At 42.5% G+C, this 71931-nt stretch overlaps 3 protein-coding genes and 2 pseudogenes across 5 annotated transcripts; 1 reads left to right on the plus strand and 4 right to left on the minus strand.

Moving 5' to 3' along the window:
• The first annotated feature begins 9782 nt into the window (after positions 1 to 9782).
• On the plus strand, positions 9783 to 37132 carry dnajc17 (DnaJ (Hsp40) homolog, subfamily C, member 17). 2 transcript variants are annotated; one of them, XM_028395063.1, is made up of 12 exons: positions 9862 to 9985; positions 10366 to 10462; positions 16206 to 16275; positions 17607 to 17665; positions 17959 to 18046; positions 18284 to 18360; positions 18908 to 19025; positions 19732 to 19781; positions 21471 to 21548; positions 23240 to 23320; positions 23897 to 24016; positions 36905 to 37132. In XM_028395063.1, the coding sequence occupies exons 1-12, from the start codon at positions 9945 to 9947 to the stop codon at positions 37028 to 37030; spliced, it is 1005 nt and encodes a 334-aa protein (XP_028250864.1). In that variant the 5' UTR covers positions 9862 to 9944; the 3' UTR covers positions 37031 to 37132. The 2 variants fall into 2 exon arrangements, with proteins under 2 accessions (XP_028250865.1, XP_028250864.1); XM_028395064.1 differs by lacking the exon at positions 10366 to 10462 and having other exon boundaries at positions 9783 to 9985.
• On the minus strand, positions 27540 to 31604 carry LOC114427192 (cdc42 effector protein 3). 2 transcript variants are annotated; one of them, XM_028395066.1, is made up of 4 exons: positions 31348 to 31604; positions 31110 to 31235; positions 30855 to 31008; positions 27540 to 29501 (listed from the first exon to the last, which is right to left on the minus strand). In XM_028395066.1, the coding sequence occupies exon 4, from the start codon at positions 29469 to 29471 to the stop codon at positions 28857 to 28859; it is 615 nt and encodes a 204-aa protein (XP_028250867.1). In that variant the 5' UTR covers positions 29472 to 29501; positions 30855 to 31008; positions 31110 to 31235; positions 31348 to 31604; the 3' UTR covers positions 27540 to 28856. The 2 variants fall into 2 exon arrangements, with proteins under 2 accessions (XP_028250867.1, XP_028250866.1); XM_028395065.1 differs by lacking the exon at positions 31348 to 31604 and having other exon boundaries at positions 31110 to 31277.
• Positions 37133 to 44510: 7378 nt separating the features above from the next.
• On the minus strand, positions 44511 to 46445 carry gchfr (GTP cyclohydrolase I feedback regulator). Its single transcript, XM_028395067.1, is given in 5 exon segments — positions 44511 to 44999; positions 45002 to 45046; positions 45049 to 45083; positions 45623 to 45717; positions 46280 to 46445. Coding segments are annotated over 5 exon segments (255 nt in total). The 5' UTR covers positions 46316 to 46445; the 3' UTR covers positions 44511 to 44955.
• Positions 46446 to 64084: 17639 nt separating this feature from the next.
• LOC114427871 (cytochrome P450 1B1 pseudogene) lies at positions 64085 to 66442 on the minus strand (annotated as a pseudogene).
• A 1001-nt stretch (positions 66443 to 67443) lies between these two features.
• Positions 67444 to 70225, minus strand: LOC114427843 (cytochrome P450 1B1 pseudogene; annotated as a pseudogene).
• Between the last annotated feature and the right edge of the window lie 1706 nt (positions 70226 to 71931).

Genomic DNA, 71931 nt, shown 5'->3' on the forward strand with positions numbered 1-71931 from the left:
CTGTGTGCTCTCCTGTAGTCCACAACCATCTCCTTTGTCTTCTCCACATTCAGGGAGAGGTTGTGGTCTCTGCACCACTCGGCCAGAAGGTGCACCTCATTCCTGTAGTATGTTTCATCTCCACCGGAGATGAGACCCACCACAGTTGTGTCGTCCGCAAACTTCACAAAGATGTTGGAGTTGTGTGTTGGCGTGCAGTCATGGGTCAGCAGAGTGAAGAGGAGGGGGCTCAGCACACATCCTTGGGGAGCCCCGGTGTTCATTATGATGGTGCTGGATGTGTTTCTGCCGACCCGCACAGTCTGAGGTCTCCCGGTGAGGAAGTCCAGCAGCCAGTTGCACAGCAAGGAGTTCAGCCCCAGCTGGTCCAGTTTGTTGATGAGCTGCTGTGGGATGATGGTGTTGAATGCTGAGCTGAAGTCTATGAACAGCATTCGAACGTATGAGTCTTTATTTTCCAGGTGGGTGAGAGCTGTGTGGAGTGCTGTGGAAACAGCATCACTGGTTGACCGGTTGGGCCGATATGCAAACTGGAATGGGTCCAGGGAGGGAGGGAGGGCCGTCTTGATGTGTTTCATGACTAACCGTTCAAAGCACTTCATGATGATGGGTGTGAGTGCTACTGGACGGTAGTCATTGAAGCAGGCGGGGGTGGACTTCTTCGGCACAGGGATGATTGTGGTGGCTTTGAAGCAGGTGGGGACAACAGCCTGGCTCAGTGAGATGTTGAAGATGTCTGTAAACACCTCAGCGAGCTCCTCAGCACAGTCTCTGAGCACACGGCCAGGTATGTTGTCAGGACCAGGAGCTTTGCATGCGTTGATCTGGCTGAGAGATGTCTTCACGCTGGCTTATATGGGTTAAACAAAGGAATGCATATCACACCGACACAGACAAATGCACATCTGGAAATACAAAACATGAAAACTTTCTTTCATTTCTAAAAAAAACATTTCATAATAATGTATTCAAATTAAAGTGATTTAATTCTAAAAAAAAAATTCTTCAGCTGAACTATTTTACTGATTTTAAACAAGTGTCACCCTAGTTGAGACACTATACCAGGAACTAAGTCCACAGAGGGAAAAATATAGATAAAAAAAAACCCAAAACACACACACAAAACAAATCTAATGGTAAGGTGTAGCTTCAATGTCGGCCATCATTGCCACTTGCTCCTGTCTAAATCGGGTCAACACACCCACAAGTGTGTTAGTCAAGTCTGGGCCTTGAAGTAGCTCTTTATTCAGAGAAGTTCCTTGAAAACTAGCAGAACAGTCAAACACTACACGCAGCTTTTTCTTCTGTGGATGGTACACTCCATGATGTGGAATGTACCACACCTTTCCATCCTGTCGACTGAGCTGTGATTCGGGCACCTTGACTGCATAACCCTTTTTTAGCATGTTATTAATGCATTCTGTATACTCTCTGTGGAATTCAGAATTTCTGCTCAGCCTTTTCTTCAGAGTGAGTGCACGCTGGACTGCTGCATCATGATTGTTTGGCATCCTGAGTTCAGTCCTTTTTGCTGGAAGCTTAATATAATAATGACCATCCTTAAAGCTCACAGATTTAGACACAGAATTTATAAACCTCTGGTCTTCCACAGACATTTCCATCTCCTCTTTAAAGTGATGTTCAGGAAAGTCAACCACATATTGCTGCTCAAGCAATTTTTCCACAGCACACACTGAGATGCGATTTACAGAGGCAAGGTGCCGCTCACCCTCCTTCTGTACTTTGGACTCAGTGGGTGAAAGGAGGATGTTAAGCAAAGCAGTGCTTAGTGTGTCCACACAAGAAATGTACCTTAGTTCTAATAGCTTGATAGGCAAACCATCAAGCATCCAGACCAACTCCTCACACCCTTGGTGGGGACCGTCAGTAGCTCCTTCAGCAGAGTGCTGCATCAAGTTCAAGAAGAAACGCGACAGAAGGCCCCTAGTCCCAACATATAACATCAGTGTGTCATTGGACTGCTGCTACGCCGGTAGGGCCACCTACATCCTCAGAACAACATTTGAATCTTGTACATCTACACAAGTTCATCTTCATGTTTGTACATTATAACAATTATGAACCAAAACTTGAAATACACTTTCTCTCGGTGCAATACTGCCCTCATCCATAGAGAATTGGAGTTTTTTTAGTATTCATGATACTTTAACACTAGTGTATGTTTATATATATATATTTTAATGGTGCTTTTAATATAGTCTTTATCTCACATTACTTTCTATCATATCTCTTATATGATTTTTACTCTGTTAGTTCATTTGTACTGTCTTGTCCTGTAATGTTTGCTGCTGTAACAACTAAGGCATCCCGGAGAGAAAATAAATAAATAAACAAATACATAAATAAATCTGTCAGCAGGAGCATCCTGAGAAGAATTAGTTTTTTCTTTATTCCTAATTATATCTAATTATTCCAAATAAGAATATTTTGAATTCTGCTCACTGTGTCAGGGCATGTTCTTGGCACTGCACCAGTGTGATCCTGGAACCTGCAGGAATGGTTCCAAATACAGATTATATGGGTTAAACAAAGGAATGCATATCACACCGACACAGACAAATGCACATCTGGAAATACAAAACATGAAAACTTTCTTTCATTTCTAAAAAAAATTTCATAATAATGTATTCAAATTAAAGTGATTTAATTCTAAAAAAAAATTATTCAGCTGAACTATTTTACTGATTTTAAACAAGTGTCACCCTAGTTGAGACACTATACCAGGAACTAAGTCCACAGAGGGAAAAATATAGATAAAAAAAAATCCCCAAACACACACATAAAACAAATCTAATGGTAAGGTGTAGCTTCAGTGTCGGCCATCATTGCCACTTGCTCCTGTCTAAATTGGGTCAACACACCCACAAGTTTGTTAGTAAAGTCTGGGCCTTGAAGTAGCTCTTTATTCAGAGAAGTTCCTTGAAAACTAGCAGAACAGTCAAACACTACACGCAGCTTTTTCTTCTGTGGATGGTACACTCCATGATGTGGAATGTACCACACACCTTTCCATCCTGTCGACTGAGCTGTGATTCGGGCACCTTGACTGCATAACCCTTTTTTAGCATGTTATTAATGCATTCTGTATACTCTCTGTGGAATTCAGAATTTCTGCTCAGCCTTTTCTTCAGAGTGAGTGCACGCTGGACTGCTGCATCATGATTGTTTGGCATCCTGAGTTCAGTCCTTTTTGCTGGAAGCTTAATATAATAATGACCATCCTTAAAGCTCACAGATTTAGACACAGAATTTATAAACCTCTGGTCTTCCACAGACATTTCCATCTCCTCTTTAAAGTGATGTTCAGGAAAGTCAACCACATATTGCTGCTCAAGCAATTTTTCCACAGCACACACTGAGATGCGATTTACAGAGGCAAGGTGCCGCTCACCCTCCTTCTGTACTTTGGACTCAGTGGGTGAAAGGAGGATGTTAAGCAAAGCAGTGCTTAGTGTGTCCACACAAGAAATGTACCTTAGTTCTAATAGCTTGATAGGCAAACCATCAAGCATCCAGACCAACTCCTCACACCCTTGGTGGGGACCGTCAGTAGCTCCTTCAGCAGAGTGCTGCATCAAGTTCAAGAAGAAACGCTACAGAAGGCCCCTAGTCCCAACATATAACATCAGTGTGTCATTGGACTGCTGCTACGCCGGTAGGGCCACCTACATCCTCAGAACAACATTTGAATCTTGTACATCTACACAAGTTCATCTTCATGTTTGTACATTATAACAATTATGAACCAAAACTTGAAATACACTTTCTCTCAGTGCAATACTGCCCTCATCCATAGAGAATTGGAGTTTTTTAGTATTCATGATACTTTAACACTAGTGTATGTTTATATATATATATATATTAATGGTGCTTTTAATATAGTCTTTATCTCACATTACTTTCTATCATATCTCTTATATGATTTTTACTCTGTTAGTTCATTTGTACTGTCTTGTCCTGTAATGTTTGCTGCTGTAACAACTAAGGCATCCTGGAGAGAAAATAAATAAATAAACAAATACATAAATAAATCTGTCAGCAGGAGCATCCTGAGAAGAATTAGTTTTTTCTTTATTCCTAATTATTTCTAATTATTCCAAATAAGAATTTTTTTTTTTAAAGGAATTCTGCTCACTGTGTCAGGGCATGTTCTTGGCACTGCACCAGTGTGATCCTGGAACCTGCAGGAAGGGTTCCAAATACAGATTATATCAAAGTCAAAGTCAAAGTCAGCTTTATTGTCAAGTCTGTTATATGTGCTGGACATACAGAGAATCGAAACTGCGTTACTCTTCACTCCGCAACATATAACATGTAACTAAAAACTAAAGATAAATATAAAGTGTAAAAAAATGTACCTACAATGAGGCACACACAAAATACAAGGCACATTATGAAGGCACAATGCAGTAAGAGTGCAAAAGATATATAGTGCAAGACAGTGCAGTTGGCATAATATAAACAGGAATGGTTTAACTTATAACAGCTTATTGAGACCGGTATGAGAGTGCAAAAGATGTAATGGTGCAAGACAGTGCAGTTGGCATAATGTAAACAGTCCAGGAATAGTTTAAGTGATAGCAGCTTATATGAGACTGGTATGACATGACTAAGGTGCAAGAGAATGCACAGGGTAAAGTGGCTGGTGCACAGAGTTCCTTTGGTAAAGTGGCTGGTACAAAGAGTTCCTATCTTGGGTGGTGGGGTGGTGGTAGGGGTGTTGGGATGGTGGTAGGGGTAGGGGGTGGGGGGTGGTGTCAGGGAAGGGGGAGAAAGTGGGGCACAGCAGGGAGAGAGTTCAGCTTCCTGCCAGCCTGGTGGATGAAGCTGTCCCTCAGTCTGCTGGTCCTGGCCCGGAGGCTGCGCAGTCTCTTTCCTGATGGCAGCAGACTAAAGAAGCAGTGTGAAGGGTGGGTGGGGTCTCCTGTGATGCGGAGGGCCTTTCGGGTGAGACGGCTGTCGTAGAGGTCTTGGAGGGAGGGGAGAGGGACGCCGGTGATCCTCTCAGCTGCTCTCACTATGCGATGAAGTGTCTTCCTGCAGGTGGCGGTGCAGGCTCTGTACCACACAGTGATGCAGCTGGACAGGATGCTCTCAACAGCCCCTCTGTAGAAGGTGCACAGGATGGAGGGAGGGGCTCTGGCTCTTTTGAGCTTGCGGAGGAAGTAGAAGCGCTGCTGTGCCTTCTTGGTCAGTGATGCAGTGTTGTTAGTCCAGGAGAGGTCCTCAGTGATGTGCACACCCAGGAACTTGGTGCTGCTCACCTGCTCCACAGCAGCACCGTCGATGGTCAGAGGGGTGTGCTGACTGTGTGCTCTCCTGTAGTCCACAACCATCTCCTTTGTCTTCTCCACATTCAAGGAGAGGTTGTGGTCTCTGCACCACTCGGCCAGAAGGTGCACCTCATTCCTGTAGTATGTTTCATCTCCACCGGAGATGAGACCCACCACAGTTGTGTCGTCCGCAAACTTCACAAAGATGTTGGAGTTGTGTGTTGGCGTGCAGTCATGGGTCAGCAGAGTGAAGAGGAGGGGGCTCAGCACACATCCTTGGGGAGCCCCGGTGTTCATTATGATGGTGCTGGATGTGTTTCTGCCGACCCGCACTGTCTGAGGTCTCCTGGTGAGGAAGTCCAGCAGCCAGTTGCACAGCAAGGGGTTCAGCCCCAGCTGGTCCAGTTTGTTGAGGAGCTGCTGTGGGATGATGGTGTTGAATGCTGAGTTGAAGTCTATGAACAGCATTCGAACGTATGAGTCTTTATTTTCCAGGTGGGTGAGAGCTGTGTGGAGTGCTGTGGAAACAGCATCACTGGTTGACCGGTTGGGCCGATATGCAAACTGGAATGGGTCCAGGGAGGGAGGGAGGGCCGTCTTGATGTGTTTTATGACTAACCGTTCAAAGCACTTCATGATGATGGGTGTGAGTGCTACTGGACGGTAGTCATTGAAGCAGGCGGGGGTGGACTTCTTCGGCACAGGGATGATTGTGGTGGCTTTGAAGCAGGTGGGGACAACAGCCTGGCTCAGTGAGATGTTGAAGATGTCTGTAAACACCTCAGCGAGCTCCTCAGCACAGTCTCTGAGCACACTGCCAGGTATGTTGTCAGGACCAGGAGCTTTGCGTGCGTTGATCTGGCTGAGAGATGTCTTCACGCTGGCTTATATGGGTTAAAGAAAGGAATGCATATCACACCGACACAGACAAATGCACATCTGGAAATACAAAACATGAAAACTTTCTTTCATTTCCAAAAAAAACATTTCATAATAATGTATTCAAATTAAAGTAATTTAATTCTAAAAAAAAATCTTCAGCTGAACTATTTTACTGATTTTAAACAAGTGTCGCCCTAGTTGAGACACTATACCAGGAACTAAGTCCACAGAGGGAAAAATATAGATTAAAAAAAACCCAAAACACACACACAAAACAAATCTAATGGTAAGGTGTAGCTTCAATGTCGGCCATCATTGCCACTTGCTCCTGTCAAAATCTGGTCAACACACCCACAAGTGTGTTAGTCAAGTCTGGGCCTTGAAGTAGCTCTTTATTCAGAGAAGTTCCTTGAAAACTAGCAGAACAGTCAAACACTACACGCAGCTTTTTCTTCTGTGGATGGTACACTCCATGATGTGGAATGTACCACACACCTTTCCATCCTGTCGACTGAGCTGTGATTCGGGCACCTTGACTGCATAACCCTTTTTTAGCATGTTATTAATGCATTCTGTATACTCTCTGTGGAATTCAGAATTTCTGCTCAGCCTTTTCTTCAGAATGAGTGCACGCTGGACTGCTGCATCACGATTGTTTGGCATCCTGAGTTCAGTCCTTTTTGCTGGAAGCTTAATATAATAATGACCATCCTTAAAGCTCACAGATTTAGACACAGAATTTATAAACCTCTGGTCTTCCACAGACATTTCCATCTCCTCTTTAAAGTGATGTTCAGGAAAGTCAACCACATATTGCTGCTCAAGCAATTTTTCCACAGCACACACTGAGATGCGATTTACAGAGGCAAGGTGCCGCTCACCCTCCTTCTGTACTTTGGACTCAGTGGGTGAAAGGAGGATGTTAAGCAAAGCAGTGCTTAGTGTGTCCACACAAGAAATGTACCTTAGTTCTAATAGCTTGATAGGCAAACCATCAAGCATCCAGACCAACTCCTCACACCCTTGGTGGGGACCGTCAGTAGCTCCTTCAGCAGAGTGCTGCATCAAGTTCAAGAAGAAATGCTACAGAAGGCCCCTAGTCCCAACATATAACATCAGTGTGTCATTGGACTGCTGCTACGCCGGTAGGGCCACCTACATCCTCAGAACAACATTTGAATCTTGTACATCTACACAAGTTCATCTTCATGTTTGTACATTATAACAATTATGAACCAAAAACTTGAAATACACTTTCTCTCGGTGCAATACTGCCCTCATCCATAGAGAATTGGAGTTTTTTAGTATTCATGATACTTTAACACTAGTGTATGTTTATATATATATTTTAATGGTGCTTTTAATATAGTCTTTATCTCACATTACTTTCTATCATATCTCTTATATGATTTTTACTCTGTTAGTTCATTTGTACTGTCTTGTCCTGTAATGTTTGCTGCTGTATCAACTAAGGCATCCTGGAGAGAAAATAAATAAATAAACAAATACATAAATAAATCTGTCAGCAGGAGCGTCCTGAGAAGAATGAGTTTTTTCTTTATTCCTAATTATATCTAATTATTCCAAATAAGAATATTTTTTTAAAGGAATTCTGCTCACTGTGTCAGGGCATGTTCTTGGCACTGCACCAGTGTGATCCTGGAACCTGCAGGAATGGTTCCAAATACAGATTATATGGGTTAAACAAAGGAATGCATATCACACCGACACAGACAAATGCACATCTGGAAATACAAAACATGAAAACTTTCTTTCATTTCTAAAAAAAACATTTCATAATAATGTATTCAAATTAAAGTGATTTAATTCTAAAAAAAAATCTTCAGCTGAACTATTTTACTGATTTTAAACAAGTGTCACCCTAGTTGAGACACTATACCAGGAACTAAGTCCACAGAGGGAAAAATATAGATAAAAAAAATCCCCAAACACACACATAAAACAAATCTAATGGTAAGGTGTAGCTTCAATGTCGGCCATCATTGCCACTTGCTCCTGTCTAAATCGGGTCAACACACCCACAAGTGTGTTAGTCAAGTCTGGACCTTGAAGTAGCTCTTTATTCAGAGAAGTTCCTTGTTTTTACAGCATACGGGCTGTTGTTTTTGTTGTGTATCACCTCCCATGGTTCAAAGGCTTCAGTCACATCATTACCAACGAGCAATCCCACATCTGCATTTATGAAGGGCAGTTTCACTTGCTCAAGGTAAAGACCATCTTTTAGACCATCATGTTGGGGCAGGTACGCTAACCGCTGATGTTAAGCAATCATTTCTGGGATTTCAGTCTGTTGCCTGAGGATGGTTTCAGTCAGGAGTCCACAAAAATCCAAATTGCCTGACGATCAATCTCAGCGGCGATGCGCATTTATGGCCGCGCGCTCACCTGGCTCACGTCCAACAATCCCTCAAACAGCCACCGCTCAAAGTTTTTGACTTAGAATGTAGCGGCGATGTTCTAAAAAGAAATAAAAAAGCCACCTAGGCTGTGTGTGACAGGCTTTGTCTGACGCGTGTCCACAGTTGTTGCTGTTTGAAAGAATCCAACAGGCGGCTCGGCCTCATTCATCTGTTTAATTCAATCTATGTTCACTTTCATACAAGTCCATTTCTTAAGTCTTTATAACGAAAAATATGCGGTTGAAACACACGGTCAAAAATACACGGTTACAAAACACGGTCAAAAACCTTTTGGCGTGACGACCACACAGCCTTCCAAAACCATCTAATCAAAGTGCACCTGTGTGCTTTACCTAAATAAATTCGGCTCCACCCAAGGACAGACGGGGAGCCGCCCACTGGTATTTTAAGATAATGCCAATTTGCATCTAACTTAGGAAATATACTTATTCAAATTTATAAACCAAATTAAGGAGAAATGCACAAAATAAATTATTCCCATTATGGTATCTACAGCAAGGGGTTAACATGTTTCAACAGTAGCACCTGGTTTTTCAGCTTTCTGTTTATACAATTAAAATTGGCACAAGGTGTCTGCCAGACAATTAAGAAAAGCTAAATACTTAATAAACAAAGACGGAGCCTAGTTGCCCAGATATTAAACACACGATGTGTTCGTGCCTGTAAAAGCTGACTGTGTGTTCAGGAGGCTCAGATGACACACACACACACACACACACACACACACACACACACACACACACACACGAATAAAAACAGAAACATGTAGGTAAAGACTGTAAAGACAGATTGTTGTCACATCAATTACCCACCAGATGGCGCTCCTGTCTCACTACAATCAGCCATGATGAACTGCTTTTTTATTTAGATTTTATGGAACCTTAGGAAAATAGTTTGCTGTTAACGTGCATCGATTAGGGTAAAACTGATGTCAACGTAGGCTATCATATGAACTTGTCCATATCCTTTCTAAGTATTCGAAATTATTGTTATTTGTCTCAAACGCACCTACCAGAAATCACTTGTAAACAGTAACAGTAGTCCTGTTGGCACAAATATTTTAGGCGATCAAGACTTGTTGTTACATGCTATGGTAATGAGCTCTTCGGAGAATTCGTGCAACAAAAACTACATTTCCCATGTTGCATTGCACATCCTGGTTGAAAGGTCAATAACGTCATATTCATGCTGCTGAAACCTGGAGCAACAACAAACTCGTTTTAAACGCGTTAACAGCGGTAGTTCATCGTTTCTTCTCTGTTGACTGTAGCTTATATCTGGTTAAAAATGTCCGGAAAGGCCAAAGACATCCTACAAATGGACCTGTATGGGTTACTCGATATTGAAATCAATGCTACAACGAAAGAGGTGTGTAAATTCGCCAACTTTAGTAAATAGTTGTTTGCTGCTTTTGTCAGTTGTACTACACAGACTGAAGAATACTGCTTATGTTGACAAGTTATTTTTTAACAGTAGCAGTAGTCCTGTTGGCACAAATATTTTAGGCGATCAAGACTTGTTGTTAAATGCTATGGTATGTTATTTTGCTATGGTATGCTATGGTTTTTATATAAAAATGAGCTATTCGGAGAATTCGTGCAACAAAGTACATTTCCCATGTTGCGTTGCACATCCTGGTTGAAAGGTCAATAACGTCATATTCATGCTGCTGAAACCTGGAGCAACAACAAACTCGTTTTAAACGCGTTAACAGCGGTAGTTCATCGTTTCTTCTCTGTTGACTGTAGCTCATCTCTGGTAAAAATGTCCGGAAAGGCCAAAGACATCCTACAAATGGACCTGTATGGGTTACTCGATATTGAAAGCAATGCTACAACGAAAGAGGTGTGTAAATTCGCCAACTTTAGTAAACAGTTGTTTGCTGCTTTTGTCAGTTGTACTACACAGACTGAAGAATACTGCTTATGTTGACAAGTTATTTTTTTTAAATATGAAATCTCCTACAGTGAAGACATCTTAGCTAGCAACGAGGCTATATTGGCTAGCAACGAGGCTATATCAGCTTCTACAGTAGGGTTAGTGCTAACGTGTGTACGGGCAAAATAACACACCACATCTCTCTTTTAGGAAAACATAAATAAAATCAAGTGAGGGATTTTTGCTGCCAGAAAAGACCTCAGATAAATACAAGTCCAACAACAGGCAAACCGGCTTTAGCTAAGTTACACAGGTGTGATGCACCGAAAAGACCACTGAGTGGGGACGTTGCATCAGGCAGCTTTTTAGTGTTACTGCAGAATGACATTAAATGCATTTAATACGAGGCTGTGAATATATAATAAGTGCTGGATGTGGAATTTCTTTTTAGATTTAAGTCTGCCTAGCCATCAGCTCTGATAACATATTGGCTGGGAGTAAACTGCTGTAATGTTGATAGATTTTGTAGGAACCCACAATCAGAACTGTTCATCACTGGTGTTTAAGCCTGTAGAGACGTTCTTGCAACTCTAAGTAGCGTTTCTGCATCTATATCATTTCCCATCCCAGAGTGGTTCACCAGGATTTCCTGAATCCTGCCTTTTCCCTACAACCACCTCTCATGGTTTCCACCATTCAGAATCCACAGGCCTGAAGGGACATTAAAATCACTGCCAAAATGAGGGAACAAGTTAATTTCTTAATTGAATTTCAAAGTTCCCAGAGGAAGTTAGCGGTTGTGGCTTGGGCAGAATTAAGGCTCTGAAACAGAAAAAGGCTGGTTCTGTGAGGTCTGTTGATGGTCGAGAGAGATAGCGGGTTAGTGTGTATCTCAAAAATCAATCAACTGTGTTAAGACAGATGTCATCAGATAGGCTACTTATCCTAGTTGTTTGGCCCACTGTTCCATCACTACCATTAGGCATGTTGTTTATCACAGAGAATGGGGAAGAAGCCCATCCCAGAGCCTGTTTATGTGGGCTTAGCCGCAGCTTGTAAAACATTGCCTCGACGTAGGAGATTTGCGTTCTGCATATCCTCCTGGTTCTATTTAGCATCTCTTTCTATTATCACTGCTGTTGACCTTCCTCTGTGCTTGGGTGGCTGATGAATGCTGTTGAAACTGGCATGCCAGAGCTCATGATTTAATGACTTTGGGGTTTTCTCAATGCTTGTAGTGCTAAGTGAGGCTTCTGCTAAAGGCTAGCCACTATTTAAAAAGTTGTACCTACCACAGACTGCTTGGTGAAACTATGTCAGCAGCCAAGACCACACAAAGTTTCTTGTGGTTTATTCAGCTACTAAAATTTGAATGCACCAATTACCTAATGTGTTGCAGTGTATGGAGTAACTACATGCCTGAATGATTTACTTCCAGACAAAGCTTCCAAGGACAGGTGATTGTATTGCCTTGTAAGGTCTAGGTCTGAGCTAGGACAGAACAGGTAGATTAAGATTGGTATTGCTATTTGCAAAGATTCTACATAAGAAGTGATGCAAAATTTAGTTTCAGCCTTGTAAGTTGGACACTTGCTAAAATGCATGCTGAAATGGAATGGTGTTTCATAAATACTCAGAATGACCGAAGGTCTGGTTAGTCAATCACAGCTTCTCACGGTTTCTCTTTACTACTGCTTATGTTTGTCTGTATCCTCTTTGTAACTGTGTTTTCCTTCACTCCTTCCTTTTTTTCTATTTTCCTCCAGCTGATGTTTTCTTGTAAATAGCGCAGCATTGTAATTAAGGAGGATGGGCCCATGGCAGATCAAGCAGCTAATCAGCCACACAGGCTAGGGGCCTTACCAGGTCTGTGCTGCGGCTACACCAGGGCCAGTTTGTCAACTGTAATTGCCACCAAAGAATAGTGTAATGAGGACAAGATGTGGGCATGCAGTTAAAACTGTGGCAAGAGGGGCTAGGGGCAACACAGAGAGTCTGTTTGAAAAAAAAATTGTTTTTTAAGCCAGGCCCTAACCATGAGGCTACTGTTGGCCTGCTGCTTTAAGATCATAGTCCTTCCTTGATTTTGTGGTTTTTTCCCCATAAAAACAGTGTTTATTCATAAGGTTTAATGAATGATAAAATAAAAATTGGCATGTGACAATGAAATCATGGGAGTAGAGAATTTAATTCCTAAAATTTTTGCCATCTCTAAGCACGAGACAAAGAATGGTTTTAGCCCAGGAGTTCCTGATTTTTCCTTTCTTCTCTTCACCTAATTGATTCAAGAGCCAGTCCTATAAGGTCATGATGAACTGCACACGCCCCTTTCTCTCTGAGCTTTCCCCGAAGCCACGCCTCCCAACCAGTCTGTGACTTCGGCCATCATGCACGTACCTCTCTGGTGCGCGCAGAGCAGGAAGAGAGTGACAACCAGCCAACTATACGTGCAGGGGCACCTTGCAGGATTGGCTGATTTAGCATTTTATAGCTTCCACAGATGATTAATAATCTTCGTTTTAAAGCGAAACTGCCGAACTAATCGGTTGTTATCAGATTGTAAAGAGAAGTTACGCTAATTTAACAAAGTTGTGCATCAGAATGAAATCTTCTACCCTACCTTTAAGATTTGCATGTTATGGCACTGAAGGTAGTAATCATGCATTATTTTACAAAAGATTAAGAAGAGACAAGATAGTGTAAATGGTGCTGGAGGGCCTGAAAAAGAGAGATGCATTATAGTTAACTTGTAGAGTTTTCTTGAAGACGTTTCACTGCTCATCCAAGCAGCTTCATCAGTTCTAACTGTTTGGTGGGGAAACATGGTTTATATGCGGTTATAGACCTCAGTGGGTGGGTCTGGGTAAAACTTAAATAAACAATAGCACTAAATGTTTCCATACTTACCTGTGATGTTCTGGCTGACTGGGCCAGGTGTGTCTAACATCTCCATTCCATATGTATCAGGAGTATCAGAGAAACTCTGCAGGATCTTCAACAACCATGACATCCCGGTCCATTTCAAACCTATGACAACACTGAGACAGAGACTGGTTCACCCGAAGGACAAGATTCCCAGGGAGAAACACAGCAATGTGATATATGCAGTCCAGTGCAGTGAGGAATGCTCTGATCTGTACATTGGAGAAACTAAACAACCACTCCACAGAAGAATGGCTCAGCACAGGAGAGCCACCTCCTCAGGACAAGACTCAGCTGTGCACCTCCACCTCAAAGACAAAGGACACTCCTTTGAGGACAACAATGTTCACATTTTAGACACGGAGGAAAGGTGGTATGAAAGAGGAGTCAAGGAAGCCATCTATGTTAAGCTGGAAAAACCTTCCCTTAACAGAGGTGGTGGCCTCAGACATCATCTTTCTACCACATACAATGCAGTGATTCCATCCATTCCCAGGAAGTTTGCACATACTCACAGTAAGAACAAAGGGCTGTCAACCAGTCCCCCTCCGGCAGTTTCATAGTCGTTAGCCAGTTGTTAGACACACCTGGCCCAGTCATCACAGGTAAGTATGGAAACATTTAGTGCTATTGTTTATTTAAGTTTTACCCAGACCCACCCACTGAGGTCTGTAACCACATATAAACCATGTTTCCCCACCAAACAGTTAGAACTGATGAAGCTGCTTGGATGAGCAGCGAAACGTCTTCAAGAAAACTCTACAAGTCCAGACGCCTTGCTTCAATCTTCTCTACGTATGATGACCTGGATGACTGAGAATCTTCATCAACATTATAATTAACTGAAATTCAAAGTGTCTGTTGATTGGATCTTAAACTTAACCCAGTGAGGCAGTCATGATGAAGTCACATCTTCACAGTGAAACTGTTTTTAAAATCTAAATATATTGTTCTACCCTTTTAGGCATTGATTTCTGTATAAGATAAAATCAAACCACAGCCATTTGTACTATAGTGAGCATCAAGACGCAATCCATGTGTACTCTCCACTTGAATTGTGTTCAGATTAGTAGATTATATAACACATTAAAAACATGCTCCTCAAGAACAGCCTTTTGAAGTTTTCACTTCCTTGTACCTTACTAAAAGAGAGCTTTAGAGAGATCTAAACAAAGTTGTGATGAGGAACACATATAGGAAAGGGGAGGCTAACAAGGGGAAGTAGGCTTAGGCCAACAGTAAGCATATATGTTTGGCTTCAGTCCATAGCCCTGCGTGTCAGGCTCAATCTCTAGGAAGGCTCTGTGTGCCAAGCAGCAAGACTAAATATCCCTTAATGATGTCTAGTCTCTTGAAGCCCTTTCAGTGAACCAAGTACTCATTTACAATTGGAACTCTTAAGGAGAAAATCCAGTTGTGATAAAAGAAAGCACTTGTGACATTTAAGAGCTGTCTAAACCACAGTAATCTCCAGAGGCTACACTGGAGGCTTCTTGGATTGATATAATTGTGTCTAAGCTTAGCTCTCATACCTTGGACAGCCGGCATCCATCCTAACGTGTCTAGACTGTCACAGAAACTCTGTGGAATTACTGTTAAAAAGGCTGGACACTGATGGATTACACCATTCTGTTGCCCCCCCCCCCCCCCCCAATGAAGTCTGGACTGTATGCTTTGGCATACATCCTTGAGATAAAATTGTCCAAAACAACTTACAAGGAAACCCTGTATATGCCAAAGGACAAAGCCTTTCCCAGACATGGAGAAGGCAGCTCCCAGCTTTTGTGGCCCGTAGCATACTGGCAGGAGATTGATTTACTCTAAAAGGAGGTTACGTGAAAACACGCAGAACATTGGCATGGCTGATTAAGGCTGGTGAGAATCTGTATGTCAGTGTGTGTGTTTTGTCTGAGCCTGGATATATGGAGGATGCATGTGCCAAATCCTTAGCATGCGATGCATATATGAGCATGTGTTTTTGAGGTTGTGTGCAGAGTGCTTCAGCGCTGCACTCTACAGCCCCCTCTGGTCTCCATGGAAAGTTTTCCTGCTTCCCTTCTTTTACCAAAAAAGCAGACATCTAATGAAAACCACCTTGTCATTAACTGGTCCCTAGAAGGGATGGTTAACATTCCAAGCAGTGACCCTGAGTTTAAAAAAAAAAAAAAATCAACTATAACTAAAACTTCATATGACATTTCAATACTCTAAAGTATTGTTTCGTTTTTTTCGTTATAGTTCTTTAAACTCCCCAAAAGTCTTGACAACCAGGCTAATATATTAATGGTGGCTGTGATTGTGCATGTTATTGTAACAATTTGGTACATTTGTATTCACTATTGTTTGACTAAAGTTTGTATTAAAGCAACGTTGCAACTCAGGCCACATTTTGTCTTTCAAATTGGCAAGGAGCCTGAGAATAGTTTGGAGTTCAGTGTGCAGTATGTGCCACAGTGGTTAGAAGCCATTAACAACCTGTCAAGTGGACATAAAGCAGGACATCGGCTCAGGTGTTGATATGATCTAAACTGTACAATCCCAGAATTTTATTGAAACGCACACCCAGCTTCTCTACAAATGTTTTCATGTCTGACTGTTACTGTCTTTGCCATTTTTTTAAATGGGATCATCATCTTTAATTTTAACTTTTCTGGGCCAAAGACGACAGGATGAAAATCATTTATAGTACAAATCTTTTACATTCTGGCTAAAACCTGTGCCCAGACAATTCCTTCTCGTTTTGTCTCAATCAACATTTTCCACTGCTCATAATATTTGTCTGTTCCAGATTAAGAAAGCGTATCGACAGACAGCTTTAAAGTGCCATCCAGACAAGAACCCAGACGATCCTAAGGCAGGTGTGTATTTAATCCCATTTGTTTTATTTTTTTTGTTTGTTTTTGTTCCATTCCATTCTGAACCACAGACCAAGTTAGCTTTAATTCTTAATCCCCAGAAGCATAGAAGATGAATACAGGTCCAGACAGCCCAGCCACAGGACTCTGTCCTAAGGCTAATTAGTGTTTTTTTCCCCCTGAGGCTTTCTAGCTGGATGAGAGGAGCCAGCCATCACCATTCTTACCATTAGCCCCAGTGTTTCCACACTCCATCCTTTTTAGACTCATGAGTCCTTCCGCAGCTTATTGCCAACTAGCATGTCAACAATTAGACCAGGAATTCTCAATGTAGCTTTTTGTCAATAAGGAGAAAAAGCACCTTGGACAAAAGGCTGGTCATGAGGTATGTTTTCAAGTGAGGTTTATGTGGTTGCTGGATGGTTCAGACAATTCCTGATTATGTTAGGAAAAAACTGGGAAATTGGTAGGGTTGAGAGGGATAATACAAAAGCAGGGGGTCGGTTTCCCAGAAATGGAAAAGAAGTGGTTTGGAGGGCCTCAACACTTGAACCCGCACATGGACAGAATTGGTCTCTATCGCACGAGAGCGGAGAAAGTCTTGGGACATGCTGCCCCTCAGGGGATGTTAGTATGCATGTAAGAGGTGACTTGGGGGTCATGATGCTTCATTCACTGAAGACACCCCCCTATACTTCCCTCATTTTCCTCCACCTCCCACGTTGTCACACTCTGAGCTGCCTAGTGGGCATGGTGGGTCTCCCCGTTGTATGGATTCCATTCAAGCCCATTATATGCGTGTAGGTAACCTGACCGCCTCTGCTGGCAGCATGATCTCCAGAGCCTTCTGTTAGTGTGCACTGCCAGTCCCCACAGGGAGTAACAGTATCGGTCTGTTAGGCCTCCCATAAGTGAATGATTAAGCCTGGCTAGTATAGTGCAGTAGTGTGCCATTTGTAGTATGAGCTGGGGGGATTGTGGTCTCCCAGTGTACATTTGTCTGTGTGTGTGTTAGATGACAACTGAAGTAGTGGTGTTTGTGGCATTGGCCCTTAATGAAAGATAGATGGAGAGAGGCCAAGGGAATGCACGACAGTGTCATTGGAGGAAATGGGTTTCGTGAGACCGACGGCAAACTTTAAAGCATGAAATGTCTCATTTTGTCTGAACCCCACATCCTCACATCAGCCTCAGGAGTTCATGCACGTAATGACTTTTATGGACCAAGTGTCCTGTAGATGGCATCTTCTCTTCACTCTCTACATTTCTACATCATCTTCTCCACTGTCGTTTTAATGTCATATTGATTATTTCCAACATTTTGTTTTTTCTAGTGGAGCTCTTTCATCAGTTGTCTCAAGCTCTAGAGGTGCTAACCGATGCTACTGCCAGGGTAAGACACCAGTCACTCTTCTCAACATGTAAAAAAAAAAAAAAAAAACATGCCAAATCCAGTGTTGCATATTCTTTAGAAATTTAAGTTTATTGATCTTTAAAAGGCTGTACTTCCTTTTGTATGCCATTATCATTATATTATTCAAAAATGTTGACAATATTCGACAATAATAATATGTCGACAATATTATCGTTTATCACACTCACTCACTTAATTTCTGGGACAATGGATCGTCCAGCAAAATGTGTTATCTTGACAGGCCTAATCCTGCTGTCTAACACTGTTTTCAGGCTGCGTATGACAAGATCTGTGCTGCCAAGAAACAAGCAGAGGAAAGAAACAAGAAACTCGATGATAAGAGAAAGAAAATTAAGCTTGGTGAGTCATTTTCCAAATCATACAGCATCAGGGATCTTTTTTTTCTAACTGATTTTGTATTTTTTGTACCGGTTTTTAATTTTTATATAAAATTAGGTTTCATGAAATAATTAAATGAAGGCAGTTTGAAGCAGATATGTTTATTTTACACAGGTTTGTCTGTCTTCCTTGTAAAAAATAGATTTAGTGTGAACATAAGAAAAAGGTACAGGCTCCTTGTGTGTTTTGTTATGACAGACTTGGAGGCCAGAGAGCGACAAGCAGAAGCTCAGCGCCAGGAGGAAGTGCAAATCACTAGAACATTTGAAGAAGAGGTAAGAGAAACAATATGAGAGACGATACAGCCCCACAAATTGCCTGAAGAGGATGCAAAACATTACAAATACAAATTTTAAAAGGTATTCCAGTGCATCCAGGAAAGTCTGAAGCACGCCCAGGTGCTTCTATTCTGTTTATTGTCAAATACGCCCTACTGATTGAGTTGAAATATTCCAAAGACTTGGGTCAGGAACAAAGGATCTATCTGAAAGAGGCTTTTTTCCATCACCACGTCATAATTATCAGAAAGCACATTATGTGATTTTGCATGACTTGATGCACTTTGTTCACAATGCAAATGATAAATAAAAATAATGTGCATGCTTCCAAGGTGAGTCATGGCATGTGCTCAATGTTCTTAATCAATGCAAATACGAGGCGATGTGCTGTGGGTGGAAGAGATGACCAACAGGTGGCACTGTTCCATTTTCTGCTTCCTCTGCTGAAAACACAGAATACACCTTAGAATGGGAGAGCAATATTGCTGATATGTTGTAGGTATGAGTTTTTATATTAAAATATTGTCTGCGCCCTTGCCTCAAGATTGCCCGTTTAAGAGAGGAGGGATCCAGACTGCTGGAAGAGGAGCAGAGACTCATCAGAGAGAAGATCCAGAGAGAAAAAGAAGCTCAGCATCGAACAGGAGTGAACAGTCAGGGAGGTATGTCAGTTCCCGAGATTTAACCTAGACCAATCTATACATGTCTGGGTCAGCCCAAACAATTAAGTGTTACACTGTTCTGTCATGATAAATCCAGTTTGATCCACTGAGGTCTTTTTTTTTACTATCCTGAAACCTCAGTTTGGTGAACCCCCATGTTTCACAGACATTATGCTGCCAGTCCCACCACAGCAGCCACTGGGCACCCTGTGGCTCACCAAATATTATTCACATAATAGACTATAACAATAACTGAGCTCATATTTAAAGAGGTCTATTTTTGTTTCTTGGCATTACGAAGACTTGGCAGTAGTAACATTGGAATGCCAGGCACTACAATGACACACACGCACACACAGACACACACAGTAGCTGTCTGTCAAACTTTTAACCTCTGGATAGCATTTTTTTTTAAGTTATGGATGTACCGTCCTGGCCCTAAACTAGACTCATTTTTGTGGCTGAGAATTACTCATGCAAAGTCAGCAAATCTTCTGAGTCTCCTCCATTTGCACGCACTCAGCCCTCCCCTGGATCCGCGTGCTGTCTGCAGGACCCATACATTTTACATGTGACAGCCATTTTAAAATTGCTGTCTATCTGCATGAGTCCACTGACTGCTGTTTTGAATACCGTATTTCAGCCAAAAGAATAGTCTCTTTGTCTTTTCACTCACGTCTTATCTTTCCCCAATGCTTCTCCTCAGACTCGGGAGTGCAGAGATGTTCCCAGAACAACGTAACTCCCAAACTGAAGGTAAGGCTTTCAGCCACAGGGTCAGAACTGTAAGTAAAGATCATAGTAAGGGTTACAGTTGTTGGAGAATAAAGCAGAAACATAAAAAGCAGGCCAAGTAAATGATAATCCAGCCTCATTCAGTGGAAAGTTTGATAAGCCATTTTGGAGACAACATATGCAATCCCACCACTATGCATTGCACACTGTTGTTCTAACACCCATTCTTCCAGAGTAGGCACAGCATCGTCAAGAGACCAGTATCTATGCCAAGAGAAAGCTTATTATATTTTCTCCAGGAAACGACCAGGTCTGTGTACATTATCAGACACTGTGGTTGTTGGCTAACTCATTTAGACATTAAATCTAGTTTTAAAATTTGATAGCCTTCTACTGTAGCAGCGTGTTCCCTTATGACTGTGTGTTCAGTTGCAAAAACAAGGGGCAGCCAGACCCACAGAATCACAAGTTATGTTCATGGACATGGGAAGGTTCGTGCATAGATAAACTCACATGCCATCCAGTTCTGTCAATCAAAACATCCGTTTTTCAAACATTTATTTTTTTATACCAGTTTTAAGCAGTTTACATTAAACTAGGTTAAATTTTAAACTGCATTCATGATTAACCAGGCCTTAAAACTGAAACTAATTTCAGTCACTTTTATCTTAACAGCTCTTTAATACAAATTAGATATGTAGACATTAAATTAAATTCAGAAACAGCCATTTGGTTTGTGTCCACACAGCACGCACAGCAGTGGGTCAGTGTTTTGAAACCATAGAGATCATGCAAATACTTCAGCATGTTATTCAGAGATTAATGGGTAAGGAGGTTATCAGTGGGTAAAGGAGACTGTTCTTGGAAGGAGAATGCATGCTTTTGACCACTAAAACACACGAAATTCACAGAAATGTTGTTTCTCTGACAGTGAGCAGAAAGCTGGAGCTGAATCAACGCTTACAGCTTGCCATTTATAATACTCCTTCAAGCATTTGCTTTGATATTGGCTTGATTCTGCTAACTGTAACCCCCTTTGTACATAGATATGAGAAGTTACACAAGATCTCTTTTGGGTACGGGAACTTGCATCAGTATTTATTGATTTAGTGACAGGACTCCAAGCAAGTAAAAAAAAAAAGTTATAAATGATGTTGTTGCCTTTTGTGGAGGCTGTTCGCATGCAGAAGGTAGTTATGCAGGAATGTCTTTTTAAGTAAAGACATACAAAAACACTGTTACACAAGCAAAGTTAACCACTATTCAGAAACAGAGACAACGCATAACAGAGGAGGACTTCCTCTCATTTCGTCCACAACAGAGCACTGTGAGCATGAACCTGCCTTGTATTAGTTTGTGATTACATTGTCTTGTGTTCTTTATCCTGAGGAGTCACCGTGTATTCTGTGGTCCATGTGTTAAGTTTCACCTATTCGTCCAGCACCCTCAGTATGAAGGGAAATTGACTGCAGGTCCTGCAGGTGCCCTGGTCCCGTTCCAAGAGCTTAACAATGTCTTTCTCCTGTAGCTCCGTTCTGTCCTGATTGAAATCTGTGTCTCATCAGAACCAAGCCTGCCTGGCATGCTTTGCCTCCTTGTCAGCTGACTTTAATCAATTGTGCTCTAATGATTAGGCATTATCATGCACTTCTTTAGTTCCTGAACGTCCTCATGACTAATATTGGCTTCATTTCTCTTTCTTTCTTCCAGCTGAAGTGGAAGTGTAAAAAAGATGACGAGAAGAATGGTGGCTACTCTCAAGATGTTCTCTTCAATCTTCTTTACAAGGTGCACTTTCTGAAAATTAAAAGTAGCAGTGCCATAGTGCTTCAAGACTAGTCATGCATACAGCAAAACATTTATTTTTCCATTAGGACTCCTGTTGTATTAGCAATATAATGATGGATCTAGTTATATTAGCAATGGCTAGGATAGGTTTATGGGCATTTTCAGTGTAATGAAGTATATTTAATATGTGAGGTATTTCACTGGCTGGTTTAGCCAAAAGCACACATTCCCTTCTTTGAAGTGTTTTTTGAATAAATTGCACCATAAAAGTATCTATTTTATGTTATGATAGAATCTCTGCATTTGTTGTCCATTGGCATAGCTCGCCTGCATGCAGAGTCCAGCCATATTTGAGGTCTACATGACATCACTGCTGTAGATTGTTTTAATCTTCCCCTTAAACAAGGCTCGTTAAGTTTTGTTGCAGTGAAAGTGCTGAGGGCAATGTTGTAGTGCCCTTTTAAAGCCATGCACGCCATTGTTTGTGCCCGTCTTACCAGGTGATTAAGCAGTGCCAGGGGAGGCATTAGGAAATGTGCTCTTCTCATGCAACCCACTACCACCTTCTGCTAGGATCTGTCACAAGGGCTTTTGGTGGGGCATAGGTTGGCCTGAAACAAGCATAGGGCAAGTGTTGATGACGTCAAGTCGGATGGAAAAAAAACATTTGAATTTCTCTTCTGCACGCATGCAATCAATACGGTTCCCAGGCAAGAGGGAGTAAAAACTGTGGAAAAAAGTGCTATTCTTTTTTCTTTTTTTTTACTGTAAAGCTTAGGGGATACATTTAATGAAAAAGAAAATGCTGTTTGTCATGGCAAGCTTCAATGAGTGACAGCAGAAATAGCTGCCACTGTGTGGGAAAATGAGCATGGTTCGGTGTAAAGTTGTGCGTTCCTGTGAGGAGTTGTGTACTTTGGCCGCTTAAAATAATACAGCTTCGTTAAGGGGGTGGGGGAATATGTTAAGATATTTATATTTTTTGAAACTGAGGCCTTTTGAGAGTCTCTTTTGTCACTGTTGGCTTGCTAAAGAGGGTCCTTAGTAAGCATTAGCATTCCTGGACTTTCCCATTGCCAGAAAGCTACAGTTTTCCAAAATGAGATTCTCAAAGGTGTCCCTCCTACTCCTTGCTCCTATGTCTAGTCTTTAGTTGGTAGGAGGTTAGGAACAGGCAGCCTTGGTTATAGCTAAGACATCTAAAATCAAAGATCAGGGTTTGTTCCCCTAACTGCTAACGTGTATTAGCTTTCTTGCTCCTCTGAACATCTAACTCAGACATACAGTAAATGTAGGGATTGGCTCAGATACCCTTTGCCCTTCTCTCTGATTGGCCAGTGTTTTCCCTTTAGGAATTAAGTATCACTACAAAGGGAGTTTCTACAACTGTTGCCTTTTAAGATATCACTTTTTCACAGGCTGTTATATAAATGATGTTTTTTTATTTTTTTACTTAGGCATACTTAGGCTCTAACATGTGAACCTTATCATTGGGTCTAATAACTGAACACTTTCTGAATCCTAACCAGAATACAGAACTCTATTATGTTCACTGGTTTGGTTTGAGTCTGCATATGCTTTTTGTTTTCATGGTTAGGGATTGTGCTGTGAAAGGAAATACTAATTCAAATGTTCTGCATCTTTCCTCTTCCTCCACTTGACTTTTGTTGTTCTCCACTTCTTACTTCTAGTACGGGGATGTTTTGAATGTGATTATATCAAGCAAGAAGAAAGGAAGCGCTTTGGTCGAATTTGCAACTCAGAGAGCAGCTGTAAGTACCTAACTTGTCTGCGGTCAGTGTCTTTGTGCAGTGATGAAAATCTTCTCCAAAGGAGATATTCCATAAAGCCACTTTTGTTTACCACTTACTTGCCTCAAAGTCTCAGGTCACCTGCTGAGTTTGATTATTACTAAGAATGGCACCTGTCATAGACTTCCAAGCCTCAGGACTGTCTCTGACTTAAACTAGTTATTCTGTACTGGAACCACTGGACGGAAGAACTTGAACCATCTCATTGTTCATCACTGTCTGGTTCCTCCGGCCCTTTGTCATGGTGGTGTACTTGTTTGTTGTGGTTTCCTCACCACTACATGTGGTTTCCCTCCATATGTCTGCCAGTCTTCTAGAATCTAGGTACAAGTTCTTCCTGCCCATCTCCATGTCTGAGGCTTGGAGTTGATCCAGTTACAACACACCTTTGTCAATGTATTGCATGAGTAATTTATTGCCAATTGGACAAATAACAGATCCATACAGGGTACTTTAAGACTGTAACAGAATTCTGGAAAGTAGATGTGATAAAATACAGGTGAATAAACCATTTACAGAGATTATGATGTTTTTCAGGAGCTGGCTGTTAAGTATGAGAGCGGCCTGATGGGAAACCCCTTGAAGATTTCATGGATTGAAGGACAGCCTGAGGTTGTAGCCACAGCATCTCAATCTGCCCAGTTCATGTCTTCACAGGTACTTTTGTAACACAAAAATGCACTCACTCTCTCATAAAACATGTCAGACATATGTTACAAAATCTTCCCAGTTACTCTGCCTCCAACACAAATACTTTTGCCTAAACACTGCCCCACAAAGAGAGGTATGTAAACCTTCGGAGCTTTTATTTTCACATCAGTGGTACAAATATTGCTCCAGTGCTTGCACTCACTTCGTCTGGCCTAGAACAATGTGTTTGGTTAAATGAACCTCAGTTTATTTGTTTTGGAGTGGGGAGGCGCTGGCCCAGCGCTAGCCCAAAGCCCCTGGTCGGCTGCTCATTAACGGAAATGACCTGGGAGACCCCAGGAATGCTGCACTTCACATAGCAGCCCAGGAGAAGCAGTGAGCAGTAATGGTAGCCTGGCACGTGAGACTGACTAAATGCTTGTATTGGTGCCAGGTGAGTCTTTCTGTCTTGGTATTTATAATAAGGTTTTATTAATCAGATTTTTTTCTGGTATTGTTGAAGGGCAGAATCTTACTTTCTGTGGGGCAACATTATTGCACAAAACTATAATCCTTTGTTAAGAAAACTCTTTTTCTTTTGGTGTGTTGCCTCTTGTGATTTTGTAAATCACAGTTGTCCATATTACATTCTTTACTTTGCTCGCTAAATTGATACTGCATGCTTGAAGACTCCAAAGGCACATCCATTTCTTTCCTGTCCAAGGCTAATCTCATTACAGTTATATCCACTGAGAGTAAAGTATGTAGTTTTTCCATCATTAGATTATAAAGTAATATCTTTTTCACCTCCATCTGCTATTTACTTTTATACCTTTTAGTGAGAAAATTGCTCATCAGTTGTCTTCCTCTTTATTTTGTCAGTGAATTGCTGCTGAACTGGGTTTCACCTTCATCCAGTGTGAGGTCCTTAGACCTCCTACTTGGAGCTAGCATCTGAGACTGAGCCTGCTCACTGGGACTTGTCATACTAATCTTTTTAAATGTTATTATGGTAACCTGGTTTGGTTTCCAGATATCCAAAGCTGATTGCTTCATCTTTTTTTGTCCTGCAACTCAGAATGAAAACATTACTATGGCTGGGTAATTTCCAAATTATCCCTCAGTGAGAATGGTTCTTGCTAAAGAGGCCTCACATGACATTGTGTAGATATTAGTAGTGTTAACCCATAGCTGGCCAGGGGTCAGTGGACATAGAAGGGATGATAAAAGTAATGAGAATCGTTGGAGGTCCTTCATGTCTGACTTTATCTCTTAAAAATCCAATCCCTCTTCTGTTATTGACCCCTCCCCAGTGTCCCAACATCAGCCAGCTGCAATCACATTAGGCCAGACTGGGTGACGATTAGTCTCTCTAACCTCACCAATACAAATACAGCACTTAGAAAGTCATGGTCTCACCCTAGGGGGCTCACAGACTTCAGCCTTAACCTCAGTTCAATCTCTGCTGTGATAAATAAATGAATCTGGGGCCAGTTTGAGTGATCTAATTGTGAGGGGACACAAATTCTTTGTGAAGACCCCTGTATGATTTATAACAGAGCCTACTGCAGCCACTGTTTTTATCACCATGGTTATTAAAAAAATTCAAAACAGGGAATATGATATATTTTGCACTATGTGAAATTGCTCACCATACTCCTTACTCGGTTCAGAATTTTGGAAGATTTTACGACATTTGTAAATAGTTTGAGTCACAGGGACTGTCAGCTGTAAATAGTTGCTACACCATAAAGAAGATTTCACATGTGTGGCTGACAATATGGGTTCCACAGAGCGTGAATAATAATTTATCTTAACTCCCAGATATGTTTGAATATGGAATTACTATCTGAATGTCTGCTTTGTCCCTGTCAAACATGAGGTTTGTGCCTCTGGAGACCATCATGAATCACTGCATCCTGATTGATGGTTTCTTGCATAGTGTAATATACCATATTATTTAAAGAGAATCTGTTGTAAAGGGTTTAAACGTGTATGCCTCTTCCATCTAGAGCTAGAGAGCCATTGCACGGTTGTCACGACACAAACCAGATGCAGCAAATCAACTATTCTGAGATGGTTTTTCCAGCTTGCTGCTTTGCTTGTGCTTTAAATGTGCACTCTAACCTAAAATAGCCCTGGATGAGATGCACTGTGTAGCCAGGCTATTGCACATCAAACCCTGGCCAGAGTCTCATCATGAATAACTGTCAAGGGAAGGAGATGGAAAGCATTTTGTATTTTGCAATGATCAGACCCAAAAGTTTGTTTTTATTACTCTGTAATACCTAAGTGATATTTAGGTACTACTGAAACAGAGAAAACATGGTGTTTTCTGGAAACAGAGAAAAGGTGTTGTTTTTCTGTTGGAGTAGCGGCAATCCTCTCTTTTTAACTCTCAAAGAATAGATAGCTGAAAATTCCAATTTGTTAGAATATGCTTGATTCATTGTGTATATCATATGAAGGGATTGCTGTTGATGATTGCTTGACCCTAACTACAGCTCGAGATGATACAGTTTCACAAAAATCTCTGTTTGTCTAGTAAATCCATGTAAACCTGTGCAACTTATTTCAGTAGCATTATTTTATGTTGGAAAATGCAATTTTACTAGAAGCATATGTTTCTTTATTTGGCCAACAATATTTTTAGTTGGCCAATCTGACAAAAAAATAACTCATAAGAGCTACATTTTAGTGAAATGACAAGGTTTCCTGGTAGTCTGTATGACAGCAAGTTTAGATATTTAGAGGGAGAGAAGTGGTACCAGATGTGATTGGGATACTTCGCAGTTCGGCCAGCTTTTGCAGTGTAGACAAGATAATTTGTCTTCAATTACAGGCTCTTTCTTCTTGCATCAGTCATGTGGTTGAACACTTGTTGAGCTAAAGTTTATGTGATTCTTCACATAGGGTCATAGATGGCAAAGACTTTTGTCTCCAGAAGTACATTTTCTCAGATGATAATCAGGAGGTTATAATCAAGAAGGGATTTTCATGCTCTTGCTTAGTAGCTCACGTGATGTGTGTGTGTTTTTGTGTGTGTCTGACATTACATTCACTCTTCTTTCTCTGGTGAACAAATTAAGTGCCATTGTACCAGTCCAATATAAAATCTGTAATGGAATACCTTATCCTACTAATTTTTGCCACACCCTGGTTAGCTATTGAGTGCCACCTCTTTGTCATTAAGATGTGCCTCAGAGCAGTTTTAACCCTACCACCCAGCCATTGCTTCAAAGTCCACTTTGTGTTGTTTTAGTATTTTTGACTACATGAAATCCTTCCTTAAAATATTATTGTGCTATTTAGTGTGTTGTATAGTCCAAGGCTGTAATTCCTTTAGGAACTTGTAGGTATACACTAAGTGACAGACAGGACATATTGCTTCTACTCCTTCTTCTGTCTACTTCTGTCAGTTTGACAGTTTAAAAACCAAGTAAATGTCAACCCATCACAGTGTGTAAACAGTTTTCCTAAAATGTTGAACACTTCTTTCCACAAAACCTCAAAACTTGGAATATGAATGATATTTTTTTTATTCACCCAAAACACAAAATGGTACATTTTTAATGCAAAAATGTTGAGGAATATGTTATTATTATGTCATAACATACTGTATACAAGAAACAAAGGCAGTGATAGCCAGTTAAAATGAGAGATGCCAAAACAGATATACATCATAGACGGTAACCACAAACACTGCTGTCTCTGCTTGGACAAACATATAATTCTAAATGTATTACTTTAAGCAGGACCCTTATGGTTCGTATTTTTTGCAGATTGACCCCATGCACTGCTTAGGAATTTCAGTGGTGCTGAGTTTGTCCCACAGACAGAGGTCCCAACTATGTGTGTACTCTATCTATGTGTGTACTCTATCTCAGTTTGACTATGTGTGCTGATTTTCACATACGTGTGAGCCTCTCTTATGTGCTAGTGTATGTGGGATGCAGTGTTTACTTTTCACGTGTCAGGCGTCTGTTTGGTCAGAAGGTAGTGTTTAAACCCTCATCAGGCCTTTTGCTGCAGTAATGGATGTCTCTGGTCCTCCTCCCTCCACACCCCCTGCATATATGGAAGTATCACATTACCCTTTACCACGGTTCTTCTCGTGCACCACTCACCAGAGCATCAGACTCTGATTTGCAGCTAAGAAAACAGCCAGGCCTTTTTTTCTCCTTCCTCTGAGGTCTTGGACCTGTGGCCTGGCTTGGTCTGCAGCCCAACCTGCCACTACTGGCTGGCTTTTATTGGAAGCAGAGCTAAGTGTTTGTTTTCACTGCATTGTTGGGAATGAGAGATGGGGGGTACCTTGGTCTACCTTTGAGTGGGGCCTCTGGGATGCGTGCGGAGTAAAATTTGCCCTCTGCACACAATAGATTGGCAAGCAGACCAGGAGCCAAGACATCACAGCTCGAGGACCTTGGATTCCAGCCGTAGCTTTTCTTTTCTTAAACACAACACTCTTAAGTCTTAACAGCCGTCTTCAGTCCTGTGCTGTGTGGTTTAGGCGATTACACAACAGCTAAGGGGGAATGTATAAAAAGGTAAAACGGAGTTGGACATTAGACAGAGTTCAATCATTAACTATAGTTACTACCTCTGCAAGGGCATATTGAGCAAAATATGAACTTAGTTTTTATCGTTCATGCAGGATCGTGTTATAACACATTCTGTGGACCACGATGTGAGAGCACTGTGCCACATGATCTGCAGTGTTATGTCTGACATTAGCAGATATTTCCAGATTTATTTGAAACATAACCATGGCATTATCATCAGTTTGTCCAAAAACCTGGATCATGTCCACACTGGGAGTGTTGAGGTGCATCTCTTGTCCATATTCCAAACACTTGACAGTTGTCTAATTGTGTAGTTTGTCCATCACTTGCAGAACATCGTCCAGGATTGAAGGGCCTAGGTCGAGACTGAAGGAAAAACCACTGTCCTCGTCCTTCTGCTGTTCAGTAGTTTTATTGCAGGTCTCTGTAAAGTCTCGGTCCCCGTCTGAGTTCACGCTGGACTGCCTTGGGTTGTGAGTCTGATTGGAATTCCCTCTTTGGTACCCATCTTCCTTTTCTACCTCTTTGTCCCCATGATCACTGTCCAGCAGAGGCATAGAGCTGCATTTCTTTCTCTTTTGGGATGTATTATGCTGGCGGTCCATGGACAAATTAGGGCTCTCTCTCCCCTCAGTCTCATCCAGATTCAAGCGAGGGGGCTTTGGAGGCGGTGAGCAGGCCATGAAGAGGTTCTGCTCGCTTTGTGAACTCTGTAGAAGTAGGTTGTGGCTCATCTTTAGAAAGGACAGATCTCCAAAGCTGTCTGTATGGGCATCGTTTCCAATATGAGAGATGTGCCGGAAATCTGCCAGAGGTAGGCTAATCATGTTAACAGACAGCACCTCCCGCCGCTTAGAGTTCCTGCTGTTCCAGCGACCAGAGGATGTCTTTCTGTATAGTGATGTTCTAAGCGGCATTTCAGCAGATCCGAGTGACTAAAACGTCATCTGCAGCAAAACACAAAGATAAAGAGCATTATGATTAAATAGATGGAACCAAGGTTTCTGTTGAAATAATGAAAGCACTACAGTGGATTATCCAGGTTTTCCTGTCAGAATAGGGAGCATGCCTCTGCTTGTCGTGTAATTTAACACCAGATGCAAGAATTGGACTGCATCCCTCAGCTTGATGAAAATCGGCAGCCGTTTTTTAGACATTGCACCTGCTCCACTTGATTTTAGTTTAATGAAATTCAGTATTATTTGGCAGCAGAGGGATGATTCAACAATGCTTTGAAGCTTTCAATTGTAATTATTTACTTTTCAAATGCCTGTTTTTTTCCCATAAATCCAGGTGTGGTCTGTGGCATATCATCCAAAAGAAGGTTATTAGTCTACTTAAGACTTCCAGTAACAAAAGCAACATAAATACAAATTTCCAAATGGTATTTGTTATCCTGTATGCCGTGTGTCGTTGTAGCGCTTCCCGTTTTGTTTTTGTTTTTTTGTTTTTTTTAGGGGGGGGGGGGTTTGGGAAAATGTGAATTGTTTCCCCTAACTTCGTTCATAATTAAGAAAACAACTTCAGTTTGGAACACATGTTTATCATTTTGTAAGAAGTACAAATAACTGGGATGCAGTCTGTTTATTTTGCCATATTGTGAGAGTTATGTAGTGACTCTGGATGTGAAAGTGAAATTAAATATTGCTGTTCCATAAACAACATCACACTCAAGGGATTATATTTCAAATGAAATTGTAATTTAATGTGAGTGGGATTTTATGAAATTAAGATTTCATTTCCACCAACAGAACCTAGAAGAAAACATCTAAAACAATACAAAATAGCACAAATGTCAAGGTTAAAGCTTTTTCATTTTGTGGCCTGTAATGATTTTATTAAATAAAAGAGAACTCAGTTGATCAGTGCAGGCATGAAGATTAGATAATCTGCTCAGTGTCTGTGATTTTACAGCTTTGCCCACATTAGATCTGTGTTCGTGACTTGAAACACTCACTCTGTAAATTTGTAAGCCACTTAAGCAAACAGGTTTTGTTGGCCTGTAAAGGTTTTATCTGCACTTTAGTAGCAGCAGGAGATTGGAGAGCGTGGGCATAACAGCATTCCTTTCCAAACATGTCAGTTTGGCCAAGGAGGAGTCTTAGGATTTTAGCCATGAGTATCATGTGAAGGAAACACTTCATGGTCGAGTAAAAACAAAAGAAGCTCATTAAAACAGATTGGCCAAGAAACACATTTTAAATGATCTATCTCGATGCTGCCATTAATGACACGTCTTTAAAATGGATAAGGAGTCTGTCTCATGAAAGCATTTACAAAAAGATTCATTTACTTCTTACCTGTCTTGCCGAGAAAACACAGGATAGCTGGTTTCCACACATGCAGTCCCGTCTCTCTTAGGAAACTAGGCTGTGTCTACCTACACACTCCGAAAAACTCTTCCTTGACATGACAGGGCTTGTCAGCTTTTACAAAAAAGATCTTGCCGCACAGCTTTAAGAGAGAGAAACAGAGAGCGTTACAACAGGCTTTCTCCTTTGATTTAACTTTTGTATTAAACTAGAGCAAGATACTTCACTTTGATAAATACTTACCCTTTGGAATACTGCTCCTTGACTCAGTGTTTTCAGGATATTTTTAATTTTTTTTTTTGCTAATCCTTCTTTGTGTAAACTCCTGCTTGCACTGCTGAACTGTCTCCAGGCAAATGTCTTCCTTACCTGAGTGATAAGCCAGGTGTGGCCAGAGTACAAAGGTGTTTAGCCATCTAGATGAAGTCAGCCCCCCCCTTCTCACTTCATAGTTGAAGTCATCCCACTGTCGAATGTTTACCACTTGTCAGATTGCGTCATCCTTCCTCTGAAGTCAGTTGGCCTTTTAGTCATAGTTGTTGCATTAAGTCCTGAGGGTTGGCTGCACCCATCACCTGCGTGAGACGAAGTTCAAGAAGCCGTATAATTGCTGTTATATTTGAAAGAGACAAATGGAATGGTGTTCACTACATGAATGTGTGTAAGCGAGGGGTATAGTGAGTGAGATTGGGTCGGTTTGAGAGTTTAGGTGGGTTTCAGATTCTGTCCTTATCTAAAACACAAAAAGGAAGTCATAGTCAGTGAGCAAACAGTCTCCCAGAGGAGGGGTTAACTGATCTCTAATCTCCATGTCATTGTCCCACTGCTCTGCTGATTTCCTGATTTCCTGCCTGCTGTTGGCTTGTGTAAAGCCCTCTGGAGTCCAGCCCACTCTACAGGCTCTTCTGCCTGACTGGAGGCCTATAGTTCCTCTATGTAATCAAAGCGTAGTATCGCATACACAGACATGTACGAACAGGCACACTGAGTTTCACAAGAGAGATATCTTGTTGCAATTTCAATTCTCACGCCTCCAGCATGTCGTATTTGCCATGGAATGCTATTGCAGTGCAGAACTGTGTCAGGACAGAAACCTTTTTTTCTGCTCTTTGGAATTTGTTTTTGTGTTACAAATGGCAGGGTACTAATATCTTGTGCTCTCACTAAGATTAGTTAGATAAGTTACTGAAATAAATACAGTAAATACAGTTTTCTGACCAATTTTAATCATTATGTGTCCTTGTGCTTTGAACAGAATACAGTAAATTGCCAATATGACACAGTGCTCAGAAGAAGGCTATGAATGGCTGGTCTTATTCGCTAAATATAAACAAGCAGGGTGTGAAAGACAAGTCATAGATTTCAATTATCCTTTCAGATTGATTCAATAAACAATAGGCATGCTACCTCATCCTCTCTTCTCTTCCCGCTCTGCACTCCAGCACCAGAACAGTCTGCAATACCAGACACAATTACTCACGCAATTGAAATTATCATAACATTTACTCAAGACTGAAACAGAACATTTTTGACCATCATTCTTCTGAAACCCCCCCCCCCCCTCCCCCCACTCCTCCACCTACAACCGCAGAATTTGCTTTCATGCTAGAAGACAATCAGGGTGAGGAGCTAGTGTTATCTGTGGTATTTGGGTATGACCTCACAAGATCTGCTGTCTGACCAAGCTCAATCTTTTGGTTGTGCTCTCATGCTATGTAGCCTCTGGGCTTATATGTTTAACCCGAGATGGATTTCTGTATAAGCCTCTTTTCTAAGGCCTGACCATAGCGGGCAGTGTGGTTTGATGCAGCTATGCTGGGCCATAAATCTGGGATGCGGTGTGTTTTTGTTGTCGCAGGATAAAAAGTGTTTCCAGATATTGCTTTGACTGGCGCTAGAAGCCCAAACTGAGGCTTTGGAGGATATTCTTCTGGCCCTTTGTTGCGTGTTCTCCAGCTTCCGCTCTATCAAGGCCCCTAGACAGCCAGCATTTAGACTAGATTTACTGCGAGCATTGTCTGATTTTTTTTTTTTTTTTTTTTAAATATAAAACATTATTAGATGATGGGAAGGATTAGGACATAGGACTGCCCTTTGATAAAAATCAGCTTGTAGTACATGCATTAATTATCCACATCATAAAAGGCACTGTTGGCCAGTCCTGTCTCCTTTTAGTAGGTGTCATACATCAGCTTTTGCGAGAACTTCTAAATTTGCCTTTGTAATCCTCCTAACCGATGCTGTCACTGTCTCTAACATTATGACTCAATGATAACGTTTTGAAGGCGCTCCAACAGAAACTTGGCAGCCTGGCCATTAAGAGGGCATTCAGACAGACAGTTACACGACTGCAGTATGACAGAGATCTGACACCAACGTCCAGGTGTTACATTACCTGCTGAGTGCAGACTCATCAACACATGACAAAGCTTCTAATCAGCACAGTGAGGTTGTGTCAGGTGCAGCACAGCAATACTCTAGAACTCTGAAACATTGTGATGCCTCACTGACTTATTTATTTTACTCTGAACAGTTCTACCTTTATTATCGGACTAGAGAACTATGTCTGCAATGGAATTGCTCCTCCCAAAAACTGAGTGTTGGCTGTAGAGTTGATGTAAACAATATGTAATAAGATGCATTCCGCTCACTTTATTTGTTTTTCAAATAAAATCCTGGACATCAGAAGTCATTTTTAATATACCAACCATTTTAAGATTTGTTTCCTCCACTTCTGAGGCCAAATCTTGTTTTTGACACCTACAAGGTTCAGACTGTACTTTTGTTTTAACTGCAAAACTGTTGCAATCAGTGGGCTGTTCCTGGAAGGCTGAGATGTAAAAGACATAATTTTGCTTTTACAACGATGCATTGTTGGATATTAAATAGCCCCCCCCCCCCCCCCCCCCACACACACACACACACACACACACACACACACACTCTCTTCCCAATGTCGTGTTCCCTGAGCTCATCCATCATAAAGAGAAATGCCAGGGCAGCAGGAGTTCATGTCTTTGCTGCCATTTCTCTTTTCACTGTTTATTTCCTTTTCGTCTTGTAGATTCCAAGGGTTTTTTCTGTCTACACCAACAGACTCCTATTCTGTCTAAATCCGTGACCACCTACAACCACATGCTTACACAATCACATATCTACTTATGGTACATACACACCTCAATGCTGCCCTTCTCTGTACTTTTAAATCTGCAGTCCATACGCAGCTATTCATACCCGAATAAGCTGTAAATACTCCTCTGTCATTTCAAGGATGTGCATAGTTCATCAGCTTTGATGTAAAACTGTTGGTCTATATGTAATCTGTACATGTAATCATGATTTTTTTTTTTAAATTTTCTATTTAGACACATGGCCAAGGCCACAAGTTTCACTCAGAAAAACAGTTGAATACAGGAAGTAAATTTGGGCTTTAAGTGGTGTGTAGTGTTTGTTCTTCATTAACATAAACAATATAATAGACCAAATTTTGGAGTTTTATATCTGCGTAATCTTGCAATAAATAATGATTAATCCTCAAAGCTTAAGTATTCACCTGAGCTCCAGTGATCTGTGTGCAGTCCCCCTGTTTGTTTGAGTTAGCCAGGGAGCTTGGGCACCTACACACTTACAAATGATCTCTAAATATTTGCGTCTCATAAATCATATAGCTTAGTGACACACACACACACACACACACACACACATACACATACAGAAAAACATACAATGCCACCACACACACTGCAGATAAATAGCTGCTTGATTAACTTCACCACAGTGCATTAGAAGCAGACATGTTAGCCTCGACCACAGTGCAGGCTTGTTAAGAAAACCCCATTCTTCACATGGAAGTCTATAAAGTCACTTCTTGGCACAGTGGATATCAGTGGTGCTAATGAGTTTCCTATATATCAGATAACCTGCTTTGCTGCACTTACAAGAGCCTATAAGCAGAAGAAGTTTTTCTAAAATAATTTTGTACACGCAGATATGGTCTCACCTTATTTGTCACTCACCCATCTGTCTTAATCAAATGTAGACACACTTCCTCACTCAGACAAATACACATAACGTGCAGCAGATCTGACAACTAGAGTTAGAGAAACGCAGTGGCCACCTGCCTCCTGCTGTGTGTGGGAAGGAGTGTCAGTGTTTGTGTGAGTGTGTGTGTTATATTGCTTGACTCACAGCACTGGTGGTATTCATGATGTCATCACTGTCCTGGGGTCAGACTGGGGTGTGTGTTTGGCGGCCCTGCAATGTGCTGATGTCACATTGCTAATCCTCAGCTTGTTTGTATGCATGCGTGCGTGTGTTTTACCACCATCCTATCTCTGCGGTGGCCTCGTAGCCTCCTCCCTTGGCTTTATACAGGGGCCCATTGTTTGTGTTTCGTGGTTTTCTGCTAACCCTGGGCCCCAGTGGTAAAGCACCAGATGCACACATATATGTGTACTTACTGTTTAGTTACAGAATGATACACTGCCTAAACATGTACATTGTAAGATAACATCCCTCATCCTGCATCACACTGCTCATAAAGCACCTGTTAATGCTCAGAATTACCCCTGCTTCATTAGCGTGGCACGGACTGCCCATGACCACACCGGTTAGAGAAAAGGTCAGACCTAATCTGAGTCAAAGTGCACTTCAGTGTGGTGACCAGTAGAGGGCATGGCAGAGCAGGGATGTATGCTATTGAGGAGGGAACTTTTCCACTGTTGGTTGTGTAGTTGCTTGAGTTTTATTTAATTTGAGGATGCAAGACTTGTTTATTTACCTAATGGTGTTCGCGTGATATTTCATAGTTACGTGTCAGACAGGGGCTTGAGCTCACATTATTGGAATGATAATAGCAGCTTTCCTCAATCCAGGGGTGGGGAGGGATAGGGGAAGTGGGGGATGACTTACCCTTACCGACCCTCTCCTCTCTTCCTCCTCCACACTTTACCCTCTTTCTCTCGGCACACAGATGCTGGAGTCCCCATGATGTTTTCCAGATGCCTTAGCTAAGGGAGTGCATTGACAAAAACCTACCTCTCCTCTTCAAATTGCTTTCATTTGCTCTCTCCCTCAGTTCTTAAAGCAGAGACTCAATTCTCTCCTGCAGCTCACTGTCTTGTTAAAGAGACACTTCCTTGGCTCAGCAAACTTCCTTGATATAATCCTTTAAAGAATGGTGTACTCTGCAGACACATGGCTTTTCTCCATCTTCAGAATAGGCTGATGGTCTCTCTTAATGCCTTTGTGTGCTAACTGCACATACAGTATCAGCACCATCCTGGTGTTGTCCTTGCTTCATTATAAGATTCTCTTCTTATGCTTGGGTCTGTGTGTGGCATTTCCCATTGCAGCCTGTGTGTGTATAAAGGACTTCTGGCCTGTGTTTCATCCTGCCTGATTAGCCATTAGCCAGTGGCTGCCCTCTCTGCTTCTCCCCCTACTGTCAGAGAATCTGTCACCATCGTCGTTCAAGCCGAAGCCCTTCAAAGAAATCGTGTACACACAGTGAGAGCTCAGGCAACTGCCAGGCCTAATTCCAGCCCACATTTTGGGGTTTTAATGACCTCAGGCAGTGGAATTACCCTGTCACAGTTTCTCTGTGGGCTGCTGTCTCATGAATGTTCACCCTGTCCTCATGCTAATGGTAACTGAGATGAGAGCATCTGTCCGAATCTGCCTCTTCTCTGCTCTGCACCCACAGGCCTGGTCGTGAAAGCAAACAGACACTGGATATTGACAGTGGTTGTCTCTGTCTGCCTTAAGTTGCTGTTGTCATAATATAAAACACAGAGTTGTTTGGCTTTTCTGTTACTTTGAGAGCATACTGGCTCAAAAGACATCATCTCTAAATATGACCCAGTCAAAGAATGACAAACAAAAAGCTGATAGCAGGAAGTGCACATTTCTGCAATGTACCGGTATTTATTTACTGAATGACCTTTTAAGAACAGGTGCATATTGAATTAATGTATGTGGTCCTGTTCTGTCTTTAATACCTCACCTCTTTTAATGTTTCATGTCCATCTCTTTCGCAGGACTCCCTGTCAAATGAACGTGACTATGAAAGTGTAGTGATGATGAGGATGAGGCAGGCTGCCGAGCGCCAGAGACTCATACAGCAAATGCAGAGAGAGGACGAGGAAGACGCTGCCACGTCATAGCAGCCTGCTTAAAGCTTTTGTTTCATAAAGCCTCTTCTGTGTGTTTTGTTCTAATTGTTTATATGTGGCATGCTACATGGAAAAATAAACTTTTTAATTTTTTTTGTGTACTTTCCTTTTTTCTTGATAGTGTAAGAAATATGTGTGAGCTTTCAATACTAAGCTGTCAGCTCCAAATGGTACAAGTCCCAGTACACTGGAAAAATATTACAAACTACACATCGTAGCATACATAACATACATAACAGAGTGAGGTGTTTCACTATGGGAAAACGCCTTGGGCGTGATCAACTACGGAACCACTCTCAATATGACCAAAGGATTCAGCTGTCAGAGGGCTTTAGAGCTCATATTTGAAGAGAGCCAGGCACACAGCAATGTGGAAGAGGAAAATGTGTCAGAATATGAAGACAATTCTGAGAGTGAATTTGAAGATGACCAGGAACAGGCACTGAACATGCAAAGAGCTCCAGATGAAGCACTACAAGGAGCTGCTGGAGCAGCCCAAGAGCCAGCCACTGGAAGAGGCCGACAGATATCTTTGTCAAAAATTGGAAAGGCTGTATGGTCTTCATCCCCAGTGGAAGAACCCCCTTGCTCAGCTGCTAACATAATACGGATGGTACCAGGGCCCACAAGATTTGCAGTGATGCATGTTCAGGATGTAAAGTCATCCTTTGAGCTGCTGATTCCTTACTCAATTCAGAAAATTGTTCTGGATATGACCAATCTTGAAGGGAGACGTGTTTTTGGTGAGCAGTGGAAAGAGGTGGATTTCATGCATCTGCATGCCTACTTTGGCATCTGTCATCTGAAAGTCTGTGGGATGCTGAGACAGGGAGAGCGATTTTTAGAGCCACAATGTCTCTGAAGAGCTTCCATGTAATTTCAAGAATCATCAGATTTGACAACCAGGAATCAAGACCTGTAAGACGGCGTGTAACTGGGGATGAACGACTTGTGGGGATTACAGGCCGCTGCCTTTTCAGGCAATATATGCCCTCAAAACCAGCAAGGTACGGCATCAAAATCTGGGCTGCCTGTGATGCTGTTTCATCTTATGCATGGAACATGCAAATTTATACAGGGAAGCCAGAAGGAGGGGTTGCTGAAAGAAACCAGGGAACACGAGTGGTGCTAGATATGTCACAAGGTCTAAGTGGTCACAACATTACCTGTGACAACTTTTTCACATCATACAACCTGGGACAGGAGCTTCTCAAAAGAAAGCTGACAATGGTTGGAACAATGTGCAAAAACAGGACGGAGCTCCTACCTGAGGTTCTAACTGTGAAGAAAAGGCCTGTGCATTCCTCTAACTTCCTGTTCACAGTCAACACTGCTCTGGTATCGTACATACCAAGAAAGTTCAGAGTTATGCATAATTTGACAGTGACAGTGGATATTAAAATTACAAAAACAAATCAAACTTCCATTTTTAATTGTGTTCTAGTAGGGATTGCAATAATTTAACATATATGTTGTCTGATGTTTGAAATTGAGATAAAGGTCATATATGTTAATGACTTATGAAGTTGCTTTTAACACCCCAAATATGTCCCGGGTCAATTTGACCCGAGGGATACCAGAGGGTCCAAAATGTGAAGAAAACACAAGGGTTAACCATTACTATGAAAGGATCGTGCTGATGAGGTTGAGGTATGCTGCGGAGTACCAGAGTATCATAGAGGAAATGCTGAGAGAGAACAAGGAAGCCACGCCATAGGAGCTTTTGTTTTTAAAGCCTCAGTTGTGTTGTAATTGTTTATGCTACATGGGAAAATAAACTTTTAAATTTTTTTGTGTACTTTCCTTTTTTTCTTGATAGTGTAAGAAATATGTGTAAGCTTTCAATACTAAGCTGTCAGCTCCAAATGGTACAAGTCCCAGTACACTGGAAAAATATTACAAACTACACATCGTAGCATACATTTGTATGTTTGGTGTTTATATGCAGTGAGGGTTTAGTCTTCATTCTCTTGTCAGATGAGGAGATTGGCTGTATAACAAGAACACATAATCAAAGTAGTTCAATGATGTAATTTGCATCTGTCCACTGTTGTCTGGCTAAATGTGACAACCCATTACCTCATTACTGTAGCCAAACAAGTGTAATGTAAAAATCATTCTTTTCTGTTGCCAGCACACTCATTCAAAACCTCTGTGAAATGAGCAGAGTGTTAGTAGTAATCCAAACCGCAGACTATGTGGAAACCCTTTCTCCCCCATGTTAAACCTGTAATCAGGCTGCAATTTGAACACTAGGTAGGCTTTTATGGAATTCTTGTGGCCTCGTGTGATGAAAAGTGAGCATTGTCTGAAGGCCCTCCATTATAGATTTGCTGGGTAAGATGATTGCTCTCTGGGCTTTGTATACAATGTATCTACAGCTCTTCTTTAGACTGATAAGGACGTGTGCGCTGCAGTATAAAGACCATATAACACTGTTGAGCTCTAGGCTTTGTTTCTTGATTATCTGTAATTGCATGTAAAGTACAGTTAAAACAGAGGGTTACTTGCATAATCCCTGGTTCTTTGATAACAGAGTGAGGTGTTTCACTATGGGAAAACGCCATGGGCGTGATCAACTACGGAAGCTCCAATGACATCACGTCTGTCTGTGACAGACTGGTCGAGCCGTACTCGGGGCCCCGCCCCCCTCTATTAACACGGCCGACCAACCCCTCCTGCTCATTCTAAGCAGATTTCTTCCCGTGTCCTGCAAGGAGGGAAGTGTTGGTGAAACACCCCACACTGTTAGGGATTACGCAAGTAACCCTAACAGTGTTCTTTTTCTAACTTTGTTCGGTGTTTCACTATGGGAGATATAGCCCACTCCCGAATTGCATCTGCTCCCTGACGCCGTGACCCTCGACGACTAAAGAGAGACCTTCACCGCAGATCAGTAACACCTGCCTCCAGCACAGCCTGAGACAGACTGATGCACAACATTAAGCCTATAAAACCGCACAAACGTGTGAGGCGTTGCCAAACTTGCCGCTGTGCAAATATCCTGAACCGACACTCCCCTGAATAGGGCCCATGATGAGGCCATGCTTCTGGTAGAGTGGGCTCGCACTCCCAACAGAGGCTGAGAGCCCTTACACCTGTAAGCAACCGAAATGGCCTCTACAATCCAGTGTGACAACCTTTGACGGGACAATGGCTTACCCTTATGAGGAGTGGCCCAGGAAACAAACAACTGATTGGTTATCCTAAACCCAGCTGTTCTGTCAACATACACCCCCAGAGCCAATAATTCCAAAGTTGGACATCTGTAAGAAGACTCCATTACTTTAGGCACAAAAGCCGGGTTAGGCCGTAGGCAAGCCTTAGCCCGCCCCGGGGCCAATTGCAGACAAGAGGGATGGACTGACAAAGCCTGTAAGTCACTCACTCTCTTTGCAGTGGTCAGTGCCAGAAGCAACGCATTACTATGAAAGGATCGTGCTGATGAGGTTGAGGTATGCTGCGGAGTACCAGAGTATCATAGAGGAAATGCTGAGAGAGAACAAGGAAGCCATGCCATAGGAGCTTTTGTTTTTAAAGCCTCAGTTGTGTTGTAATTGTTTATGCTACATGGGAAAATAAACTTTTAAGACTCTGCCATGCCAGTTTTAATTGAAAGAAATTTCAATCCCACCACCTCAATAGCCTCAAAAGGGTGGTTTGAAAGGGCATCCAGTACCAGCAACAAATCCCACAAAGGCACCAGTGGCCTGGACACTGGGAGTTTGCGGCGGGCCCCCTTCATAAAGCGACACACCAAAGGGTGTTGCCCTGCTGACTTATCATCAAACCCCACATGACAAGCCGAAATAGCCGCCAAATAAACCTTAATTGTGGAGAAAGCTTTTCCTTTATCCAACAATTCCTGCAGAAAACACAGCACCTCCACCACTGAACACTGAAAGGGGACAGTGCCCCTATCGTGGCACCATTTTTCAAAAATCTGCCACTTGCCACTGTAAAGTGCGCGGGTGGAGGAGGCTCTAGCATTCTGAATAGTGTCAATGACCTCAGGAGGCAGACCTGCCGCATTCAAGTTCCACCTCTCACTGGCCAGGCCCACAGAGACACCTGTTCTGGATGAGGATAAATCTCTCCCCGAGCCTGGGAAAGAAGATCCCTGCGTATGGGGAGTGGCCATGGCTCGTCTGCCAGAAGCTGAATTATCTCTGCTATCCAATGTTTGGATGGCCACCGCAGGGCCACCAAAATTAGAGACAGCCCCTGCTCCCGCACTCTGGCCAGCGTTGGAGAAATCAGGCTGAGTGGCGGAAAAGCATACAACAGAACATTCGGCCAGGGGTGGGCCAGAGCGTCCACACCTAGTGGTGCACTTGCGTCTGACAGGGAGAAGAACAGCCGGCACTGAGTGTTTTCCTGAGAGGCGAAGAGATCTACGTCTGCTTGGCCGTATCTCTGCCAAATCTGTGCCACCACCTGCGGGTGGAGCCCCCACTCCCCGTACAGAGGGTTCCTCACAAGGCTCTCTCACCTGTGACTGCTAGCCCCATGACACGGCCACATCCCTGCACTGCTCCCCTGGAGGAGCGTAGGAGAAGATCATTCACCACACATATCTCATCCCAGAGGAGGGGGTTGGGAGCCTGTGAATCCAGCTGACGACCCATCTCCTCCAGTATCTCAGCCTGATAAGCTGACAGCAGTGTGACAGCGTTGAGGGAGCACACTGACTGAGCCGCATATTTGTACATCCTCTGGTAAATAGATGCGGTTAGGCGATCTGATTTACTAGGCAGAGAGATACTGGAAGAAGCTGAGACTGATCGGCGATTGGATGGAGGTGGTATGCCACTGAAGGCTCTACCGCCGGGGGTTCGGCCAGCCCCAGCTCACCCATCCCATGGATCTCCAGCTTAGAACAACCCCTGGTTGGGAGTTTGCTCCTGAAGGGACTGGGCCAGTAACGCTTCATCTCCTTCATACATGCAGGCACTGCTGGTAAGAGCTGTTTGGGTGAAGGCTGGGCTAGCGGGAGCCTCTTACCATCGTACAGGTCCCGCTCCGTTCCCTCAGCACCCTGGGCTGCAGGCCATGCAATTCCCAGCTTGGCCGCAGCCCGTTTGCAGACTTAATATAAGTCGCTGTCCATTGGTGGAACAACCTCAGTAGCACTAGATGGTCTAGACTGTTGAGGTGGAAAAGAAGAGCCCTCCTCCTCTTCCTCCTCCATGTCCACCATGTCGAGGAGGTCAGAGTTAGCGTCACACTCTGTGTCCTCATCTCCCAGCCCCCTGTGATCCAAATCCTCGAACAGCGGGAGCATAACTGGGGATTTGGTGTCCATCAAGTCCGCCCAGCTCTTAGAAGCTCGCGCCTGATGGACGTCGGGCGTGGGAGTGGCTGCTGCCAGGCAGGGATCCTGACTGTTAGCTACAGCTACTCTTAATCTCCTTTCCAAAATTTTCTCCGGCAATGAAGCACAATGGGAGAAAGATTGCGGGTCAGCTAGCGCAGCCTGGGCGTGTTTAGGGCCCATGCACGCTATGCACATCGTGTGAGGGTCCCTGCCCGAGATGGTTGCACCGCATGATGTGGGACACGGGCGGGATGCAGCCTCTTTAGCCTTCGGCTCCGACCCTTTGGCGGGGGTGACGGCCGTAGACATTCTAGTGGAAAGGGAGATAGGCCAAGTGAAACACCGAACGAAGTTAGAAAAAGAACTAAACTGTACTGTCTGAAATGTTGGAGAAATCCCTTCTTTAGAAGAGTTTGATGATGTAGTTTGGCCTACGTTACCTCACTTGTACACATTTTTATTCAGATTATAAACACAACATGTTTCAGTTGGACGGTGGATTAGATCCTGAACTCTTTCTTGGCAAAAAAATAAAAAAAGGAGACTGTCTTGTCGCTATCGTGAGGTTGCAAGGCAACCGACATTAGGTAGTCACTCCTCCTGTCCAAGAAATAGTCTGGCACAGAATCCTCTTTTCTACCGCATCTGCCTTTAGATTTGAAGACACAGACACATTTTTTATCAGTCTCCTCATCTCTCAGGGAGTTTTTTTGTTTTGTTTGTGCGAGAACCATTAAATAGTAAAGTAGTTTGGTGAGTTTTAAAAGTAAAACTCACCAAACAACAACTTATCCATGGTAGTAATGCTTTTTAACTCACCTTAAGAAAATTTGTCCAGAATCATAAACCTAAACAGAACTCTCGTATTCTTAATGTTGCAGCCTCTACAAGAGTTTCTTCTTGTTCAATTTCTGGGAATGATTAATGATTAAATGTGGAAGTCCTGCTTTATTTTCACCAAGGTATCCGTGGTACCAGAAGTTCACTAGACAGCAGCAGGGCACAGACTGTGTACTGAACGATCTGTGTTTTGAACTGAGGCTTGAATGATACACTCTCTGCTCCTGGTGGACTTGCATTACCTTGTTTAGAATAATTTTATGTGGGATCTTTAAACTGCTGTTGTCAGAAACTGTTTGCTTATGTAACAGATATCTACAACATTCTGTCTTCCTTATGTTCCCTGAAGTTGCATGCCACTGCTCTGTGACCCACATTAAGTCAGGCCTTACAGTGCCAGACAGTTGCGGTCACCATGGGTTTTGTAACCAGGTCCTCTGCCATCCTCATAGTCTGTTTTTTCCTGTCCCATGGGGGGACTATGGCGTAATGGTGTGTCTGTATTTGGAGGCCTATGCGGCAGTGCTTTTGCCTGTTGTTGTGTCATTTAGGAGCCGTGTGGCAGCTTCTCAACATCCGATCCAGTCATCCATCTCCCTGCTACTCCTATGCTGCCTCAACATGGCTCTGTTACACAATGTCCAGCTGTGGAGTGGAGTGGTGTGGTGGGAGACATCTGCTCCTCTCCTCCTGCAAAATCCCCTCATCACATGGTTTTGTTTATGCATAGCCTTTTTTAATATCCCAGCAAATGTAAAAAAAAAAAAAAAAAAAGCCCAGAAACACACAAACTCTGTCCAAATGACAACAGAGGAAATACAATTACAGGAAACACATTCACCACCAACCCTGCCCTGAGCCCACAGTGGCTTGTGCTGCATGCAAACTGGGATGGGAGGACGAGCCTGTTGTGTGCTGTTGTCATGTCAACAATTACAGCAGACCCTTGGAATCTTCAGTATCTTTGTCTTGCCATTTTCCTCACATAGAAGCCATCATGTCCGTATCTGGGGAGCTCCGTGGTCACTGAAGTGGGAAACACCAGCACCTCCAGTTGATCTTTAGAGCAGAGGTGAAAGTCGTGTGTGAGGCAGCAGGCCTGGTAAGAGTTTGGCTGTGAGCTGGCTGGCAATGTTTCTGGTTTGTGGTTAGTGATCAGGGCTGGCCCCAGACATGCGCTGGCAGACCTGGGGCTGTAATGCAACCACCCAGCGCTTTCTGGCTCTCAGTCAGACTCCTGCTCTCCGTATGTCTGATCTTGAAGTACCGTACATAACATGCCTGTAAGCTGCCGTAGAGCACTGAGGGTTCATGTTTGATGGCTTAATATCTGTTTAATGGAGTAATAGCCATTTGCAAATTACTTTCTTTTATGAACAAATACACAAATAATCCACATCATTTAAAATGTGATAAGAAAAACACCTTTACACAGTACTTCAAGTACAAACCTCTACCTGGCATGGTGGTTTTTGTTTAGAAAAGAGGAAGAACTGGAGGAGGTCTAAACCTACTTCACTCCCTACCTGGGCACCAGTAGTAAACAGCAAAGTTTGTCTGACCTATTACCTGTTAATCTGAAACAACACATAAGAGATAATCTTACTTTCACTTAACAAAGGGCTAATTTGTTCGCTGCAAGCAAAAAAAACGTGATAACAGGCGACAAATACTTTGAGCACAATTCATCCGTCCTTTCTAGAGGCGCCCTTTCTGTGGGTGTTTCATTTTTTACAGTCAACAGTCACTTTCTGATCAATCACTCCATCTCCTTGTGCAGACACCACACCAGTGTCTGCCCACGCCCGTCATGCTCAGCACGCGGAAGCCAATCTTCTCCAGCTTGTCAACACCAGGCGAGGTGGGTCGTCCACATGGTACTCAGAACTGAAAGGAGCATAAACACAAAGTAAATCTGCTTTCCACAGATGTGAGATTTCTCTGACTTTCGGTAAACTCAGCTTGGAAAGTAGAATGCTGTTAATTGTTCTAGTGCTTTTTCACTTCCTTCCACACCTTGGTTTATTTCCCAGCAGCATTTGAGTCAGATTGCCAATGACAACACTTCCCTGATCTGTATTACATCACCTTGAATGGTTTATTCTGAATGTGCACAGCAGCAGCCTTTCCCCAACCACACTCAAGTTTACCTCCACGTGACCTGATCTCAGGTCTGTTGTCAATATGTACATGTAAACTGCCAGAATGAAAGAGACACCAGTTTTAAGTGCCTAAATATGGTGTGAGCACATTTACAGCACATATGGAAACAGATTCTGCATGTGTGTGGTGCTCCGCACTGGAACAGTGCCGTTACAATCTTCCTGTTTGTGAGAAGGTTTCACAGAAACCCTTAAAATCACAAGTATTGATGTTTGTCATGTCATCCACTATAATAACTGACCCTTCCCATTTCCTGTACTCACAAATTATTTCCCAGCATGGTTGTTTTCCTTGCTCCAAGGTAATTCATGATGGCTGGATCTGAAAATTCATCGCCCACATTTGTTGGACCATTCTCCTGAAAGACAGTAATTAAACACATGACTTGAACAGTGTTTGCTTTACATTACGTAGGAAATTGTTGCTTTTTGTTAAAACAACAGGGGCTGCGTGTCAGCTCTGGCAGCTTATCTCTGGCTGCACCTGCAGCAGCTCTCTGGCAGGTGCGGATCATAATCTCTAGTATCTTGGACAGACTAAAAATAGATGATCCAATACTCAGAGGCTATAGAATTAGGTTGGTGTGTGTTGGAGTCGTGCAGACAACAGAATGAACATGCGCAACAAGAGGCCGACAACTGGGCAACATGTGTTTTTAATTTAGGGCACCATGGCAAAAAAAATAAAAAAACACAACCGTACACACACGCTGCTTGTTCCCTTTGTAGCCTTGACTGTTTGTTTTTTTTCCAGCATGCAGAATATTACAGGCCACTGCAAAACTACAATATGCAGCCATGATTGATTAGGCGTGTGCGCAATGTTGCGCGGACAGATAAATAAATCCCAGAATCTAAAAAACTAAAACGCGCCTTCCCTGAAAGCACGACACGAGTCATTTACCGACACAGGATACACACCAGTCGGATCTGCGTACTGACGAGGACGTAAGGCATCGCAGCTCCCTGGCTCTGCTCCTTTGGTCCACTGGGAATGACCGAGGATGCTTCTTCACGGTCGCGACAGTGCCCTCTCTCCAACTTGCGCTCCTTGCTGACAGCTTTTTGCGGAATGCGGAAACACCCACCTCCGCGGACCAATCACAGCTCTTCTCTGAGCATCTGTCAACAGCGCTGCCTGCTCCGGCACAGACTCTTGCACAACTGCCATCAGTAGTTTGTTGACATAAGAAATGTTGGCAAAAATGCAAAGGACATGTTCACTGACAGAGTTCACCATGCAGTTAAAATGAACGGGCGCATTTTATTTTATGTTATATATTTATTTATATTTTACCTTTTATTTACTTCCTTTAATCAAAAGTCAGAAACATCCCATCATTCTTTGAGCGGCCTCGGTGTATTGTCTGTCATTTCACATGACACAGGTTTATTTAATCACACAGACACAACATCAATGCATCATGCATTTTCTTTTTGATCCCATACCAAACAACTTTGTGCACCGAATTGCACATTTTCTGAGCATCCTGCCTGCAAAGATTCACTTTACGCTCCTTATAAAATATACCTGTGCATGTGTTACTGTCTGGATCTGTGTTCTTCACAGAGTTGTATTCATTTCCTCCTTGGCAAAGTAATAATAATAATTTTGGATCAGTCTTATGACTGGGAAATGAAAGACACAATCCAAAGGAGAGCAACAATGGCAGGGATTCTGATAATATCAGTGAATATGAATATAATGTCCTGCTGATGTCAAAGGAGCCTGATGCACATTTCATTCAGGCTTTGCATGTCACGCTTAGATGGAAGGGTGATTTAAAGCCTGATCACTGCTTATTATTGTGATGGCAGGCATGCATGAGAAAGGAGAGACAAGATCCTATAACTAAAGTGGTTTACCAAAAAATAATTTGTTTATGATTGTATCTTTACTGCTCTTTAATTTGATTCAGCTCTGGCTTTGTGTGTTGTGAGCCTTTGTGACTACTGTTTACTGTCACAATTACAGTGTCATTACAGCCTCCTGAAATTACCCAAAGCCTGTAATCTACAGTACCCTCATTCATAGAGACACAGGTGCTTGGTGAGGATTGCTGAGTAGATTGCCACCTACTGGCTTCCATGATTATATCATTCACATTCTGTGCCTCGTTTCTTAGAGCTTGTAGTTACATTACTTATTCACATTTTGTTAATTAGGGCCCGAGCACCCAACAGTGCAAGAGCCCTATTGAAAAAAAAAAAAATTTGGAAATATACCGACTTTTGAAATACACATGAAAACACATAGCCCCTCTGGCCAGTTTGACACAGGATCATGAAATTTGGCACACATATGTATCACCCTAAGACGCACAAAAAAGTCTTTTGGACACTCCCTCCTACAAAACTTTGCACGCCTCACGTATTTCATCCAATTGAGCTGAAATTCACTGTGTCCACTCAGGACACCATAGGGAAGCGACGCATTACAAAACTCTTTCAAAAGTCTTACGGTGTGGCCAGGGTGTGGCCTCAAAGTTTGGCGATTTCACAGGAAACAGGAAGTCGCTATAACTTCTGTGTTTACTGTCCGATCTGTACCAAATGTCACATGTATGATCAGAGTCTGACCCTAAACACATCTATACAACAATATTGATATGTATCACCTCCAGACGCACAAGAAAGTCTCTTGGACAAAGGAACTTTGTAATGTTTCTTACCACCCACATACTACGTGCAATGTGGAAAAAATCTTACAGTCATGCTATGGACCCGAGTATGAACAGATATATATGTTAATTTGATGATACGGTCATAGCGCCACCCACTGGCAGCAGAAACTTTCTCTTGTAAACATGTGTTTGTTGTACATCTCTGAAAAAATGAGAGGAGAGCATAGGAGACGAGAGCATAGGAGACGAGAGCAGAGGAGAGGGGACTGTGATGGCCCCGCGGATCGCAAGGTGTGCGAGGGGCCCGCAATGCTGCTATTTTAAGATTCCATCTGAATCATTCATGGTGTGAAAATAGAACCATCATTCCTGTGGAATGTGTCTTTTCTTGGGTTTATCTGCCCCAGTTACCTGAGACCTACAGCAGGAAAGAAAACAGGAAAGCAGCAGGGTTGTTGCAGAGGTTCCCTCCCTTCTCCCCTGCCTGAGCCACTTCTGTGCCCCCTGCAGTGTCTTCCTGCACTGGCTCATCTGCTGCTGGTTACTGGGAGTCCAGGGTCACCTCTTCGGTGACCTGTGGTGACAGTGGTGCACATCTCTGGTGGGAACACAGGAAGCAGTTTGATCCTTTGATGAGGCCTTTCCCTTCATCCTGGCAGCTGAAGTGTGATGGGCTGTTGCATGAACGCTTCTCTGACATCTGCAGCCAAAGGTGCAATGCATGGTAAATAAAACTAACTTTGCATTTCTTTTTGAGAAATAACATTGTTCTTGTAATTCCCAGTGTGTCAGACATCCCACACACAGCATCAAACTTCTGTGATAAATGCATTTGACGGATTTACTTGCTGTGAATGTACGTGGGCGAAGACCTGCACTGAGAGGTTGTGCTGCTAAAGCAATCGCTTTAAATCACTGAGTGGGAGCTGAACAGGAATGAATTACACAGCAGGCTGCGTGTGTGTCATGATTTACTATAGGTGTGTGTTGGAGTGATATTCCAATGTTTCAGCTGAGAGGTTTAAACTGTGGGAGAGTGGAGACACACAGGCAGCTCTCTGATGGATTGGTGTCGGGTTACACACCGTATAGGTTTACGTATGTTTAATTGTGATGATTGCTGTATTGTAGGCCCATTCTTCTTTGGACTTTGTTCTTGTGAATTTATACTGGTGTGCATCTGCCTGTGCCGTCTGGTTCCCCTCTGAGGAGCTTCACACTCCTCTTCTGCAAGGAGATACATGGCTGACCTCCTTTTCTTCGCTGTTTTTCCAGATTACACCCTGCAGGTTACATAAAGAGTCTCCAAGCTGCAGAGATATTGCCCACCAGCCTTTGCAAGCTCAATTCACCTTTCCTCTTCTTCACCTCGCCTCACCTCACCTTGCCCTCCTACTTATGTTGTGCTGCGCTAACTGATAGATGATGCTACAGGCTTCATGGAGGCTGTGCGTATCGCTGTGAAACATTTCGAGCGCTGGCACCAGGTTAACATTTTGTTGAGAAAACACCAGGAATGCGGTTTCAGTTGCTTGTGGCGTACTGGAAAGGCAGTTTGTTAGGAAGACTTTCTCTCAAGTGATTAAGAGATATGTCATCAGATATTAGGAATGACATTTCTTACACACTGTGTCTTTTCTCTCCTCACCTCATTTTGGTGCCTTGATTTTGTGCGAGGAGAATGTGCTGATGGGTTACCACGAATGGGATGATTGGACTATTAGTAACAGGAAACAACATGATGCATAACAACAGAGGAACAGAGGATATTTAGGAAGGCTTTGAATATAACAGCTAAGTTGCTTGTTTTACATCTGTAATTTTTCTTTTGAACACCAACTTTGTTAATTTACAGATTCCACATTTGGTGGACCTAGTTGCTTTTAGTCTGTATGTGCAGAATGATCACAGAGTGCACGCATGCTCCAGGAGGGAAGATGTTAGTTTTAGGCAGTCATTGAACTATCTAATGGCTTTATAATGCCTGAATGTAGCACTAAGTATTGAGGAAACATATTATATATATCACTTCATAATGTAGCAGCATCAAAGTGCTTTAAACATTACAAAATTCGTCTCCATTATGTATATGATTATCGGTAAGTACATTTATAATGTGGAATTGTTCAGTAAAGAAAAGAGAGAGGAATGATTACACACAGCATGCATACTACTGTGACTGAGTCAATCATGATTCTCATCAGGCCTGTGGTTGTCATCATGCTTTTAGTATACGTCGCAGCATGTGTTTGTTGTTTATGTATAACCCAGAGGTAATCTGTGCAGTGAATCACTGCTGTTTCACTGCACACTGAGGGGCTCTCTTAGAAAAACAGAAGACGACGATGAGCTTGGCAAGAACAAGAGGACAGCTTGACTTTGTTTCATCCATAACAACAGAAAGACAGTACGATAGCTTTCCTGGCTTTTCATTGTAGAGGGAGCATGCAGGTTAACATACACATTGTCCTAGCAGCTGTGTAGCTGTGTGTTATGATGATGTGCTCAGAAGCAGCTGTCCTTGACGTGTTCAGCAGAACATCTTCTCTATCCTGTAAGATTGTCAAAGTATGCAGGACTACTTTATATATTTTTATGCAGAACTTATTTTGATATCCACCGCTGATCCCGGTCTTTCAATACTGCAGCCTGAAGTGATCATGTGAAAGAGGAAAACTCAAAAAGCTGTGGCCTTCACTTGCCCTGCAACAAAGGAGTAAAAAGAGCGACAGACGATAAGAGTCAATTATGTGACAATGATGTCATGGTACTACTGACTCTGATCAATGCCACATGTCTTAAGGGGTTTCCTTGCTGTGCTTTATGGTCTGCATCCTTCACATGTGATTGGATATTCGGGCAGATGGAGATTGTAAATACAGGTGACAAATACAAAAAACACACACAAACCTTAGACACATCTCTGAAAGGAACATTCACCAGGATCATTGCAAAACACCATTTCAGTGCAGGACGACAATAAATCATCATCTGGCAGTTTGATTTTATTGTCTTGTTGTGACAGATAACAAGGAAATTACCATCTTGGGTCTGAATCCCTTAAGAGAATGCATCCGGAATCTGACCATTTAACACGTTTTCTGGGTTTTGAGGTACGTTAGGACTGGCCTGACTATCGTGAGTAACTCAGTGGAAATTCTTGGAAGCACACATATGTACTCACACACACAGAGGCAGTTATGGTTTTACAAGATGATAGATGAAGTTGAGGGCAGAAAGTCACATTCTTAAATGTACTGCGGTTGGGATGGTTGCTGTGTTCCCAGACCAATAGCTCACTGACACTTATCTAATGCATAATATGCTGCTTTATTACAAGATTCAGCTGGAGCATGAGGTTGCAGGGGAGGTGTGGACACCCACACAGCCGCACAGACACACAATACTGTACATAATGTGCATGTGCAATTCCTGCCTGGATGTTCACTCTGTTGAGTGGGAGGTTGAGTAAAGAGGCTTAACATATAATCCAGGCCTCTCTTTCTTATCTTTGTTTGATCTCTTCTTCGTGTTCACTCTCGGCCCACCTCGAACCACTTCAAGGAAAAGCCTGGTTTATCTTCACTTTAAACTACGCACAACGCATTCCATATTAGTCAGAACCTTATCTTGTCGTGTTGACAGGCTCATTTTAGGATGCTGGGATGAAAAATCAGCCCGAGTAAATGTATTCATTCTAAACATTCCACAGTGGAAATGAGAGCTACATGTCACATATGCTATGTTAAAATTAATGGATGGAAAAATCATGACTTATGAAGCTCAGCGAGCTCAATGTACACTACTGTATATTAACAGTGGATACATGAATGAAGCAGGACATTTGCAGCAGTAAAGGAGAGAATTAAACATAATTAAAAGTGTGTTAATCCAGAATGTTTACACAGTAACACAGCAGGCACAGCTGTTCGGCATGGGTGTTTCTTCCATACTTGAACACTTGGGATCACAGACATTTTGACAGGAAACTTCCGATGTGTGATGTAAGTAGAACACGCTGTAATATCAGTCACAGTAGAACTGTGTGTAACTGGCCTGATTGATCAGTGGTCTTATATACCTATATGGTTTTTCACTGCAGTCAGTGGCTGCCCTTCTTGATCAAGCCATGATTTACTCATCTGCATGAACTGTCTTGGCATTACTTCCCCAGGTGTTGCAGTTCTGACTCAGGATACTAAAACAATTGAAAAAAGATGTGTTCAAGATGACCTCAGAAAGATACGTACATGGCGTTATTCTCTTTCGTGATGAGTTGTCCTGTGGTGTTCCAGGAAAGACGAGCTTGTCTGGGAGCGGTTGTGCCGTTGACTCAAAGCCACAGAAGCTCTCCTTTCCCCCTCCTTGTCCATCCATCTCCTTCCCTCCCTCCTTATTCCATCCCTCCTCTCCATCCTTGCCATGTTAAACCCACCACCACTCCTCCTTCCCCTCTCTCTCTCTGTCACCGTTGCCTCTTTCATGGGCTGCTTCCCATCTTCCCCTTCGTCTTGGTCCACACTCCAAATGCACCAGCCTGGGGTGAGGAGCTGTTTCTTATTCCATGTCAGAGTGATCCCAACTGGGCCACGGCCTAATGAATCATTTCCTGCAAGATACGGTGAGAAAATCACTTTCAGAGTTTGGAGAGAGCAATCAATGCAGCATGAATTTCATATGCCCCTTTCTCCCGACTCTGGAGCCAGGCACAGTTTGTATACATGTGTGCACACAACCGGTCACACATGCACAACATGTGTTTTATTCTTTATTTTACAGACAACTCAAACTTGAATAATATGTTTGGGCCATATGAGCTTTTATCCTTTATCCTTTCACTGCCACGAAAGCAAAGTCATTTACATACTTCACTGTCAAACACTTATATATATATTATATATGTATACCTGCATGCAAGCCCACAGGCTTTTTGAAGAGTGTTCACAAAAACTCCACTCCGGCTCCCTCCAACCTGACACACATTCATACACAGCCTGCTCTCTGTCACGTACCATCTCCCTCTGGGTTTCTGGACCTCCCTGCTGCTCAAGCTGTGTGACTTGGCAGTACATACCGGTGCAAAAAAAAACAGCACCCAGGAGGTCATCGAGTGTGTGTCTATATGTGAGGAAAGAGGAGAAAAGGCAGCATACTGTCAGCGCTGTGCAGTATACATCATGTTTACACATGAGACTCAGTGAGTTTGTGTGTGTGTGTGTGTGTGTGTGTTTTGCTGCATGTTAAGCACCATTAAACAGGTGGCTCCAGATCCCTGTGCAACCAGACCCTGATCCCCTCCTCACAGGAAACACTCCTACAACTCCCGGGTTCCCTCCTGGCTTCTCAGATTTTCATTTCTGCACTGTAATGGCATTTGTCTCGCCTTGTCTCGTCCACCCCCCTCTATATACTTTATTTGAACTCCCCCATCCCCAGCTACAGCTTCCCCTTTGCCCCCTTGGGCTGTTTGGCTTGGACACTTGCCCAAATTAGTACACTTTAGTCCTCCGCCATCAAAGTCATTTGGGAGGACTATTTTCCTTCATGCATGCTCAGTAAAGTTCCACCATTTACTCCCCCCCGTCCTTCTTGTACCACTCCATTAAACCAAGGTCTCTGGCAGCCGGGTGCTGGAATGAAGCAGAATAAGAACATGCCACATGGAAAGCTTTATCTGTTTCCTCCCAACACTTATCATAAAGAAGTCACGAAGTTGTCCAGAAAATTGGCTGAGAGTTACTGCTCCCTTTCCCACATCAGTGACACTTAAGATAAAGTAATTTTCTCAAGATATGGTTCTGTTTTGTTAAATTTCCCTTTAAATCACTAATGTCATAATCACACACAATATTTTCATTGCAATCTGTTTGACCACATCAGAAAGCCTGTGGCAGCTCACAGAGCTGCCCAAAGGATTTCAGTCCAAACGCAATGAAAATGCCAACAAAAGCCTTTTTGGCCTTGTTTTTAGATTCTTAAAAACCATGCACATTTCTTCTTCTGCTCGTTCAAAATTCTTATATTACCAAGGTGAGGAGCAGCCAGGCTGAAATATGCTTCAAGATTCAGTTTTTCATCCACATTTTCCAATGAGTTACTTCCTTGACCTGTTCCACATCCCCAGCCTGCTCCATCAACAGTTTTGGATTCTTGCACTGGCATCAAGCTGCTGTAGCTGTTTCTACATGCAGTGATAAATGTCCTTGGCCTCTGTGAGATTCAATCAATCCAGTTTGGCCATTTTCTCAGTGTGAGTGCACGGCTTCCCATGTGTGTTATAGTTGGCATCAATGAGCTTACAGCCAATTATCACTCTGACAAATTAACACTCTGTGTGCAAAACAAACGTCTGTCTTATTTCCAATCGCAGCATGAAGGAGGACAATTCCCAGAAATGCTTTGTGCTCAGCAGGATAATGCTGCTTCTCTTTATGATTAAACTTATAAAATAAAACATTTAACTAATCACATGCCAACTGTCTCTTCTTGTGTGCATCAAGTTGCCTTGGATGGTAACAAAAATCTATCCCACCTTGCAGCAAAGGTTAAGCACTGACCTTTTCATGATTTTGTTGCTGTCCATGAAAGCCAGAGGATAAAATAGGGGAGTCCCAGAGTCCCATTTTTTTGCACTGGATTTCGCCACTAATCTTTTTTAAATGGACTACATTAAGTCTAGGTTTAAGTAAATAATATGTCCCTCTGCAATCGAGGCCCTATTTTTAAGTTTGCATTTGCAGTTTCTACAGTCTTAGTCTTGCCTCACTTTCTGTGGGATTTTCATTTTAAGTAGGAGATCTTGGAGTCAATTATTTGTCAGTAATTGGTCCGTACTTCTTGGACTTGTGTTGGGCTACGTGATAGAGTGTTTCATTAAAGCTAAAATCATCAAATTATGTCTGTTTCTTAATAAGGCCACCGGATAATGGTTAACATCACTGTCATGCTATTAAAACCACTGTGTGACCACACAAGCTTTATGAGTAGGGACACGGTCGTCCACAAGTCACCACAGCCATTAGGGAAACAGATGTATTATGGGATAAAAGCTATAGACCAGTGTTAGTGGTGATTAACATGTGCAGCTTTCTTGCAATATGTCGGTTCGATTGCAGGGTCTGTGTGTGAGCTTCTGCTTCTTACATTCTGCTGAATCTTACCAACGGGCCCAACACATCTGAAAACCTGATGCAGCAGCTTCAGGCTTGTTTGGTGATGTTGTTTAAGACTTCTGAAAGAACATTTCAGTCTTTTGTCACCACTGAGCTACCCTTCAAGCACTATATATTGACAGAAATAGTTGGAGCTCTTGAAGTGCTTGCAAAGGAAGGCCATTCATTTTAGCTTCCCCTCTGGATAATCCCCTCTTTATACAAACACTCCTCCTCCTGGAAACAAGGCTGATGAGAGCAGTGAGACTAAACCAAAAAATAGTTTGGGGGTGGTGAAACCAAAGCGAGGTGAAAGATGGTTACTGTAAATGCCGTGTGGGGGCTGCAGAGTCAGGTGCTAACCCTCTGTAAATTACTTTTTTTACATTGCACATACCTTAGTCAGTTATTATAAATATACTGCTAAGTGCAGCTGTAAAATTTGCTTTTAATGTTTATTCATGTCAGATTGGGTGCATATATCATGTGATATCATATTTAAAGCCTCGAAAAGTTGCTTGGCAGTGAGGGACTTTTTTTTCCCCCACCTGAGCTTCTGTCAGCAACAGAGCAGGTCTAACAATAGTAGGGAACTGAAAAAGATATAAAAATGACTGGCATACCCATCACACATTATAACGAATGAAAATAATTGCAAGTGCTTTGAATAATTGTGGAGTGAGAATCTGTTATCAGTTCAGCCCTGTATAAAGCTTGATGAGATTCCAAAGTTTCCTCAATGCTGGTTGAACTGTAGTATACCCAAGTGGATTATCCCATGTTATCCATTTACATGATGATATTGAATATGAGTGCAGTGCAATGTTAAGTATACTTTTTCCTGTGAATTCACCTGACAAACAGGATCTGTTTTACCTTTCATGGCTTGTCATAAATCAGCCTGTGATGTACTTTATGTTAAACTGTTCCCCTGCAGTGTGTTATGAAATGAGTAGTAGGTGTGATGTCAGCTCTGTGCCGAACCAAATGGGTGCCATGGGATGTAAGCGATGGAATTTCTTTCTTTCTTTTTTTGTGTGTGTGTGTACGGACGAGTGTTTTCTCAGCTGGTCCACTCAGGAGGATGCAGTCAGCCATCTATTTGCACTCAAATGTCCACATGTTTGCACTGGACCTAAAATACAGATGTATCCATTACGTCAGTGAACATTCAAGTCGGTCTGCCCCAATATTGGTGACCTACCACAAGTACAAAGACAGATGTCAAACACTCATGCATGTCTGTTTGCTGGTATAGATTTGCTTTGCATGTGAGTTGTCCGAAATGTCAGTGTTTTTAGATCTTTTATTTAGAAACTTGTAAAAGTCTGAAACAGTGGAAGGCATGAAGGGACATGATGCTGAGACTAATTATAGGTTAGTCTTGGTTGTTACGATCGTTTGGAGGGAAAAGCAATGAACCATGGAGTTGCAGGACATCCAGTGTTCTCTATACAGCAAAACTTCAGGACCATGACATAAAGGGGGCTGTTTTTCCTTTTAAATCCTTGTAATCATTAAAATCCTCTAAAATTAGAAAGTCTTGTCATTATTTTTGAAAGGGGGCTGCTCAGGGATTAGGGTTTGGAACAGAGTTACTGTGGATTACTGTGTTTCAGTGTTACAGCAATGATTCCTGCCTGGGGTTACAGCACGAGCATCTGCCAATTACAACTTTGTGTGTGAGAGTTCAAACGTGTTCACATGCAAATTGTTCACCTTTATGTATGAATTAGTCTACAGATACTGGTGACTGTGTGCAGTCCCAGGCTGGCAGTGTTAGTCTACAGCCCATGTAATTCCAACAGTAAGAGCAGCAAGTGGTGGAACCTCACAGAGGACACATTACCTCTAACTGGCAGGTCCATGTCTACATAAATTGTCTTGGGTAAAGTAAATTCCTCTCAGAACCAGAGGGGAAACAGGGGCCAACGCAGAGTGTAGCTGTTGGCTGGAGCTCCTGGCAGCTTTCTGACCACTGTGATGTGGAGGGACCGCTGCTGAGATGGGACGGGGAGGTGGGAGTGAGAGGAGGCAGGAGAAAGCACAATGTCTTATTTTTGCTGGCAGTTGAGTGAAGCGCTACCTTGGAGGCAAGTTCTCTGCTGAGGCCTATACATCTACAGTTCCTGGCAGTCAAAGCTGGCGGGGGTGGGGGGTGGTGGTGGTGGGAGTGTGTGTGGGAGGAGTAAAGGGAAGAAGGTGGAAGTGGGGTGGGGAGGGGGTTTATGATGAGAAGCCTGTGCTCCTAGGGAGTCATCCAAAGTCCAGATTTGCTTAATGGGTTCTCCTCTGCTATATGATCCCATTTGGCAGAATTGGAGCAGACACTTTGGACTCTTGTCTCCCTTTATGCCCACTGCAGTGGGGCTTGGCTTGAATGGATGGCGGTGGCGAGGTGTGAGAGGAGGGCTGCATGTGGATACTGTTCTCACTCCGAGTCACAGGAAAGGCACTGGTTGACAAAACCAAACCCACGTATGTGCGTGCACAGCAGTCTGAGTCACTGGCTGTCATTCATACCAAAGCTCTGCCTTGCTCTGAGTCATGAAGTGGCACTTTACAGATCTCAACAATGCACCTCTTAGGGGACATGCAACAGGATGAGAATACTTCTCTGTAGCTGCACAGAAACAAGCTCGTTACTATGATTCCTTTTCTTTTTTTCATTTTTTGAGGGACCGGGGGGATTTTTATTTTTATTTGTCACATTTTACTTTTCTTAAAATATCATTGTCAGTACTAATAATATACTAATATATATCAGCACCCTCTCTACATATGGTGAAGCAGTCTTGGTCATAAATTTGCTGTCAAGTGTTTCCACTCTGGTTCACTCAGCTTCTTGGCCTCCTGTATGAATGTGTTTAGGTGTAACCCACTGTTACCCTACCTGTCACCTCATTTTCATAAAGTACACATTTTCCATATTCTAGTTACCACAAGAGTAATGAGAGGAAAATCATAATTAACACACCAACACATGATTATGATTCAAGTCATTTATCTTCATCTCCAGGAGTCAGAATCAGATATTCCTGAAGTGATTTTGCACAGTTAGGGGTACAATTTGCACAAATGTGTAATTGTATTTGAAAGTGGAGCTGTAGCCCCGTGTGAGAGACCCCACAGCCACTATAGTTCACACAGAGGTAGCTCACTGCAGATGTGTTAACTCCTTCTGTGCCTAAACCGAGTTATGTAATCAGCAGGAGCTACTGCAGTTTATTGATTTAAATTCTTTTATGATTTTTAATATAATGAAATCTGTAATTATTTCAAAAACGTCTTCTTTCAAAGGCTTGGCTTGTTATTGGAGTAATGGAGTGCAGCAAATGCAAGCAACTATTTCCAAGTAAGGCAGGCAAAGAGAGAGCTGTGCTCAGCTGCATGCACCTGAATGTCTCCCCTGCACTCTGTCTCAGGGTCTGGCAAGGGCACTTCTGTCTTACATAATGCTATGAGATCACCCACCAAAGATTCAATGTTACAATACATGTTTGTTGTCATCGGTTGCATTGCATGGCTTCACACTCCAGTAAACTTAGCAGCTTTCCCCAAATATCCATTCAAGTGTGATGTTTTTGCCCTTCTCAAATATCGACTTTGACATCTCAGATTAATTTCTGGAATTCTGAGTGGATTTGCCACTGCATAAACAGTCTGAACACGATCAGCTTCTGTGTCCCCCTTTATTTTTCCCTCTGTGGGATCGAACATCTCTCCTCTCACTGGAGGAGGAGGAGGAAGGAAGAGCTTGCCAAGTCCTCTAATGCTGGCAGGCTGAGTAAACGGTGTCTCCGGAACCTTGCGTTAGCCTCAGCATTATCCATAAGCGCCCTTCATCCCCACTCTGTTATTCTTTTTGATCCGCACCTCCACTCCAGCTCAAGCTGTCTTCCGGGACCTCTCATTCTGTCCTGAGCAGCCCCAGCATCACCCGTTCAGATGCCTGTTTACTATGTGGAGTCACACATAGAGATCTATCAGCTGTGTTGTTCAGCAAACCAACAGATGTGACATCCTGTAGACATCTGTTTTCTAGGAATTGTTGGAGAGAATGTTACAGGCGCCTTTGTGTGTGTGGGTCCTTAAAAAACAGGCTGTTGATTAAATTATTGAATCTGTTTGGCCCTAATAAAAATATTATGCTTCATTTCCAGTGTCAGCTTTGTTTTGCAGGAAGAACTGTTTATGTAATAAACCACCAGTGCTGCTTGTGTTATTTGTTATATTTCTCTGAATCCAAGTGAAATACAAGGACAATGCTGCATTATAGGTATGACAGGCCATTTCTTTGAGGTTACAAGCATTTCCAGTGTGGTAGACCAGGTCTCTCCTGGTCCACCACACTGGAACTGCTTGTGTCTCACTGGTGTCCTGCTGTGTGCTGTCATGAAGCTAATGAGTGATGAATAAAGCATAGGGTACACAGTGTCTTTGCATGTCTATGTGTTCGTTCATGCGAACTCCAGACTCAGGTTTGTCAGCTGCATGAAAAGTTGTTGGTGTGACATTTACCTACTTAAAAGTCTCAAAGCAAAAAGAAACTGTTTGTTTAAGCACATGTAACATTCCTAGAAATGTCAAAATGTTGAGCTGAAAAAAAAACACTTTCCATTGTTTGTATGGTGTGCATTTTCCTTTTTCCAGCCAAAGTGACTCCCCCTTGGCATAACACGCACGCATGCACACACACACACACACACACTATGTGAAATTGTCACTTCGGATAACAGGAACTGAAACATAACATCTCACACTGTCAACAAGCGTATGTGTTCCAAGTGTGGACGGCTCCAAGTCTTATTAGTGTAACGTATTTTCAGTGGAGTGGTCAGCTCCAGAAAAGCATTTTCTCTCTCAGTAAGTGGGGAAACTCAGCCCACTACAAAAGGAGAACGTAAAAACAACTGAAAATGAATCTCTGTGAGTGCAGTCTGGTTTAAAGCGTTGCCAAGTAGAGGGGCTTGAAGTGGGGTGGCGTGAAAGCGAGGGGTGTGTGTGTGTGTGTGGGGGGGGGGGGATTATATGTAGATTGTTTGACATGAGAGCATGTGACTTTTGATGAAGGGTCATTACTCTCTGTATTCACCATTGTTCACTGTGGATGATAGGAATGATCCAGAGACAGCTCTGTCTTTCTCCTGTTGTTTCTGTTTCATTCTTACCAGTGATTAGAAGATATTACGTATTGGATGTGGATTCAGATGATTACCCAGGCTGCACACAGCCAAGGCCACTGTTGAAGACCACAGACTCAGGCTGTTCAGTTGGAGATTAACCATTTATTGTCTGTTATATTGCCAAAAAAATGTTCATTTCTGATCTTAGCTCAAATAAGAGCGATGATTTTAGACAAGATGATTTGATGCAGGTCTTTTCCTCTTCCCCTCTCCAACGTGACATTAAATAAGTCCTGAAATTAGCTGTACTTAGAGTGTGATAAACTCAACTTGTCTGCACAAAACTCCAAACCCCTCCAAAACCTCTGGGCTTGATGGCTGTGAGCCATGTCTCCCTGCCCAACATCAGCAGCCAGGTTCCAACATCTTGTGGAAATGCGTAGGTATCCACATCAAAACGGTGCTTTTTCTCTGTAATTGATAGTTATTACAATTGTGGTTTTCTATCACAATCATGTTGCCGGTCTAAGTTCAAGAAGAGTTGAGGAATACTTTTCATTTTAATATGTTCATTTACATCAAATCTGACGTTTTGAGAAATTTGCTTATTCACTTTGTGGTGCAGAGTTAGTTGAGGTTAGCTTTGATTAGCATCCATGTTGCAGCAACAGGGACACAGCTAGCTAGCCTCTAAAAAATCATCCCCCACCACTCTAAAACTCACTCATTAATAGAATATTTTATGAACACAATCTGGCTGTTGTGTTTTACATGTACAAGCTGATGCTTGGTTAGTTGCCAGGCAACCAGCAAGAGAGCCAAGGAAAAGCCATAGATGTCAAATGGGCAGGCTTGCTCTCAATTTCTTACTGTTTAGATCTCAGCATTATTTTCACCTGATCTCATTTGTTCTGTATGAAAACCTAAATACATCACAGTCGTTGCTTTTACAGCAAGTTTCAAGTAGCACTTATCTTAGGAGCATCGCCAAATGTCTTCTATTTATCCTCGAGTCTCTCTCCCGTTCCGTGCATGGGATATCACTCTGTCAAACAATTCCAACGTTCTCGTGTTACTTAAACAAATACACAGAGCAATAATCTGATTTTTCCCTGCCTTCTCAAAACAAATCAGATATGTCTGCTTCTCAGAGGCGCTTCTCTGTGCTTCTTGAAGAGTTTCCCAGTCTGGGTTGCACAACAGTGGTGCCATGAGTGGTTTGTTATTGTCAGAGCAGACACTGCTATCTCTGACACTGTGCAAGATTGATGGCTTCTTAAAGGTACTGGACCTACAGGGAAGTACTAGATACTCTGAACTGATTATCAGGCGATACATGAGATCATGAGCTATTTGTAGGAGACATACTACAGTAATCTAATTTGCTTTCTAGGTTTGGCAAATAAAAAGGGAGTTTTATGTTTGCTTCAAGTGAAATCTTGCCAAGTCTTGTTGTCCTCAATAGAAAGTAAGGAATTACAGCTGTTTGGACTGATAAATGAAAAAGCCGACTGCTAATGGCCTCAGTGTGCAGGAAAATTTGGGGATCTTGATGTCTCCTTATCAGCGTGTCTCAGTGATGGAAGACGGAAGCCTACAGGAGAAGAGGTGCAAGCTTCTCCACCACTCTCCTCCACACCCACTCATTCCACTCCCTTCACTTTACGGTACTTCCCTCATCGGCGGTCAACGGGGCAGCTGGGTTTCCAAACAAAACAAAACTTACTGCTCAAACATGAGTGACTGTGTCAGACCCATGATGTGAACTCCCTTCCATGAACACAAAACCACATGCTAGCCATGTTCTCATACTGAGCGACACTGATCATTTCCTCCTGCACTTCCTGAAAATAATTGTTTGTTATATGGAAAGAAACGTGGCAAACGGAACGGCACATTGTGTTATATTATATCAAAGGTCTTCTCCATGCCACAGTTCCAAAACACAACCCTAGCACGGACACAAACAGCAAGCACTAGCCGTCCCACCCCATAATAATGAGTTGGGTAATTGTTTATTGAAAAGGGTCAATGCACAAGTCTTTATGATGGCTGCATGAAAGTGTATTCCAAAACACAGTGCAAGGTCAGTAACTGTTAGAATCTGTCAGTAACGTGTTAAAACACAGAATTTGGAGCGGGACACCAAACTTTGAGGAGACATGACTTAATTATAATGTCAACTGAAATGTAATTATAAGTCCTGATGGTGTTTATGACTGTGACATAATTCCACAGGGGGGTTCGAAAGAATGGAAACTCTTGTGGAGCTAACAAACTGAGCGTTTAACAAAACCTCTGGAATATATTACACTGAATCAAATTCCTTCCTGTTTTTTTGGAACACATGCATTCAGGGTGACAGCTTTTAAACACTGTGTTTGTTTAGAAAGAGATGCTCCTGAAAATAGGTGAGGCTAGGTTTGTTAGTAATTTGCAAAGAAATGTCACCTACAGGAAAAAGGGAAATGTTGACTCATAGTTACTTTGTATGGCCTCCTTTTGGCCCTGCTTGTTATTCACAGATGTTTACTGGGGTTACTTCTATTTTTTATGATGAATGATCTGCTCTGATGGTTTGCTGCTTTGGGTCAAGTTGAACAGCACTCATATAATTTGTCTGCAGCTCTTTGGAGTTAGAGCGTAACTGTGGTCAGTGTTGGTGTTGAGGAGCCTTTCCAGTGTTCCAGCAGATGATGGCACATGATGAACAACAGAGTGGAACTTCTGGAGAACTGCACTAGTCTGCTTCCAAGCAATCCTACCTCACCGTGTGTCATGTATCAAACAGTGACTGCAACTTGCATGTCAAACCTCTTAGCGGAGGAGAGGGTTATTTTGTTTTTTTGTTTTTGGATAGAGCACTGAGCTGTATCTGATGGCAAGAGAACCTTGTGGGAGGCCACTCTGTGGCTGTGTGTACGTGCAGAATGTGACCAACCTCAGAGCTGAAAAACTGTCAGCCTGTACACTTTTTGTTTTCCTTTCAGGAGTGAAACTCGGCAGGTTGCTGGGCTGCAGGATCTGTGAGGAGCGGGTGACTTAGGGTGAAAGGGAGTCTTTCTGCTGGACACATTTCATGGATGTTTTGGGAAGCAGTGATGGAAAGGGGAGTGGGGTGGGGGGGGATTTGGTGGTCAGGCAGCCCATTTTTTTTCTCCTGGGATCTTTGCAGTGTCAGAGCAAACAGAGAAAGAAAGAGAGAGAGAGAGAGCTTGTAATGGTACAGGATGTCTTGAGGCTGCTCAAAGTGCTGCGATAAAAGGAAGGGTGATGAAAAGGAGAGGGATGAAAATTAAAAACGGCAAAAACCCACACTTGAACTAATATTTATGTACCATACTCACAGCGTGCGGCTGAATGTTGAGCAATGGGTGGCTGTGGCTTTTTCTAAATAAGGACAGCCAGCCAGGAAGGCTGCGTGTAAGAGCAGCAAAGCTGATGAATGTCACTGACAGTAAGAAAGAAAAGGTTGTTTTGCACCAGTGGTATTAGAGCCCGAAGAGATAAAAATGTGTGTTGGAAAACAGAGGTTGACCGAAAAAAACTTTGTACACCAGTCAAAAGTACAGCGCGGCCCATGTTAAATATTGACGAGTGCAGTTTGTGGCTGCTTACTGTTGCCTGTACTGATTTACTGAGGCACAGCCTGTGTGCAGGGCCTGTAACCCATATTAATCTTTCACACAACACAGCAACCAGACATCATAATCTATTTTATCTCTCTCACCTCTCTGGCCCCTGTGACTCTCAACACTTCGACTGATACACCACAGAATCTGATGTGAGTCAGAAGAGAATGTTTATTGTACATTTCAAGGCAGTTCAGTATTTAGCAGTTTATGTTTAAGTCATGCAGCACAGTGATGTATTAAGTGTGATAAAAAGAGACAGAATAATCAACAAGTAAATTATTGGTTTTTATACACGTTACATGAGTTATTACTGAAATACATCAATATTATTAGGTGAACATGAACACACATGACTTGTAGAATCTTTAAGTACACACAAAGATGGGCCTGCCTGAAGGATCGCTCATTTGCGACCACACAGCTGGCACATGTTTCCTCCTCCTCAGCGATTTTTATGCACAGTTTATGCTGTCATTCATTGACTCCCTCTAAATACCCTCATATACATAACAATACATACTTAAGGTTTATTAGGAACTGCAGTGTTTGAGGAACCACATCAAACCTTTCATTACATTTCTTTCTAAATTTAAGCTGTTTTATAGCTTTTCAGAGCTGCTGTTGAGTTCACTGGCAACTTAAATGTGGTCCAAAGCCTTTTCTGTTGTGCCTATTTTCAATTTCAGTGGTAACGTTCATCATTTGCATTTAGGGAAAGTATATTGCAGTAAATACCATACATTGGAGCTCGATTACTGCCTGTAAAGCAACTCTCCCCTGAGTTTGGCAGTGATCTTGTAATCTAAAGGCTTCAGTGTCAAACCATAGGAGGAATGTAGAGAGAAGTCCTCATTTGGACATTTTTCAAAGCTACATTGGTGAAGAAGAATTGCAACAAACAAAAACAGCTCAACTTTAGCAATCTGGTCACCGATACATCTTCTCTTCCCTGCTGAGAAGATCATCACATTGTTGGTGAGGTCCTTGTCAAGCAGGCCGTTTTCATCCAAGAAGCGCGAGGGGTCGAACACATGGGGGTCTTTCCACATCAGGGGGTCATGATTGACAGACCACTGATTGATGAAGACCACGGTGTCTTTAGGGATGTGAAGTCCGCTGACGATGACGTCTGAGGTTGTGGAGTGTGGGATGGTGACGGGGACAAAGCTGGTGAAGCGCATGGTCTCGTAGATGAAGGCGTCTAGGTAAGCCATGTGCGTTCTGTCCTCGGTAGATGGCAGCCTGTTTCGACCCACTACCTTGTCAATGAGCTCATGGAGTTTGGTTTGAATGTCGGGGTGTTTAGCCAAAAGGAGGACAACCCAGTGGAGAGCTGTGGAGATGGTGTCCAGACCTGCGCCAATTAGATCTGACACTGTTGCCTCTGTGTGGTCTATGGAGAGCTCTGAGTCACCATCATCCTTGTAAAGGACACCTATGATGGCATCACTCATGTCCCTGGTCACCTCTGGGTCAAAGGTCTCTCTATGTTCCTCCACTTTGCTCTTGACAAACCTAAAGAACTCTTGATTTAGGAACTTAAAATTCCTGAAAATCCTGCGGACTGGATTGGGGAAAGACTGAAGCCATGGCATCACATCTACCAGGCTGCCAGCCCCTATTGTCTGTCCAAACTGATCTACCTTGTACAGCAAGGCTCTGAATTCACATCGTCAGTCCATAACGCTTTCCAAGCACAGAGCACAGATCACATTTGCGGCAGCTACTGTCAAGCTCCAATGAGCGGGTTGAAATACTGACCCTGATCACTCAGTTTAAGGAAAATCTCAACTAGCTCTGTGGCTTCGCCACATTTGTAGCTCAAAAGCTTTTTTGTCTGGCTGTTGGCAGACGAAGAATGCTCTGATGTTGATGAGCAATTTTCCTGTGGATCTTCCACTGTTTGCTGTAATTTGTGAAAGTCATACTTTTCCCTCCTGAGACAGCTTGAAAAGAGACAAAGTTTGGTCTGCCTGCAAACTCTGTGCTGTGCTGTATGAGAGCCTGACGTATGGCTTTGTTTCCATTCAGGACCACAACGCACTGCAGCCCAGTCGTATCTGGTACACGTCTCCATACTTTTTGGCCAACTTGGAGAAGGTGATGTGAGGCATCTGGCCCAGCTGCATGGCGTTGCCCACCACGGGCCAGGCGAAGGGTCCGGGCAGTCTTCTCTTGAGCCTGAGGTTCCTGACCCACAGACAGGCTTCCAGACAGACGAGGAAGACGAAAGAGGCGACCAGAGCTGGATGGACCTGTCCGCTCCATTCCTTGATGCTGCTGCTGCTGCTCTTTACAGCAAACTCAGTGTCCAGTGCCATTGTGTTGTCTTGCGTCACTCACCGTGTCTAATGCAGCTTTTACTTTAAAACCATTTCGAATGGCTCTTCTTCTTACTGTCAAACTGGTTTTCTTATACTATATTATAATAAGAAAGACAAAATATCTGAAAAGAAATCCCTCCAAGCAGTGCTACATGCTGTCCACACCCTTCCTCTTCAGAAGCTTCAGGTCCAGTGCTTTGCAGTGGTGCAGCACGTCTTCTGATGACCACTTTAGAAGAATGCGGATTCAAGCCTTAACACTTCACTTATATGTATCTCTATGGTGGGAGGGGTCAGCGACTCAGGTTTTTTATTATCTCTCCCCTCCCATTTTGACCACAGCCTGCAAACCTTAGTGTTATTCCCACTCAGGCCTCCTTCCAGCAGCGTCCCTTGTAGGATGATGAGGAAAAAAGAGCGCAGCTACTTAATCTACTATGTTGCCAAAATCTACAGATTACAGTTTCATTGCCAAGGAATGAAACACGACACATTTAAAAAGATAACAATTCCAAATACCATGATGCTAGATTATATTCGTCACTAAATATTTCATATAAGATGATAAATTTTAAAGTGATGCCATAAGGGTGAGGTAGAGGATAGATGACTTTGCCTTTTCCTATGTATTTCTCAGGCCCTGAGCACAGACTGGAAGGTTCTTTTTTTAATTTACAGCCATTTTAAAATTATAACCAGTCAGGGAAAAAGACTCTGGGATATCAGCATTAAAGATGTTGGTTTCAACATCTAAACACTAAAAAGATACAAACAGCACAATTTATTATGCTCTACAAAAATCTATGTTCAGTCTCTGATATAATGTAACCCTCTTTGGTTGAGGCTGCACCAAAGTAATTTTTACACAGATTTCAGCACAGACTGCTGCTCCTACAAATCTACTTATGTGGGTGCTTGTGCAACAAAAAAAGACATATAAAAAAGCATCAGCTGGGTTATTTTGTGATATTCAGCCTCAAGTCAAATTCTATTTTTGAAGTGATGACAGAAATTATAAACCTATGAGGCTGAGAAACTATCAACATGCAGCTATCTTAGCAGATTTAAAGGAATATTGTACTCTGAAATAAATTGCACACACTGTGTATTGACATTTATTGACACTTTATTCACTTCAGATACAGCTTATTTTCCATTTTATATATATATTTATATATATATAGGTATTATATATAAGTCTCAGAAAGCTTTGAATGTTAAAGTAGTCATCACAGAATGAATGCTTTAACATGCAAGGCCCACTGAATTACATTATTTTTTCGACCTTGACACAAAACAGAGAAACACATCCCTTGGGCATTGTAACATCGAATCCTGAATACAGAAGTGCAGTATCATTCATGTAGCTTCGAAAAAAAGTTCCTGTAAACAAACATGTTTCTGAGAATGCCTCACAAGTGAAAGAAATCTGCTGCACATGTGTTTCGCTGAACTGCTGAGACATGTATTTTGGCATGATTATAGCTGAGTGTGACTCAATAAAACTGAAACCTGGATGCAGGAAGTTTGTTAAAGTTTCATCATCCACAGTAACATCTCTTCTTCATCCTCTGATTGATGCTTCTTGATGAAAGACTTCGTTCTCACTTCTCAGCTCCATAAGCTGCCACTTTCCTTTCTTCCTTTGATCAACATGCTTTGTGTGTTGTGTTCAAAGACATTGAGTACAGTAGATAGTGAAACAGGTTACATTTACATTACTTCATTGACATACCTGAAATATGCAATCATAATAAACACTTTGTAACTGTTTTATGTGGCAAAGGTTAAATACATATATGATTTTTTTTACATATTAAAAATGAGAACAAGGAGTCTTCAGATGATTTTATAACATGCACAAAAGCATTTCATAGACAGTTATATATTCAGAGGATGTAGTTAATTTCTGCACATTTAACATATACATGCTCAATAGTGGATGTCAAACATGCACACAACTCAGTACCAGACCTGATCAAGTATAGAGTGCTTTGTGAAGCAAACACTGAATAACTTTTATTTACAACCAGCATTACATCTCTGAAACCCTCTGCCCTGCATCAGCAGTAATTAAAAATACAGAGCTTATTAAGATATGAATTAAATATCCTTGTTAAATATTGAAATCTTACAACAATACTATTTAGTGCAGGTATATTGATACTCACTGCTGAAACTCATCGGTGGAAAAGGGTTTTCTGGAGTCACAGTATTGGAGCGTGCTGTTCATGCTGGGGAAACTAAGTCGAGCAGCTTTCCCCTGAGCTTGGTGCTGACACAGAATCGGAGGGGCTTCAGAGCGAGCCCGTAGGAGCAGTCAAGAGTGAGGGGCTCTGAGGGGTCGCTCTTGAAGCTGCACTGGTGCAGCAAGATTGCTGTGAATAAAAACACCTCCACCATGGCGATCTGATTACCAATGCAGCGTCTTTTGCCCGTGGAAAAGATCATTACGCTGTTGGTTTTGTCTTTGTCGAGGGCCCCGTTTTCATCCAGGAATCGCGTGGGGTCAAACACGTGAGGGTCCTTCCACTTCAGAGGGTCATGGTTGACAGACCACTGATTGATGAAGACCACGGTGTCTTTGGGGATGTGAAGACCTTCGATGGTGACGTCTGAGGTTGTGGAGTGTGGGATGGTGACGGGGGCGAAGCTGGTGAAGCGCATGGTCTCATAGATGAAGGCGTCCAGGTAAGCCAGGTTGCTTCTATCCTCAGCTGTTGGCAGTCTGTCCTGGCCCACCACTTTATCTATGAGCTCCTGTAGTTTGGCTTGCACATCAGGGTATTTGACCAGAAGCAGGACAATCCACTGCAGGAAAGTTGAGACTGTGTCTTGACCTGCTCCGATCAGATCTGTGACAGTTGCCTCCACAAACTCTTTGGTCAGTTCACTGTCCTCTCTTTGCTCAATCACATTAATAATGGCGTCACTCACGTCCCGGGTCACCTCAGGGTTAAAGGACTCTCTGTGCTGCAGCACTTTGTCCTTAACAAAGGTGAAAAACTCCTTGTTGAGGTTTTTGAAATCTTCATACACACTGCGGACGGGGTTAGGGAAAGACTGGAGCCAAGGCATGACATCTACCAAGCTACCGGCTCCTACAGTCTCTCCAAACTTGTGCATTCTTTTTAACAGAGTCCTGAACTCTGTGTCATCATGTCCATATCTCCTCCCAAAACAGAGGGCGCACATGATGTTAGCAGCAGCTACGGTAAGTTCATGAGCAGGGTCAAAATAACGTCCATCAGAGCTCTGGCGCAAAAAAACCTGCACCAGCTCCATGGCCTCAGCTCTGACGTGCTGCTCAAAGGCTCTTTTGGTCTGACTGTTAGCTGAAGAAAAGGCTCTGAGGCTGGACTGAGCAAGTTTCCTGTGTGCTTTCCACTGTTTGCTGTAATTAGTAAATGTCAAACTCCTGCCTCCAGAAATCATCTGGAAAGAGAGAAAGTTTGGTCTGCCTGCAAACTCTGTGCTGTGCTGTATGAGAGCCTGACGTATGGCTTTGTCTCCATTCAGCACCACAACGTCACTGCAGCCCAGTCGTATCTGGTACACGTTTCCATACTTTTTGGCCAGCTTGGAGAAGGTGATGTGAGGCATCTGGCCTAGCTGCATGGCGTTGCCCACCACGGGCCAGGCGAAGGGTCCGGGCAGTCTTCTCTTGAGCCTGAGGTTCCTGACCCACAGACAGGCTTCCAGACAGACGAGGAAGACGAAAGAGGCGACCAGAGCTGGATGGACCTGTCCGCTCCATTCCTTGATGCTGCTGCTGCTGCTCTTTACAGCAAACTCAGTGTCCAGTGTCATTGTGACCAGCTGTCTGCACACTTGCTCTTTAAAAAAGAAAAAAAAATCTTAATTTTGCAACACTTTGATTAAATATTTGTAAAGAAAAATTAGTAAATCTCTTGCATGTCCATATCAGATAACTTCAATGTGTTAATCAAATGCCAGTGAGGTCATGATGTCAGAGGGAAGTTTTTTGGTCAGTCTTTTCATTCAGATTTAGGGCTTCATTGCCTGCTGTTTGCTTCACACCGGCGTCTTATATGTTTTGCAGTTGGTGGGCAGGGCTCAGGATAACTTTCATACTCCTCCCATTGTGGTAGCCCTGCAGACCCCACTATATTATCTCTCTGCTTTTCGGTCGCTCTTGGAGGCGCGCACATGTGAGCGTCGAGGGGACACCGTGAGCGAGCAGCGTGAACTATATCGGTCCACTCCGGTGTGGGCGGAGGGGAGGGAGACTCTCTACTTGTGCAACTGGTGACCGACTGACTTGGAGCCGCTTCGAGCCAATTTGCTGTACTAATTGGAGGGACTGGCAGTGTTTGCACATTCTGAAAGTGTGTATTTCTAGCCTGGTTTACTTTGGCTGCAGAGGACCCAGAAAAAAAACAAGTGTTTGCATACGGGTTTGTGTAACTCCAGACTGAGTTTATTAAAACTGCACAAGACCTGTTCGGGCGTAAACATGTTTATTTACGTGAAGGCGTCACAGTTTGCATGTTGGATAATTCAACCAGGTATGCAGATGTGCAACGAGGTGACATGCTTAGTATATTAATGCACATAAGTACAAGTTGTAGTTTTATTATGTTATTCTTTGTCCAAGACGTCCTGCACGTGTTGCAAAGAGAATTTTGTTTTCAAATGGTCTGATAAATGTGTTTTATTTTAATGAATTACAAAATATCTTAAAGACTTACAAGTATAAAGCATCATGCACATATGTAAAAAGTCCTCTGACAAAATGTTAAAGCCATATTACAGTCACGCTCCTTCTTTCTTCATCGGTCTATTCCTCCTAGCATTTTAAAGGCAGAATCATTTCACTGAAAGTTTATGCAACAAACTAGCAGAATAACTCAATGTGGACACGTCATGAAATATTAATACATAAATTTGCAACAACATCATGTTTTCTCCAACATATAAACTAAGGTTTGTACATGAGACTGCAGGTTACATCATAGCACAACAAACTTCAGGTGCCCCCGTTTCAATTATGCAAAAGCAAAATGTGGGTCATACTTTTTGTCCCAGAAAATAAATCAGAAATGTTGTGTCAGACTGAAACATACATAAACTGATAGATGAGTAGATGTTTGAAAATCCTGTTAAACTGTAAGATCAAAGTGATGTTATTCTCCAGAATAAAAAAAAACATTTTGCTTTTCAGTGGAAGACAAAATTAGTTTCTTGTTTTAGCAATGACTGAGTTTATTTTTGGAAAGGGGGGTAATGACCCTAATTGGAAGTACAAAAACATTTCTGATTCAGAGGGACAGAAACAAGTCAGTCATTGTCAGCAGAGGGTGGTGGCAGATGCTGAACAGACTTTTGTAAAGAATTATTTTACCCATTCGCATCACATTTTGTGATTTAAACTAACTAGAGGACAGGTCATTTACACAATGCTGCATTTTTACTAATTACCCAACATTGTGCCTTCATCTGCCAAGAAAATACATACAGATACATACTTAACAGATTTTTGTGTTGTTACACATGTCTTAAGGGCACAGCTTGTTTGAATAGTAAAAACAAACAGAAAGGTAACAGTAAAAGTAATTTAACTACATTATATGTCATTCTTTCACAATAGTGGTCCTTAAACAGCCCTTTACAGATGTCGAGAGTTTTCAGAGCTCCGCCTGAAAGCTGTTTGTCTTGAGAAATGTGGTGTGGCTGAGCACCAAAGCCTCCA

The sequence above is a fragment of the Parambassis ranga genome, chromosome 22 (assembly GCF_900634625.1).
Source record: "Parambassis ranga chromosome 22, fParRan2.1, whole genome shotgun sequence".
Taxonomy (NCBI): domain Eukaryota; kingdom Metazoa; phylum Chordata; class Actinopteri; family Ambassidae; genus Parambassis; species Parambassis ranga.

Coding starts and splice junctions, on each gene's coding strand:
- LOC114427192 (XM_028395066.1), bottom strand. CDS start 29,471: ATGCCGCTTAGAACATCACTATACAGAAAGACATCCTCTGGTCGCTGG.
- dnajc17 (XM_028395063.1), top strand. CDS start 9,945: ATGGGTTACTCGATATTGAAATCAATGCTACAACGAAAGAG. Junction 9,986..10,365: donor TCAATGCTACAACGAAAGAG/GTGTGTAAATTC, acceptor TGTTGACTGTAG/CTCATCTCTGGTAAAAATGT. Junction 19,782..21,470: donor ACGTAACTCCCAAACTGAAG/GTAAGGCTTTCA, acceptor TCTTTCTTCCAG/CTGAAGTGGAAGTGTAAAAA.